Source organism: Natrix helvetica, assembly GCF_964273705.1.
Source record: "Natrix helvetica genome assembly, chromosome: 3".
NCBI lineage: Eukaryota > Metazoa > Chordata > Lepidosauria > Squamata > Natricidae > Natrix > Natrix helvetica.
The window spans coordinates 122104525-122165472 of record NC_138549.1 but is presented as its reverse complement, the minus strand read 5'-3'; the positions used below and the strand labels follow the sequence as shown (position 1 = coordinate 122165472).

Genomic DNA, 60948 nt, shown 5'->3' with positions numbered 1-60948 from the left:
GTCCAGGGCATCCCTGAAGATTGCATTGGGGGAGGGGGTAGAGGCGCTATTGCCAGTTGAGCTAAGTAGCGGAGTTCATCTGGGGTGTGGGGGAAGAGACGCAAGGCTTGGGATTTCACTCTGCCTGGCTCAATCGATCAACCCTTAAAAAAAATATTTTCGCAGAAGCAAGGGAGGGCACGGTGACGGGGGGGCGGCGGACTGGGAACTCGAGACTTCGGACTCCCCTCGGGCGGCTAATTGTCGATTGGAAAAGAAGGCGTTATTTACATACGGGAAGGGAGAGGCGGCCAATGAGAGAGCGCTCTAGGTGCCGAGGCTCCTGACGGGCAAGCGCCAGGGCCAGTAAGGTACGGGAAGGCGGGCTTTTCGCGAAGGGGGACTCGCGGCCAGCGCCGGTAGCTCGTGTCATTCCCGGTTGGGTAAGGCGGCGGTGGCGGCGGCGGAGTCGGAGCGGACGGCGGCAAGGGCAGGTACCCGGCATTGGCTCTCGGGTTGGGGGCGTCTTGGCTTTGTGAAGAGAAAAAAAAGGCGCCCTGCCTGTGTGCCTCGTCTCCTCAGAAAAGCGGAGAGGTTTCTTGGCCGGGGTGACTCTACAACCTCATCAGTCGGCGTGCGGGGCATGGGGGGGTGGGAGGCTTTGCAGCCACCCTCCCTCCGGCCCCCTATCTTTCCCCCTCAGCCCCACTGGAGAGGCCTCTTTCATTCTCTTTCCTGCAGGGAAACCTCAGCAGTTCAGGCTCTGGGTCGCTGCTGTGTGGTGGCGACTTGCTCTCTCTCTCATCCTTGCAACAGCCGCCACTCATTCCCCCCAACCTCCCTCCCTCCGCCCCGCCGCCTCTGCTTTTCCAGGTCCGCTTCCCGGGGCCAACAGGCTTTCGGTTCCTTTGCAAGATGCTGAATGGAACGGGTCTGGTTTTAAAAGGAACGTTTGTGGTTAAACACGAAAAGAAAACGAGAAATAACACGCCCCTCACCATCACTTTGACATGGAAGCCGGCCTAAGGACGATTGCAAATGCTGCGTCTGATCTATGGGACGGGCGGGGAGAGAGAGAGAATGAAAGAGAGAGGGAGAAAGAGAGAGGGAGAAAAGCGCGAAGGAAGAGCCGGTTTACTCTCAGCACCACCCCGGAGCAATTACAGCTTCTGGGGATGTTGACACACCTTGCATTTGCAGCCTAGATTTCGTGTATGGTCCATTTTATAAACAATACAATCGTAGCAGTAAATGTTACTAGCACACAACAAGAGGAAGGAAGGAAGTTTTTTTGTTGCCACTCTCCCTTTTCTCTAATTGTGCAAGGATAATTTGGAATTTGGTTAGGGTGGGGAAGAGAGCCTCCTCTTGTTTCCTTCAATCACAGCCTTGGGAGATGGCTGGTTTGGAACTAGACTGCCAACCGAAGTTAAACATAAAGACCAGAGAAAAGACCTCATAGAGACAGTGAGCTATTTTTCTTTTGAGCCACTGTCTGCTAAAGAGATGTGTCCCCAAGTTCTCGTAACTTTCAATTTACCTGGCGGACTCTTACCTTTGTACCTTTTGGAGTTGGTTGGTTTGTGTGCTTGCTTCTACAGATTGAGAATGAAGTCTGGACAACAGTTTGGGCAGATTTATCATTTTCATTCTATACAGCCAAGCATATAATTATAGTCAGTAAGCTAAAGGTATTTTAAATGGGCAAGGCGTGTGTACCTATAAATTTTGGTCTCAATTGACAAAAACCAATGGAAATCTTCGTTCAGATATAAAGAGAGAGGAGGGAGAGAAAGAGAGAGTATTGTCCCAAGCTTAGATGCTTTAAAAAAGTGTCAGAATCTGCCTACAAATGTCTTGATATGTAAAAGAACAAAATAATGGACCCCGGGATCAAAAACTTTTCTATGCAAGATCCACTGAATTTATTAGCAAGGAAAAGCCCTACAAAATTAGGGTGAAAACATAGTTGTCCTTTTAGTGGTTCCTATTTATTTTAAATAGGGCTATGCATGGGAAACTGCTGTCAAATTTATGACTGAACCATGAAAACAAATGTATACTTGGTTGGTTTGTTTTGATTCATATGACCATCCGTCTCGACACAGACACTCTGGGCCATGAACAGTTATGTTACAACTAATTACATTGGTTAAAAATAACATTTCTGTAATAAACTTTAGCAACCAGATACTTTTATTTCTCTCCCCTCTAATTCATTGGTGAATACACTGTCATAAAATATTCATTGGTCAAAAAGTAGCATTAAAAGTAAAATTATTTATTAGATTTATATGTTGCTCTTATATTCTACAATTCTAGTAATGTTCCTTCCCCCACCTATTTTCCCCAACACAACAAACAACATGTGAGACGAGTTGGGGTGAGAAAAAAATGACTTATCCACAGCCAGCTTTCATGCTTAAGGGAAAACTAGAATCCATAATGTCCCAATTTCTAGTCCAGTGTCTTAATCACTGTACCAAAATGGATTCTTTGATAAAATATATATTTCAGGTTTATTTAAAATACCAGTAGTTTTTTCCGCACCCTTCACAGGGGTTATAATTGCACTTAAAGAGCACTTTTGTTTTGCAAAATTAAATGTTCATTACTAGAACCAGCTGAAAGATAGAAATTGGTGATGAGGAATTTTGAGTGAAAAATCTATTTGGGAGGACTGAAATCCCTTTAAGCACAGCTTCCTTATAGTTTTCATGTTGCATAGTAACACTTTTCAAGAATGCCTACATAGCAAAGACAGCTGTAAAAACCCAGAGTATGAAGGGAAACTTAAAGTTGTAAGAATAAGTGCTTTCAGTTATCTTCCATTAAACTTTATATTAAACTTCCTCTTTTGGTTAGTACTGTATTAATAAGGACTGCAGTTTAGAGCAATAGGAATTTTACAAATTAGTCAAAGTGTTTAAAATTTGAAAAATATTTTCATGCAGTTTATTTTGAAATTTGGTTTGTGGACATTTCATTGGGTTTGCTTTCTGCTTAAGGCATTATATACAGGAAAAGTTGTATAAATTATTTATGTTCATTCTGTTTAGCAAGCTACAGGTGAATTTACTTATTTAAATCATATTTAATGACTGAACCATCAGGATCTTTGTGTAGACATGAGAACTCGTAATATTAATTGTATCAAAGATTTAAGTTTTATGCAAACCTACAAATATCACTCTTATCTCACTCTGCATGCTATAATAGCCATTATTCTTCTACCTAAGCGATGCAAAAAATATATTGAAAAGAATCCCACCTATCTTCTCAGATGGAATAAAAGAGAAACTGCATAACCCAATGTAGTTCTTCCCATGTAGTAAAAGTTCAGAAGTGAATAGCAGAATATAGTTGAAAGTCTAGATAAAAAGGCCATAGCTGCAGATATATACATACATACATACATACATACATACATGTGTGTGTGTGTGTGTGTGCGCGCGTGCGCGCGTACGTACGTCTTTGGTTGTTCGGGTTTTTTCCCGCGCAGAATTGGAAGTATCTTCATGATATATAAATATATATTCATATATTTATTTAGCTGCCCATCTTGCATGAATCTGACATCTAATTGTACTTATATGTAATTATAGTGTCTTGGTTCTCCTCTTTGCCCTCTCTTAGCTTCAAGAGGGACAAGGTGTACTGTATCTGATTTATGGTCTCCTAAATTCCTGTCTAGATAGTTGCTGATAGTTTGGCTGGTGAGACTTAATACTGTGTTTATTTAGGTGCTGTCTCATTACCAAGCTTAACACATCTTTTTAAGTGTTCTCCCCAAGTAGCCATACAGCATTTCTTTCAGTTATGGGCAGCTTCCAGAATCGCTTCCAGTGCCGATTTTCTTTGCTTCTTTCCCCAATTCCTATACATTTAATTATTTGTATTCTGGAATATTTTTCCTTAAAAATATTTCAATTAATATGGGACAAGGAACAATGCCTCTTGTACCAGGTGTATCATCTTGAAGAATAACAGGGACCAAAGTTTGTTTCATGAAATAAAATCTCACATCATAAGTGCTTTTACTTGAATATATTTGGACTCTTCAAAGTGCCTTTAGATTCCATTGTAAAAAAATAGAAAAGGTTTATTATTTTGGATTTGGTGCTTTTTATGTTTTAATAACAGCAACAAAACCACTGAAGCCGAAACATGATTTGGCTCTGTTTTGATCTTTAAGTCTCAATTTAGTAGATGAGAATAAATGTATATTTCTGTCAAACAAGTTTAATAAATTATTTTTGGTATTGGTGGTGTATTCATATGACAAAGACTAGAATGAGAAAAATTGAAAACTTCTCCCAATATAACGAATTTAATGAAAAAGTATTAAGAAAAGGATGTTTGGTACTAATAAACTTCACAATTGTTCTTTAGAAAAGTTTAAGAAACCTTAATTTGGATGGCTAGTGTCATTCAAAAAGCACTGATCTGGGTTGGACAACATCCTAAACCATGTTTTGTTTAACCATTGTTTATTTAATAAACTATTACAGTAGATTAATTAACCATTGTGAATTATGGCATAGGGTGATGTGTGGAACAGTTCATTAGGTTTGATGAATATAACTTTTTCATTTTTAAAAAATAGTAATGACTCAAGCAGGCTTATTGTAGAAGGAAAATTACTCTTTTAACCCTATGGTCCAGGCAGACATTTGCTCTAGTATGAACCGTCCTCTGGCATAAGTGAAGATGAAATTTATTCTTAACTGTTTTATTTCATGGAATCTACAAGTTTAACCTTAGTCTGGAACTTTTGTTTGTGAATAAGACATCTAAAAAACTTTCCAATGGTGTTGCACATTGTCATGAACACATGTTCAGTACAAGTCAAGAATAAATTTTTATAGAACAGGATTTTCTACAAAAATGAACCTTATCAGTTGTTCCAGAGGTATCATGTCCTACAATACAGTATTTCAAATGGAGAGTCTCCTGGATCATATAATGGAACTGTATCAGATTCCAGAGCAGAATTTTACCTAGAGTAGAATCTCAGGTTTATAGTTTCTTTATAATCTCAGACAGACTGCAACTGATACAAATATTTGACCAGTTTCATAAAAGCATACATCTGACTGAGTTATGGTGTCCTTTTTAAGGTAGTAGCTGTGAAAATTTAAGTATTCTAGTATTGCTTTTAAATAATAATGGTGTTTATAAAATAGCATTTCTATAATTGGTTTTGATTACCCAATTATTTAATCTCAAGGGGAGTTAACCCCCTACCTTTTATTTACCTAATGACTTTTAAGTTAATTTTTGGCTCTGTAAAATGTAGAAAATCTGACTTTTAGAATTTGCTAATAGCAGGCCAATTGATTTTTATAAATGGATGGTTTTCAAAGCCTCTTTGGTTATTGACATAAAAGAAGTCATATAATTGAGTGCCTAAACAAGAACCCTTCAAGGTTCGGATTTGGTGGCTCACTAATAAATCTCTGAAAATGATGTAAACAGGACCATCATAAAGCAAATGGCAATGAATATCAGTATTCTGTGTAATAAAATTAAATGTTGTATGAGTTAATCAGCAGCAAATGTTTAAAGGCCAATTTGTACATTTGTTAACTAGTTTTGATAGAAATTTGTTAATATTTACAGTAGAGAATATTATAGGAATTTAAAAATAGTATATAGTTCAATTTTGCATGTTAATTTTGTGTTGTTCAGACAAATGAATAAAAATAGTTTTACTAAACTGTTTATTCTCCATAGTGAGGGGAGGAGTATTCAGGATGGGTTGACCTTGTACTCTCATTGATTGGGCTGAGTCAGATAAGCTCTTTGGGCCACGCCCTGGTCACCAGGTACCACCCAGTTATCGACTCAGCCTCTCAACGGGTGGCTGTGATCATCCCAAGCTCCTGGAAAATTTTAAAGAAAGAATTGAACTCACTGTTTACTTGATTGCATTCGCTGCCTCCCTGCCTGAGTGAGTAACTGGCTCTTGACTGATTCCCTGGCCAGGAAGAGAGAGAGAGAGAACATGCGCAGCAAGAGAGACCTAGAGCACTAATCAAAACTGTGGGCGAGGGGATGCTCCCCTGAAAGCCCCGGGAAGGCAGTCACGTCAGAGAGGCTCAGCCGGCGCTGTGGAGCGTTCCGCCGCTCCCCCCAGGGGGTCGAGCAGTGAACCGTGGCATTTTTAAATGCAGTGGAGCGCCCGCACCTGCCTGCGAGTGCTGGAAAGAGATAGCAGCCCACAGGAGCTCGCAAAGCTCGGAAGAGTGCGGAGGAAGTAAGAGAGAGAGCTCTCCAGTGGCAGTGGAAGCTGCACGGCAGCCCCAAAGGCACAAGCGGCTTCCACGTGTTCCTAGGGAGAGGAACGTTTTGAATTTGGAGCCGGTGGCCATTTTGGAACCACATGATCCAAGATGGCAGCGCCCAGCAGCACAGAGGATGCCGGCAGGACTCAAGCCTCCAGCCAGCAGCCCCACCGGATGAGCGGAGGAGCAGCTAACCAGGTCAGAGACTGCTACAGAGGCTGCTAAGGGAAGAGGAGGAGGCAAGACAAAGGTAAAGAGAAAGCATGTCTCCTCCAAGGGGGGCAAAGAGGCAGGTTGCAGCTCCAAGCCCCCAAAGTCTGGCTCCAAATACGAAAGGCTGAGGCACTGAGCCTTGGAGCACATTTGCCACAAGGCCAGCAGCAAGAGGGCCAGGAACCTGGGGAAGGATTTCCAGGGATTCTTTTTCTTGGCAGGACTGCAGATGGGGAACACGGGTGAGGATTCCCTTTGATACCTCGGGCACCTGGGGGGCTGCACAAGGATGGCAATCACCCCCACGCCCCACAGCAGTGGGACCCTCGCCACACCCCTTCCCATCCACACCTGCTGGCACAGAGGCAGGAATACCACCAACATCAGGGATACCCAACTTCCAGGATATGATGATGCGGGCCTTCCAGCAGTGCATGGCAGCAACCTTTCAGCAGCCACAGATGCAAACCCAGGCAGCCCCTCGTGCCTAGGGTCTCGGAAGGGATAGAGACTCAGGAGGAAGAATTTCCAGAATCACCTGCCTCCTCCCAGGGGGACAGCGATTCGGATTCCAAAGAGGGCGAAATCAGAGAGGATAGACTCTCTGAGGACGAAGGCATGCCTCCTCCCAAACCTACCTTCTCCGGATTGTTCCAGCCCTCTTTGTACAAATCCCTTCTGTTCAAGGCCAAGACATCTGCCAAGCTTGGTAACAGGCCAACAGAAGCCCCGGTATAACCCTAGGGGTTTTCAGCGGAAAACATTTTCGAGGAGCAGGTCATCGAGGCCCACACCCAAGTCTTTCCTAGACATGATCAAGTGGCAATGGGCCTCTCCCACGGCAGGCCCCATGCCCATTTCCACGGACAAGACCTTCTTCAACGTGGACAGGGACATAGAATAGAATAGAAATTTAATTTGTTAGCCGCACCCTCTCCGCAAGGGACTCGGGGCGGCGTACAATAAAATATACATACATACATATAAACATAAAAATACACACATATACATACATATACATACATGCATGGAGGAGGTAATAATTAAAAATACATTACATTAATAATAATAAAATTAAATTAGTCATTAAAATACCCCGAAATAATAATACAATTTAAAAAAGGACTGTCAGGAGGAAAAGGATAAACTACGGTTGAGCCCGGCCAGACAGTTGAAAGAGGTGGGTCTTTCGCAACCCACCATCGACACACCTGTCACGGCCCTGCATACGCCTACTAACATGCCAGGGGAACCAGAAGATGTCCTGAAGGCGGAAGACAAAAAAGCTGACCTCATCTTACAGAGGACACATCAAGCAGTGGCCTGGGCAGTGAGCAGTCACCACCGCCTCCTTCTTCAACCTTCTGCTCTGCTGTGGCTACAAGACCCGCAGCAGCGAATCCCCACTTCGGATGGCAGGGCCCACCAAGACATCAACAAGCTAGTGGCTGCCACCCAATTCTCCTCAGATGCTACCTTAGCTGCAGCCAGTTATGCCTCCAGGGCGATTGCCTCATCTGTGGCATCTCGCAGGCTGCTTTGGCTGAAGCAGTGGCAAGTGAAAATACACCACAAATGGCACCTGGCATCGGCCCCCTTCACAGGAGAATCCCTCTTTGGAGCAGCCCTCGACCCATTCCTGGTAGAGAACAAGGACAAGCGGAAGGTGCTCCCCACCATTCACAAGAAGTCCAACTTCAGGGCGGCGCCATACCCTAGATGCCCCAACTCCCGGGGGCAGGATTTCGGGTCCTCCTTCCGGGGTCAGGATTCCTTCAGGGGGTTGGAGTTTGGGTACTCGGGCCCCAGGCAGTACCAGGGAGGTTTTTCATCCAGGCAGAGATACCCAGATAGACAGCAGAGGGGCAGGCAGCAGAATAAGCCCTTTCGAGGGGGTGGAGGCGGACTCATTGTTACTTTTGTGCGGTAGGTCTCAGACCTTGACTCACCATCCTATGGTCAGGCGATTCCTCAAGGGGGCATCCAATCTTAAGCCACCTACGGTACACAGATACCCATCCTGGGACTTGCATAAGGTGTTGGATGCTCTGACAGGCCCTCCTTTCGAACCCTTGTGAACTGTCTCTTAAGTTTTTGACTCTTAAAGTGGCCTTCTGGTGGCCATCACCTCAGCCAGGTGGATATCCGAACTACAGGCTCGGTTGGCCAGAGAGGATCTCTGCGTGTTCCACCAGGACAGGGTGGTACTAAGGTTGAACCTCTCCTTCATCCCTAAGGTGTGCTCCTGCTTCCATCGCTCGCAGGAATTGATATTGCCCAATTTCTGCCCAGACCCCTCTCACCCGTTTAGAGAGGAAGTGGCACACCCTAGATGTAAGGAGGGCTCTGAGGATTTACCTCAGAAGAACCCGGTCGAACAGGAAGTCTGAAGCCCTGTTTGTCTCTTTCCAGCCGGGATCCCTGGGGAACAAGGTGACATCCACCATCATAGGCAGGTGGTTATGAGCCTGTATTGTTACTGCCAACCAAGCACAGGGTCTGCAAACACCGAGCTCTATTATAGCGCATTCCACACGAAGTGCGGCCACCTCAACGGCCTGGGCTACCCAAGCCTCATTGACTGAGATCTGTAAGGCAGCTACGTGGTCTTTCCCCTCACCATTCGTGAGGAACTACAAACTGGGATCCTTTGCTACTGCAGAGGCTTCATTCGGGCGTAGGGTGTTGCAGGCTGTGCGCAGGGCGGAGGTGACGCCTCACCAGGCATAAGGTTTGTGCGAGCTCTTAACATGGGTAACCCTCCCTAGGGACATGTAGGCTTTGGTGCGTCCCATCCTGGATACTCCTCCCCTCACTATGGAGAAAGGGCGTTGGTACTTACCTGATACGCCTCTTCTCATACTGGGGGAGGAGTATCCAGCCCCTCCCTGATATGGTTATGTATCATGAGCATTATTTTTGATGGTTGAGCTATTCTGTTGAAGAAATAAATAAAGGTTGAAACTAAGATAAAGTCTGGAGTGGATGAACCAGAGAGTCGGATAAGGTTCTTCGCCGATAACTGGGTGGTACTTGGTGACCAGGGCGTGGCCCAAAGAGCTTATCTGACTCAGCCCAATCAATGAGAGGATAAGGTCAACCCGTCCTGGATACTCCTCCCCCACTATGAGAAGAGGCGTATCAGGTAAGTACTAATGCCCTATCTATAGACTCATAGATCAAAGCGAAAGTTATATATAAAGGTGGCAATTTTTTTAAAAAGTAACAATGTTTACTTCCATCCTTGTGTCAATTACTTAATGCAAGAAAATATTGATAAGTATGGCAGGCTAAGAACAGGAATATTACATGGTAATAAAGATAAGATCCCAAATTTGTGTTATATTCAAGTATAAAACTTTACATTTTCTCATTCATTCCCAGCTGAGTTAGTCAATTTGTTACATTGTTGATCAATTACTCAATACTAATGAGTATAGAATTATAATAAAAATAAGAGGTTTCAACCCTTCAGATACTGCTTGCGTTTTACATTTGTCAAAGAAATGTGCATATTAATTGCTTAATATACTTACCCACACGTACAACAGAGATTTAGAATTTACTATCCAAGAAAATTTATTTTCTCTACATGGCAGTATTTTGCATTTTGTAAATGTGAATTAAGAATGAAAGTTAAAAGTAAGATATATTTAAGAGAAATGGGACCCATGAAGTCTTCATATAGTGTTTTTCAGCATGAAGTATAAAGAAAGAGAAACTATTCTCCACACAAATTGTGTTATATAAATTGAAAAATGGATTAGCTATTATGTATTGTCTTCCAATGCAGCTTCTTGAATATCTTGAGAGCCAATGATTGGAACAGAGGGGGGAGAGGGCTGAAAAACTTTATTCTGTTAATAAAATTAAACTAAGAGGTATTTTTAGACCCGTTGTCCTATTTCTTGTTGATTAATTTGCTTTGGGTAATTTGCTTTGTTCTCCAGTTATGAATATCTATAACTTAGCAGTAAATTGTAATATTTTTACTATTGTAGTATTTTTTATTTTATTTTTAGTATTTTTAATCTTTGATACACAATTTTCTCCCTGTAACTGCTACTCTTGTTACAATATGCTGGACTTTTATTTAGTAAATTACTGATCTTACACAGTACTAGAAAAATATCGAAGTGTTGTATATTAAATTGCTTCATCAACAGATGAAGATATTGAAATATTTTAGTTCCACAAGTCTCCTCACCCCTGATCCTTTAAATATTTACAGTAGATTATTGCAGAAATTTTTATTTCAGTGGTTCAAAATAGAAACAAGTAATGCTTTGATTGAAGTTTATTTTGTAACTATTTCCATCTCTGTCTCCAGCCACCCTGCCTCTAGCTTCTAGGGACAGTTGACATGTAATGTTGATCAATAGTAAAAATGATTTGTTTAAAACATTATTTCAAATATTTTTGAAAAATTAGTATTGCCACTTGGGGGACCTAGGACAATTTATATTCCAAATTGTTGTGAATCTTGCTGAATTTGATAAGGTAATTGGAAAAACAAGTGGGAAGAAAGCCATGAATTATGTAACATTTATGATGGATGATAATGCCAAAAATAACGCTTGGAAATTGTAAAAAATCTGGAAATTCAATTTTTGGTTAATAAACCTTTAAGACCAATATGCCTAGTTTCAATAAGAAATTCGGTCAGAGACTACATTTAATTGCCTTACTGCAGTTAACAGTAATGTCAGAATAAAAGTCTATTTGACACACTGATTTCAGCCACTTTATTTAAATGCTATACAGTTGATTTCTTCATACTATGTATAAAATTGTTACTGGTAGTTAATTGCTAACAGTTTTCTCAACATATGACAAAAGACAATTGTCCTGTTCAGAAATTTGATATTTAAAGGTATCCCTGTATCTATACTGTACATTGTTGATTCTTATGAGGTTACTGAAGAATGACACTTAGGAATTCTTAAAAGGAAAAATCATTGTTTGTTTATGAATGATAACCAAAACCATAGACCATCATAGACTCCAATTATTTAAATTATTTAAAACTTTTAAATCAGAGCTCTCAAACTCAAATCATTTTTCCAATTTGCTTGCTTCCTTTGACAGTGTGCCAGCAGCTGACAGTTACACAAATAGTGAAGAATGGTGGCAGTGTTTGTCATAAGGTGATTAAATGCAATGCCAGAAATGCAAATCTGGCCAAACTTGTCTGCTGGTCTCATCCTGGTTAGACATTGGATTGGACACTGTCAAAGAATATGATGGCTGCAAGTTAATTTATCAGAATCAGAAACCATCTCTGGAGAATATATTTCCATGCTATTGCCAAGAAAACTGCATGTTGTGTCCATCAGGAATGAAGATCAACTTGAGGGTATTTTTATCTTTTATTTTAAAGACCATAATTATATTTATGGTGAAAATATGAGCTGGGGTCTGAAGTTTTACTGTTTCACTTTCTACATTTTTAGAATGTATTGCATTCTGCATTAGGGATTTTAAAGTATCGTAAGCCATTTTAAGAATTATCAATAAAATTGGAGAATTGGTGAAAAACTAAATATTAACTAAAATTTAATTTTACATTAAATACATTTTACATTTAAACATTAAAGTGCAGTGGTACAATTGGTAATTTCTGTATAGTGGTGGAGATCAGATTGCATTTGTAGCCATTGCATATATATTTCACTAAAGGTTTTTGCATGAAAAGATATTGAGAATGCTTGCAAGGGCTTGGCCTGGATAGCAATACCATAAATTGTTTACCAAAGATAAAACAGATTGAATTCAGTGGAACTTACTTATATATTAAAATAAGTACTGGATTGCAGAGAAGCCCAATCCAGTTCTTCCATTAAATTAGATGCCAACATTCTAATTAAAGTCTTAAAATGCTAGTTGAATATTGGCTTTCCATAGAATGAAAAAAACATATGTATATGATAGGGAGACATCTGCAAATGACTAAACAATTAGCAGTTTCCATGATGTTAAGGTGCCGTTTTTCCTCTTCTGAAGAGATGCTAACATGTTCTGGAAAAGAAGTGGTAGAAAGGGAAATGTTATTATTAGACAATAGCCTTTTGATCTGACCCAGATTCCTTCAATTACTCAAAATGGTATTTACAAAACATATTTTTTAAAAAGTTAATTTACTTTGGTGTTTAGAAAATATTGCCATGGAAATAGATAAGACTAAATTAAATGAACAATATCTGTAATTATTATTAGAGTTGGGAGTTATTAATATCCTGAAACTTCAGTTAAAACTTGATAGAACGTGATTAATTTGCAATTTAAACATCCTTCCCTTTGTTTCAATCCATGTATTCCTCATATAATTTGTTTGCATGACCAAAGTACCAGTACTTATTTTTTTATATTGGTCATTCCTTTTTCAACATTCCTTTATAATCCTCTCCTGTTACCACATATACTTTTAAATCAATCCGTTCCCAATATTCTCCGAATATACCCAACTTTTACAAGAGAGTGCATAGAATAACATGTTTATACATAGCCATTTTGCTTTTTTCATCAAACATTTGTTTCTCATAACATATCATATATTACATACTATGATTCTATTTGCATTTGATCTACTTCATTAATTTTCTCTTGAATACTATGAAAATATTCAAACTTCTGTACTTGGTCTAATTTTGTATCATTATGTATGATTTTCAATTATTCACTTGCCATATTAAACAGAATTACATTGATTTTTAATGCATTAATTTTCACATCAATATTCATTGCTTTATTGAATTTAATATACATTGCAAATCATTTGGATTTTCAACCAACATCATGGCATTGTTTACATATAGAAATTCATAGACATTCCCCTATCAACACCTACCAACCATAAGCATACCTTATTTTCAAATATATGTTAATACATTTGTATGCATTTATCCATAAACATATTAAACAGTTGAGAGGGCATCATGTATCCCTTATGTTTGTCTCTTCTTGATGGTGAATCAGTAATTAATGAATAGTTATTTTTATTCATGCTTTGCTTTCATTATATACTGATGTTATGACATTAAATAATCAACATTCATCTTTATTTTTACCTAGTTCAACCCCATTCATTAGTATGCCCCTTTTCCACACTTTTAGGAAACCTCCTTTTAAATAAATTATTTGCTGAAGAATAAAAATCTGGTTGCATGTACTTTTACTACAGATTGTTTCTACTACTACAATTTTGTTCATTGCCATCTTCTAGCATCTATACTCCCTCAACAAGAATTCTTCCAAACACTTTGTCAGGCAAATTGTTGTTACCTTTCCCTTTGTATAAGAGAACAGAAATACCATTCTTCCAATGATCAGACACAGATGGAGTCGTCACAAACTCCAGTTATGACCATCAGTTGGCCCAAAATATCAGTCATTGAGCGAAGTGGCAGTTAAGAAATATGCTATGTGCCTGCTTCTCTTAAAGACTGCAATCCCAGTTCTCTCATTGCAGTTGTTAAATGCAGTGCTGGGAAAGGGCCTGGGCCTTCCAGGTGGTGGGGCATCAAACCCAGGAGGCCTGGACCCTCTATCTACCCACCAGGAAGAATAGTCATGAGCACGATAGCATTTGCTAGTATTTTCACCAAATTTGAAGTCTCAGGACACTAACAAATGCCATCTTTCTGAAATGTTTAGAATCCATTTGTGAGGGGAAAACACTAGTAAACGCAATGCTTTGAGTCTTGAACAAAATTGAACTATATACTATTTAAATATTGGCGTTTGTTAGCGGTTTTGCCAGATTTGAGGTCTGTTTGTCCAGATTTTCAGACAAGCAAAATCAATGGTTTTCTCCAGAAGGGAAAACGATAACGAATCTGAGCATTCTGAAAGGCTCAGGATGCTGTCATTCACTAGTGTTTTCACCAGGTTTAAGGTCCCTTCCTCCATCATGTGACAGGATTTCCCTCCCTGCATAAAGGGGAGAGAAAATCCCTCAGCGCACTGAGGGAATGGACCCCAAATCCAATGTCCCTTCCACTTGGAACCTTTCCTGCCAGCTTCCCTGTCACGATGTTAAAAAGTTTGCTAGGCCTGAACTGCCTAAACTGACACTCAAGAGTTAAACTAAGAAAGCTTTATTGCGCAGGTCATAAAACAAAAAGTTCTTATCTGAAAGTGATTTATTGCGCATGCGTTTACACATTCCAAAATTCCTTTCTTCTTTGTTTGGCTGCCAGCTTGGCAGACGTAGCTTTCATTATCAAAATGTAACCATTAGTTATTTCTGTTTCATTTACTTTTTATTTTATTATTAAAGTTTGTTTATTAATTAGAATACTTTTAAAGACTTTTATTTTTTTCTCAATATCTCAAAAGATATGCGGAAGGGAATCAGCCACGGTCCATTGATCTCAGATTTCCCCAGGGCATTTTTCCCCTGACATTCCCTGTGGACTTTCTGGGGAAGCCAGCAGAGAAGACTGCAAAGATGATCACATGATCAAAGGACACTTGGCAACCTGTAATAAATGCAAATAGGATGCCAAGCACTCAAAATGTGGTCATGTGACTAAAGGCAACCAGCAAGTTGTTTTACAGCAGCCAGAAGTTATTTACGTCCATAAAGTATTCGTTCCCAGGAGTTGCTGAGTATGAATGGTCCTAAAACAATTGTAAGTCGAGGACAAGTTGAACAACCATTGGATAAACAAATCACATTCATAAACCTCAGCTGCCTCCAGTCCACTAACCCACCAGCTAGAAGATACATATAGTATATAAACCCATTCTACATATGGTACTTTAGTAAAATTGCTTACAATTAAAGTGACGCCTCTAAGTTAAAAGTTTAAAACTGCATTGGATTCATTTCTCATACTTGATACACAATCCAGCAGTATTCCTTTCCATTTTTTTCCTGTTTCATTTAAGAACTGACACAAGCCATTCAGATGGAATTTAAATAAAAAATGACTCCATTCAATTGCAGATCTAGCTGGTGTTCCAGACAGTTTGAAAATGCCTTGATTTATCATTTATGACTTCCAAGTAACGTATAACACGGAGAAATTTGGCTTCAGTTGAATTCTGGCACAAAAGTAGCAGACAACATATTTAAAACATGTATTAACAATATATACATGCTTCTGGATAGCTGGATTTTCTTACACTGTACCCAGTAATGGCAGGGCTAGTTATTCCAGTTGCCGCTCCTATAATGCCCATAATACCCTGGAATATGTCTCTGTGCTTTATTCATAATTCAGGCTGAGTCATATGTGCATGCATATATGAGGGAATGACAGCACTTTCTTAACTTGTTTGTTTATGTCTTGGCTTTTTGTATTTAAGATAAAAATTTGATACAGGTAGTCCTCGACTTGCAACAATTCATTTAGTAACTCTTAAAAGTTACAACGGTATTGAAAAAGTGACTTATGGCTGTTTTTCACACTTATAACAGTTGCAGTATCCCCATGATCATGTGACCAAAATTTGGATGCTTGGCAACTGACTCATATTTATGATGGTTGAAATCTTCCATAGTCATGTGACCGTCTGATGAGCAAAGTCAATGGGGAAGCCAAATTCACCTAAGAACTGTGACAATAAAGGTCATAAAATTTGGCAAAACCTACTTAACAAATTTCTTGCTTAACAACAAACATTTTCAACTCAATTGTGGTTGTAAGGCAAGGACTTCCTGTATTTGTCTGAAGGTAAGGAGTTTGCAGCATACAAAACAAATAAAGCTTTGCCAAACATTTCTTGGACAGCATGTATATTGCTAGGCCTTCAATCCACTCTGACATAATTAGCATCATAAATCATGTGAGCAGAGTAGAACTACAGTAGGTAGATAAGACATACTTGCAGCTTTAATTTCTTTACTGTTTGCCTTCTCTTTCTTCAAATCCATTATATATATATATATATATATATATATATATATATATATATATATATATATATATATATGTGGTATTATAAATAAAAATTCCTACATGCTGAATGTATTGTTTATAATAGGGAAAGTTATTAAATTGAGCCTATGTGTTTCATCACAATGCTTTAATATTTCCTTATTCCAGGCGTAAGCAACTTCTTTTGCTTTTTTAGCAAAAATAAAATTGACATCGATTATTAAGACCCATAGTTACCATAAACCTAAATTCTCTCTTCCAGATAAATAATTCCACCTATGATATCATTGCATCTTTGGATACATCTCTTATGTTTGACATTGTTTTGCTGGTCATTTGTTAAAAAAAAAAGACCTCTGTATGAGGAGAAGGCTTCTTGACCATTAAGCTCACATAATGCATACAGCTTTCATTGAAAGCTGCGATGGAAAACTGTAATTTACAGTCAGTTTTTTACCTCAACAGCAACTACAGCATAATAATAGTATATTGCATTTATGGAGCGTCAGTCTATTTACAGTGTATGTACTTATATGTTGTTCCATTCTTTTATTTCTTTATAAATGTATGAAAAGATGATTAAAGGAAATGAAAAGCATGGAAAAAGGAACAGCAAAAGAATGTTATATTGCATGCCATTCAGCCAATTTTTAAAGTAATCATTACAACTTAATCATATGAAATAATATTCATTAGTACTTATTATAGTTGCACTAAAAAGGATTATCATCTACATTTTGCATGCCATATAAACTGAAAAAACCTGGACAAGTGAAATTCATAATTAGCATTTAATGATTTAGCTGGAATTTTTAATAAGAATATTAAATATTTTAATTCAGTAACATGTAATTGAGTAACTTACATTGTTTAGGTTTTAGGACAAAAAAATCCAGCTGGAAATGTAATGTATTAAGTTTAACATTCCTCAAAAATAATTGCGGCTGTGCTTGATCGCCACCTGAGGATGTGTTCATGAACAGCGTGAAATATTTAGCGGATTTTTTGGTTGGTACCCAATTTGGTCGTGATCAGAAGCGTTGGTGACACGAGGTTCCACTGTATAGTGGATCCAGAATAATAGATAATATTAAAGAAAAGTTATGAACTACAAAGGAAAAGTTATGCAAAATGAAATGATTGTAAAATATGCAATCCAGCCCATACTTAAGTAACTGGTTTATTGGAATGCCATGAGGGTATTTTTGCAAATATTTTATTGAAATCAAATTATGTTATAGTTATAGCATTCCCATTATCCAATAAGGAAATTTTAGAATCAAAAAAATGAAATGTTAACCTTTCAAGAATTGTTCTTGATTTAGGATTCCATATCTGGATTGCAAATGCCTGGACAACTACTACATAAACATTTTTTTTCTATCCATTTACTATACATTGTGGTTTTCCAGATGTTTGTAGCATATATGTGGTAGCCCTATTCTTGGCAAATCCATGCTGATTTCTGATCATTATCACATAGTTTTCAAGAGGCTTGGTATATTTATTAAACTCTCCATGAGCTAGTCTAGAGTCTTCCTGAATTTTGAGATTCTACTGTTTTCTAAATCCCTGAAATTTGCTTGCTCCTCTTTTTGAAGATAGAGTAGTATCTGCCCTCTCCAGTAATTTGGTACTTCATGATAATTTTAATGATATGTAAAGTTTTAACCTGATCATCACCAGAGTTGCATTTTAATCTCTTGAATGGAGATTTGAATTCATTTAAAATAAATAGATATCCTCTGACTATGCTTCTGCCAATTTTGAACTTCAGTCCTATCCCTTCATCTTGCTTTTCAAGTTCCGTGGTAAAATATCTTCCTATTATTGTGGAAGATTGAAACAAAGTAAGCATCAAACAGTTCTGCTTTCTCTTTGTTATCTGTCATCTGTTAGCATCCTGTCATCTTCATAAGCAGCTGGTACTGTACTTTTATTCTTTTATTTTCTCTTTATTTTAAACATACCTGAAGAATCCTTTCTTTATTCTTAACATTATTGGCCAGTCTTGGCTCATTTTGAACTTTTATGACATTGTCTTTACTGTTCCTTTTCAGTGTATTTCTTCTTTGATGATCTGTCCTCTTTTGTACTACGTACTTAACATTTAAACAAAAAAGATGTCCTTGCTTACAGAACTTCACTAAGATTTTTTGAGAAAGCTGTCCTTTATTTTTTCTTCATTGGAAGTATTTGTAATTGGGTTTTTAATTTATCTTGCTTTTAGTAATTATCAGTATTCTTAAGCACGTTTACTCTTTAGCTTCTTCTTGTCATGGATCCTACTAGCATTGTTCTGCATTTATTAAATCAAGCAATCCTTCCTTTCTTCCCTCTTCATTCTCCCTCTGTATTTCTTATTCTTGCTTGCTTTCTTTCTTTCTCTCATAGTTCAAGATTCATGTTCAGTGATGTTCAGCTTCAATGTAAGTCATGTCCTTTTTACGTGCAATTTTTTTATTGGACTGAATGTGGAAACTATAAATATCATATTCAGTGAAAAATATGATAGTGTTAGAAAGGCGTCAATTCTATTTTTAAACCAGATTTGATACACATTATCCACCGGATCAGCGTTTTCTTTTCTAAATAGATAAACATAGTGTTCATGAGTGCGCAAAAAATCGAGTGGAAGGAACTTTTGACTTTCTGCAGGCTTCCCCATTTACTTTACCTCTAGGAAGCTGGCAGGGAGCATCGGAAACCACATGACTGAATACTAAAATATAACCTATCATGTTGTTGTTTGTTGTTTTAACCATTTAGTCATGTCTGATTCTTGGTGACTTTATAGGCAAGTGCTATACAGACAAGAAAAAAAGATTCTTCATCTGTGACTTCTGTTATAGAATAAGGTTCAGAAAAAAAGTGGCCTAATGTTTTAGTATTTGAAATGCTGAGTTATGATCATAGTAGCACAGAAGGATACTTCATTTTGCTATCATGTGTTGTTTTCCAGCCATCTCAATCTGGAAAGAAATAAAATATTAAATGACTGTCAATATTTTCGGTGTCTTCTACTAATGTGCTGGGTTGTGTTTTTCAAATAACAGATTTGGAACAATTAAAATGCTAGAATTGTGTTCTTCAGCTTTTCTGAACATATTTTTCTTTAGCTGTTGAAATGATAACTACAGATGGTCATTAATATGTGCCTGAGCAATTATCTGTCTTTTTGATTAAAGATCAGACATGATTCTCCACTTAAACACTTGTCTAATGCTTTCTATAACAAAATTGTATTTGATTTTTCCAAACTCCCTTTTTATGCAGCTCAGTTATTTTATTATTTTTTCTTTATTGGTTAACATTTATGAATTGTCTAGCTCTAGAGATCCTGGGCAGAGAAAATAAAACTCATAAATATAGTATTGTATAAAGACAAAAAAGTCTGGATAGTGGATGTGCAATAATGGAGATAGTAGAGAATTGGAGGAAACCATAAAATTCAAATATCTGCAAATAGAAGTTGAAGGACTATGGTAAAAAGAAGCAAAAATATTACCAATAATAATAGCATCTTGGATGCAATCCCAAAACTATCTGGGGGCAGCACTTGAACACAACTGGCATTGACAAAATCACTATCAGTCAATTGCAAAAGGCAGCTTTACTGTACTTGGAACAGCTTACATCCTGCAATGATACCTCTAATGCCATCAAACAACATCTACCTGAGAAGTTTTTTTCTCCTCTTCCTCCATCACCTCACAAAGTATTCCTGCTTCCCTCTCTGCCGCTCCCCTTTCTATCTTGTTTGGCTGCCTTTCCTCCCTGTCATAAATCCCACCCTCCCAGCCCCATCTTATTTTCTAACCACTCATCCCATTCTACCCATTTTGCTGCCTGTTGTAGATGCTTTTTCTATGATCAGTCATACTTCCTGATCTAGGATATATCCCTCCTCCTTCTACCTGCTCCTTAAATCCATTCTTTTTTCCATCCCAGAATCTGATTTTCTCCTGCTGGTCTTCCCAATGTAGGATACTACTTTGTCCAATCCAGGATTTAGCTCAATTCTTCCAGATGTACTTCATTGATTATTTTTGTTGTTCTTGTTCCCGTGTTGTTTTCATTACTTCAGAATCATGGGTAGAAAAGAGATACACTTCAGGTCGTATAATGTACTTTCTGTGTGTGAAGGTAAACATGATTCATTTGACCACAGAGTTCACTGGTGATGGGCCAGTTACTGTTTCTCAGCCCAGCCTGTGCAATGTTGGTTTTTGAGGGGGGAGGGGGAATAAACCTTAGAGGTGACTGTCACGTAACCATCTTGAGCTCTCAGAAGAAATTTTGGATATAAATGCATAAATTAATAAATATATTTTCTGTGTCCCATTAAGGAAAACAAGTATCTCTCCGAAGTGTCCTTTTAAAAGAAAGGTCTACTATGACATATGAAACTTTTTGCCTTTTCTTGTTCTCTCCCCCATTTTTCCTTCTCTTTTTTTCGGGAGGCAGGAATGAAAAAACAGAGATAGATTTTGTTGTTCTGAAGGATATCAATTAGAGGTAGCTGGGTAACTTTGGAAGTTATACAAATTTTCTTCTTATTTATTTATTCATTATTAGGTAAATAATGAAATATCTAAGATTTTTCCACATCCAACAGTAGCAAAAATAGGTCCAAATTCAAATAATATTGTAGAAGTCTCCTTAACCTTCTGAATGCTCATATTGATACTTTAATAAAACTAATAATAATTGTATTTATTTATAAAATGTACATATCACAATAATTTTCTAGGACTCGGGTGCTAATAAATTTATTTAAAATATTTATATCGTATTTCAAGATGTCCACAGTTCTTCCTGAACTGTGATCTATTTCTTTCTTCTTTTTAATTCATTTCTGTCAAGAACCAAGTAGCCTTTTGGGGTTACAACTGGTAACCTGCGATACATGTGTTCTGTGGCATTTCAACCTACTTCTTATACTAGTAAAAATACTACAGAAATTTAATGTGCCTCCCAGATTTCATTGGAATGGGAATAAAACCAAGATGGTAAAAGGAAGAAATAGAAGTAGCAAAATGACTTTGTCCACTATCATTATCAGCTGCTTGCATTATCTCTGTGGGAAAAAGGCTCTCCAACCATGTATTAATTTTTTAATGATTTCTATTATTTATATTCATTTATTATTAACATATGGAGAAATTGTCATGTAATAGATGGCAGCATTTGGAGTAACATTCAATAGGACAGTTTATCATAATTCATTCAAGTTTGTATTTGTTTGCAAAGGCTCTGCCTATGAAATGAGACCATGACAACTGATGAGGCTACAAAGAAGGAAGGCGAGGTCCAAGCAGCAACTCTTTCTGAACAAGGTGAAGATATAACACCAAATAAAGATCGAGGAGTTCTGAAGGTAAGATTGTAGGAGAAATGAATGTTCAAATGGCAGCACACTTTCCCTGTCCCATCTCCATTACAGTAATGCAGTGCTTGTCTATAGTAAGTTTTAACAGAAGCAAAAAAAGTGGGATAAGTACAAGATACTGTATAACACATTTGTAAAATTTGGGTGTTTCCAGAGGAATTAAAAACTAGCTCCTGAAAAATAATGTATTTTACTGTGTTTCCCCGAAAATACGACATATCCTGATAATAAGCTATGCCACATTTTTCTGGTGGACAAAAATATAAGCCCTCCCCCGCAGATAAGCCCCCTGGACAACCCCCACCTCCGACCAGGCAGAGCGCCGCCCACCAACCTAGCAGTATCCTGAAGGTGCCAAGCCACGGGAACCGGGGGGGGGGGAAATGTGATCACATTGCTTGGTGCCTTTGGGATACTGCTAGGTTGGTGAGTGGTGCTGTGCCCAGCTGAAGAGGGGGGTTGCCGTGCGGCTGCTCTCTTGCTAGCAGGCTCCCAAAGAGTCGGGCACAGCAGCCACCCGGCAAATCCCCTTTCCAGCCGTGCAAAGCGCCATTCACTGACCTAGGGGTATCGCCAAGCCATGTGAGCACCTGTTCTCCGCTGCCTGGCTCCTGTGGCTTGGCGACTTCGAAATGCTAGTGAATGGTGCTCTGTACAGCTGGAGAAGGTAGTTGCGCGAGCAGCTGTTCCACTTGATGCCCTGGCCCAGCTCTCCTTGCAGAGCCAGGGCACCTCCGCTGCTGCCGCCATCCCAGCATGGCTTTTTCGGCAGCTTCCAAACTGAGTCTTCCGGCAGTGGCCGCTCTGGGCGTATGCTCTATGGTTGTGGGCTGGCTGTCGGCAGAGTGTACAACCATAGAGCATATGCCCAGAGCGGCCCCTGCCAGAAGACTTGGTTTGGAAGCCACCGAAAAAGCCATGCTGGGATGGCGGTGCCGGAGGTGCCCTGGCTCTGCAGGGAGAGCTGGGCCAGGGCATTGTGAGGCTGGGAGGTGCGTGAGCGAGAGCAGAACAGCCGCTCGTGCAGCCCCCCTCTCCATGCAGAGCGCCATTCACTGGCAGTTTGAAAGTGCCAAGCCGCGGCAGCAGCGCAACACAACCATTCCCCCATGAGGCTGTGCCTGGCTCTTTGGGAGCCCGCTCGTAAGAGAGCAGCCGCCCGGCAACCCCAAAACAATAAACCCTCCCCTCATAATAAGGCCCAAGCCATATTTTGTGTGTAAAAAGAAAATAAGACCGGTAGTAACTTTACAGTTCAAATTTAATCTTGTGATTAAATTTAATCTTGTGATTAAATGTGAAAAGGGGGATTTAGCTAGATGAAGAAGCCATAATGACATAGAGAACTGCATTTGACTTTTCAGTATGTTGTGGTCAAACTACCTGGGCTTTTTAGATCATTAACTGATACTGTAGTTGAATACAGTGTAAAATAAAAGAACCAGTTTGGCTACTACAGCAAAATTTGCAGTTTCTTAATAAATAGCATTTTGTTGCATTCTCTACAATGAATGAAACAAATATATTTAAGAGATTCAAGTTTATAAATTCCTTACATTTTTATAGTTACTTGTAATGTGTACTGATGTATTGCCCGCCAAGTTTTTGTTTATCATTAAGTTCTTATTATGGATCATGATGAGCCAGGAATTGGACACTCCTTAATTTTTGTGTTGTGTTTATCAATCCTGAACTTTAGAATTACACAATTAAGAACCAATTGAGTCATTATAAATGAGCAAATTGGAAGTCTGGGATGTGGTCCATATGCACTTATATTCTGATTATAGTTTTTCATATATTATTGTTTTTATCTTTTTGTGATGAATCAGTGCAAATTATGAAATTATAAATCCATACATTTGAATAATATGGAAGAAAGTTTAGAACTGATCAGTTGCTAAACACCTCTTAAGTTACTGTTTTCATATCTTAATTCTAGATTGTGAAGAGACCAGGAAATAAGGATGAATCTCCTATGATTGGAGACAAAGTTTATGTCCATTACAAAGGAAAGCTGGCCAATGGAAAAAAGTTTGATTCCAGCCGTGACAGGAATGAGCCATTTATCTTCAGCCTGGGCAAAGGTAAAGAGTGGAAAAGGTGGAGAAAGGTAAAGAGAGCTTTAGGCATATGAATGGGTTTTTTCCCCCAACAAAATTACAATATATTTGTATATAATCCTGTTTTCAGAAAGACTATAAGAGCAAACAGAGAAAACGCTTAAGAATTAGCAAGTATATGGATCTGTCAGTACCGGGCAAATCAGGCACTCTATATATTTTTTTTCTTCATAATATTGCTATGAAATGCTGACCTTAACTTGCAATGGTATTTTTGGCTGCATTGAAGATGCAAACATTACAAAATGGTTTAACTGTTACAGTTTTCCAACACAATCTGGAAGACTTGAAAATTATATTTCTGTCATAAGATTAGGGGCCTTTTAGATGAAAACAATTTGTACATGCATTTATAATGTTCAACTTCTTAATTTCTTGAATGAAGCTACTATACTAATTTGTTCTTGCTCTAATAGTTCAGATTTGTAGGGTAGATTTGCCTTTAGTAGTTACTTTGAAAATGGGATATATTGCTGCACCATCACTCCTATAATTCGGAAAGTATGTTGCCATATTTAATTGAAAAAGAAGTTTGCTAATGCTTTTGGGCAAGCATGACTAGCTGTGTATCATTCTTGAAAAACATACGTATATGTTCACTCCCTTCTTTTTCTAGGCAGGGACTAAATTTCCAGTTTATCATCAAGGCTAACACAGCACTTGCTTTGTTTGTAAACATTAAGGATTATCAGATGGTGAAATCTTCATCCACCCATTGTGCAGTGGCCAGCTTCTTGTAGGTTTATAAATACTTTTAGAGCAAGCCTGGAGTTTTCAGATGTGAATAAAATTTACATGATTAGTGGCCTCATGTGATGTATCTGTTACTGATTATGGGTGAGGAATCAAATGCCTGACGTTTCTTTCTGACATGCTAGTTTTCTATATGCTTTTCTGTTTTGTTTTTGCCTTTCCCATCAGTTACATAGTTTAACTGAAATAGTTTAATAAACAAACATATATTACATGAAACTGCATGTCACTGTTTATTTTGACTGTGGAAAAATATTTTAGCTAGTGGCAATACTATATCTTTTTGATTTGTTTTTTTAAAAAAGGCGGATCTTACAATTCTGACAGAGTAAGGTTCTCTCTTATCTGAGAAACTTTTGGCATAGCTGCCAAGAAGCATGATTGCAGAACTATGAAGGAAGAGAAGTTCACTGTACAACCTATGTATAAAGCTGTTTTACAATGATTTTTGTCAAAAAGCCCTCTAAGTATTGGAGCACATTTAGCTGTCATCTGAATAAAATCAGCTGCCTAAACTCTTCCTCAGGATTTGTTTTCACTCATAGTAGTTCTAGAGGTTTTCATCAGACCTTCTACCGTTAATGTACATAACTGGAAATGTGTTCAACAATGGAAAGAAACGAACATTTTAAAGAAATATGTTGAAATATTTGTTAAATTTTAAGAGTAAAACAGCAGGTTTTAAAAATAGAATGGATTGGATGTTTATCAGCTACAATGGTTTCCACTATCAGAATAGAAAGAGATAATTTATCTCAGCCTGTCATTCATTCAACAAAACCTGCTCTGGAGCAGATTTTGAGCATGGAAGGAGAACCTGGGCAAGAAAAGAGGAGGACATCCTGTTATTTCTATTCATATGAAAATGATTCGGCCCTATTCCTGAACATGGAATGCTTTCAGATTATCGGTTCCATTGAAATCTTCCTCTTTCTTTTTCTGATGTGTCAAAGTGTAATAAAACAACATAGTTGTTAATTGTGGTTTTTTTTAAAAAAAATCTGCTTGAGCACTATAAGGAAACTTTAACTCTGGTAGCTTTTCATTATTATTATTTTAAAAAAAAATATTCAGGTAAATAGTAAGATACATCATAACAATAAACACAAACTAACAAATTTATTGTGGCAGCATAACTTTTTGTCATTTATAATTGGCAATGTATATAACCTTTCAACTGTTTTTTTTTCACCTATTAAGTTTAAGCAAAAGCAGTGATACTAAGTTCTACATTCTTTAATTTCAAAGCCATTTTTATGTGTGATTATGTCCTACTGTGAAGAAGTCACCATCAGTAGATAAATCGAAAGTATTGAAGTTGAATTTCTTTTAACTGCAATGAGATTTTTGATTTTGGCAAACATGTAAAGGCTTTATAAAAATTGTATATTTATTATGTACTTATACATTTTGTAATACACATTTCTGCCTTAGAAAGTGGATGGATCACCATTCTCCAGTGGTGGAATTCCATTGAGACACGAAACTACTTAAATTTTACGCTATAAGATTGCCAGTTTTTACACAAGTTTAGTTTCGTATTTTAAATCATTTAATCATTGCTGGTACAATGCAAATCATATTTTCCTATATTTGGATGAAGTAGGGAACTGATTTCATAAGCAAAGGTCATATATATGGGATAAGGGAATGATCTAGAGCAGGGGTGTCCAAACTTGGGAACTTTAAGACTTGTGGACTTCAACTCCCAGAATTCCCCAGCCAGCTGGCTGGGGAATTCTGGGAGTTGAAGTCCACAAGTCTTAAAGTTCCCAAGTTTGGACACCCCTGATCTAGAGGGATAGTAGGAAGAGCCATTACCAAATCAGTGGTCAGATAAAATAAGCTTGACTCCAGAGTGGATTTGTAGCCTGAGAAAATGACTCAGACAAGACTCCCTAGTTCTGACAAATAGTGTGTGGGGAGGGGGGGGGGCTCATTCAGATTGGCAAGATTCTGTTACTATATCCTTATAATGAAAGTTTTATTGGCCTGCATACCTTTGGTTTTGTGATCTGGCCTACCTTGAAGTGCTGACACCATGTGCCTGCATGGTGTCATATTCTTAAAGGAAAGATCACCATGTGAGATTAAGGGCTGATCTGCACTTCTTGTTTGGCCCACTTAGAATAGAGATTACCCACTTCATGGTAAGGGCAAAAACAGATCACATTGTTTTTAGCCATTTTAGGCTCCTAGAAAGGTGACCTTACCTGTCTTCCTCTGCTTCCTCTACAAAAGTAATTGTTTTTCTCCCCTGCAATAAGCCTAACAGCCTATTCTTTTTGCTGTGCTTCACTTTGACTTACACAAACACCTTTTTTTGCAATTGGCTGTTCTTTATTGTGATGGGCATCATGCCCTCCTCCATCCCCTCCCTCTGCCTTTGCCTGCCATTTTGTACTGGGCTGCCTGCCAAGAAATGCCTTTTCTTCAGGTTCAGTAGTAGAACATTGAAATGTTGGCTGTGCCTTTTTTAAAAAAATACTATTATTTGAACAGGTTTAGCAGAGAACAAGTGAAATGCCAAGTTTGTTTTTGTTTTTTTTCCTTTTAACTAGGCAGAATTGACAAGAATTCTAGCATAAGTAATAGCAAGAAGTGTAAAACTAGGACAGGTGAAGCCCCTGCCTATCCCAGTTTTACAGGCGGGGGCTTCACCTGTCCTCAAAAGCCATGCCCAAAGAAGGAAAAGTAATGGCCACTTGCTTTCCTGGCATGGGTGAGAATAGAACGTATAATCTTTATTGTCATTGTACTTAAATACAACAAAATTGGTACAAGAAGGAGGGAATATCTAATCAGAGATCACATTGACCATAGTCTGGATAGAATATGTGTAGTGAGAATACTTGGATGTCACTATGACCAAAGAGCAGGAAGGAGTTGAAACCCTGAAAAACATTTCCTAAATTGTCTTCCTTTCCAACCACTTCATACATGGAAGACAAGCAGCTGCAGGCTTCAGTGCAGAAAAGCTTCTGCAGATCACGCTAAGCTCCAGTATAGTGTAAAGTCTGAATTGGATAATTATGCAAAACTTCCTTGCTGAAATGAATGCCACTTCAGTAAAGCACTTTAAAGTTTATTTAAGCTGTCAGATAAAAAAAAAGTCACTGAGACATACATTTTAGAGCTTAGTACAGTGTCTTATTTTGTCATTTGACCATGACATTGTGTATTTCTAGATGATTCAAGAAAAGCTTAATAAACAAAATTATTAAATTGAAATTCTCTTTATGTTAGGTCAGGTTATCAAAGCATGGGATATTGGGGTCTCCACCATGAAAAGAGGAGAGATCTGCCACTTGCTATGTCGGCCAGAATATGCATATGGTTCTGCTGGCAGTGTCCCAAAGATCCCCTCAAATGCAACACTCTTTTTTGAGGTAAGTTTGTGAAATATTTTTTTTTTACTTATTTATTACAGGTATTCAAATTCCATGGTTCTAAAGGAACTACAATAAAATATAAATGTATGTAAATTATACTTTTATACCATTAATACATCTTTTTGCTAAAATAGTTAATATGGGAGCCGTGAACGATAAAACCACTAATATTCACATTTGTATTTCTTATTCTGTGAAAATGTACTTGCAGAAGGTAATCATAAATATTTTTTTAAAAAGTAAAAGTCTGTAGGCCTGTTTTACACATAAGATGAGTCGTAAAAAGGAGGAAGCAATGTTTAATCAATTTTGCAAACGAGAGAAGATTGGGTGGGGAAGCTAATACCCTGGAAGAAATAAATAACAATAATCTTGAAAAGTGGGATAAGTTGATTGAAAATAACAGTATTAAATATGAGAGACATACAAAATGCTTAAGGAAACAAAAATTGAGTGCAAAGATATAGAATGCGAAATGCTTGCCTTGATAACAGTACTTGACAAAAATGAACTTGGCACAGTAACTGATTGCAGATTGAATATGAGCCAGTAGTGTGATGTGGCTGCAAGGAAGGCAAATGCATTTTTAGTTGCATAAACAGAAGTATAATTTCTGAAATGAAATGGGTACTTTAAAAAATGGAGAAACAGAAAAGTGATTTTTTCATTCAGTGGATAAAAAAGTAATTTGAACTAGTTATTCATGCTAGTTAGCCTTAAATCTACAGAACTTTGGGTAAAATTTTCATACAATTACTACTTTCTGTAAAGCATAATCCTATAACTAAAGATATAAAAATTACCTTTCCATCCATATAAATCTTGTAAATATTTCTAACAAGTGAATAAAAACCTGATCTGTTGTTATCTTTCAAACTTTTGTAGCATAAAAAAAAACACTAGCCACAAAATTAACATTTCAAAAATTGTTGAAAGGGTTGCCAATAAAAATATGTTTCCTTCATAAGAACAAACATAATGAGTTTCTTATCTTGCATTAGTCTTGTGATATTTTTTTATTTAACTATAAAAATTTCTGTTAATGTCCTATAAAAACTATGAGACAAATTTACGGTAGTGGGAAGTTTAATTGAGTGACCTAAATTATATCCCCAAATACTCTGTTAGAATTGAACTGCTTCTGGCAATGGCAATGCTTCAAGCATCATGTTGCAGGAGTAATATTGTATCAAGCTTGAAGAGGATCATGCTTTTGACATACTAAATAACATATATGCTGCAAATGTTATCATTTAAATGCTGTTTAGGCAACCAGGTACTCCAAACCATAATCAGACTGAGAAAGGATATGGAGGCCTATGCCTGAAGCTGCATTGCACAGAGCCTGAGGAATGCACTGATTTTGCTCAGAACCCTTGGAAAGGTTTAGTGAATAAAGAATCAGTGGAATATGTAAACATTTTAAAAAAAAGTTTAACAACTTTAAATCAACAGTTTAATTTTCCCAGCAACAATATGGAAGTGATTTTCAATTGTTTTTAATGTGGGTTTTTTAAATACTTAAATTCTACACTATAGCCTTGAATTTTTGGGGGGTGGCTCCTCTAATATTTTAAGATCAGTCAGGTTTCACTAAGTGCTGATATTTAGCTGGGGTTAATACTAAAAAGAAGAAGAAAGAAAAATCATCCTAAATTTGGGATAAAAATGTATCTAGATGATAGTGACTTAACTTTGACCCATCATTTGGCTCTAATAAAGTCTGTTGTAATGCTGATTCCCATGATTACTCAGGTTATAGTGCCTGATAAATCTGTCAGAATATTACTACTGAAAGCTGAATATATCTTTATATATCCCTTTTCTTATAAACATAGAGGAAAATAGGCTCACTGGAAGAGTCATCATGTAGCTTTGTCTTTAGATATTAGATATCTGTGTTTTGTCAATATGCTTTTATATGCGAGGTTACATTATTTAAAGTTTGAGCTATTTGTTTGTTCATTTAGATTGAACTGCTTGATTTCAAAGGGGAGGATTTATTTGATAATGGAGGCATCATTCGTAGGATCAAGCAAAAAGGTGAAGGATATTCTAACCCCAATGAAGGAGCAGCTGTTCAGAGTGAGTATCCTCTTCAGGCTACATAAAATACTGAAGTCATTGCAAAGAACAGTTGACCTGTCTTATTAAAGTACATTATAATAGTAAAAGTAGAATCCATGGCAATATTGTTCTTTCTCTCTGTGTGTCCTTCCCCCCCTAATATATTACTAGTATTTCTGATTTGTGATTCTTTTTTCCTCTCTGTATATGTGTTTTAATATTAAAGATAGAGATTATCTGTTGAGGCAAAAGTTTGCTGATATGTCATGCTAGTTATGGTAATAATAATATTGTGCTGCAAGTTCTCTTTTCCTGTGGTTTTGGATACAAGTCTACACTAGGTGTGGTCGAAAGAGGAAGGAACGGAGCGGGAGAGGAAAGGGAGGATAACATTCCATTACAGGGCTCTTTGATACCAACGGTCGTGGGGAGGGGCAGGCGCGAGGACACATTAAGAACGCGTAGTCGGTTGGGAGACCGGGGTTTTTGGTCATTCCCGGTCGTTTGTACCAACCCCTGCATACTAGGTGGTCAGGTTCCACAGGCCCAAGGCCTGAGACTGCTGTTATGCAACGCGAGGTCCGTTGTCAATAAGGCCCCCCTCATTCATGATCTTATTTTGGAGGGGGAGCCGGACCTCGCAGGAATAACCGAGACCTGGTTGGGCTGCGAGGGAGGTTTACCCCTCGTGGAATTATGCCCACCAGGTTATCGAGCATTTCATCAGCCTCGGGCCCAGGGGAGGGGCGGCGGGGTAGCAGTGATTATTCGGGAAGACCTTGAGCCGAGAGAGTTCACCGTGCCACAGACATCCGGGTGTGAGTCCCTTGTCGTGAGATGGGGCCCAGGGAGGCAGTTGGGCCTGCTGATAGTATACCTGGCTCCTCGCTATACGTCAGCGGCCCTGCCTGAACTCCTTGAGCTGATCTCATCGGTGGCGGTTGAGACCCCCAACCTTATAGTGATGGGGGATTTCAATCTGCCGTCGATGGGAGAAGCGTCTGAGGGGGTTCGGGAGTTCATGGCTTCCATGACAGCCATGGACCTGACCCAGTTAATTCAGGGCCCTACTCACGAGGGAGGTCACACGCTGGTCCTTGTTTTTGTCTCAGGCCGGTGGATGAGTGATCAGGGAATAGGGGACTTAGCCATTACTCCCCTGTCATGGTCGGATCACTATCTTCTCCGGCTGGACTTCCCTGGTGCTACCCCACACCGCGAGGAGGCGGAACTGGAAGGTATTAGATGGTTCCGCCCCAAGCGCCTGTTGGAACCAGATAGGTTCCAGACGGAGCTTGGGCCACCTCCTGTGGATTTGACCCGCCCCCGAGTGGAGGACCTGGTAGACGCATGGAATAGTGCGACTACCGGGGCCCTGGACCGGGTGGCGCCTTTGCAGCCTCTCCTGCGGCGACGAACCACCCTGGCTCCCTGGTTTACCGAGGAGCTAAGGGTGATGAAACGCCAAAGGAGACGCCTAGAGAGTCGTTGGAGATCCTCTCGTTCCGAATCTGACCGAGCACAGGCACGAGCCTACTTGAGGACGTACCTTGTGGCATTAAGAGCGGCCAAACGTCAACATTGCGCCGCCCTTATTGCGTCTGCAGATAACCGCCCTGCCGCCTTGTTTCGGGTGACTCGCTCCCTCTTGTTTGAGAGGCCGCGGGAAGCCCCTTTACAGGGTAGAGCAGAGGAGTTTGGGAAATATCTACATGACAAAGTCGCTCAAATCCGGATGGGATGGGCCCCCTTCAGTGGTTCAGTAGAGACGCCCGTGGCGAGTCTTGAGGGTCCGCTTTGGGAGGAGTTTGATTCGGTTGCCATCGAGGATTTGGACAGGTTGCGTGGACGTCTGCGACCCACCACATGTTTATTGGACCCGTGTCCCTCCTGGCTTGTACTGGCATCCTGGGAGGTTACACGTGACTGGCTCCTGGTCCTAGTGAACACTTCGTTGGGTGAGGGGTCTCTACCAGCCGCCTTGAAAGAGGCGGTGGTGAGACCCCTGCTCAAGAAGCCTTCCCTGGACCCGACGGACCTAGTCAATTACCGTCCAGTCTCCAACCTTCCTTTTCTAGCGAAGGTTGTAGAGAGTGTGGTGGTACAGCAGTTCCCACGCCACCTGGAGGAAAATGATTATCTAGACCCGCGCCAGTCCGGCTTCCGACCCGGGCACAGCACGGAGACGGCCTTGGTCGCATTGGTGGATGATCTCTGGCGGGCCAGAGATAGGGGTTGTTCCTCTATCCTGGTCCTATTAGACCTCTCGGCGGCTTTCGATACCATCGACCATGGTATCCTGTTGCACCGGCTGGAGGGGTTGGGAGTCAGGGGCACCGTTTTACGGTGGTTTGGCTCCTACCTCACTGACCGGACGCAACGTGTGTTGGCAGGGGAGCAGAGATCGACCCGGAGGCCTCTCACATGCGGAGTGCCACAGGGTTCGGTACTCTCGCCTCTCCTGTTCAACACATACATGAAACCGCTGGGCGAGATCATCCGTGGCTTTGGGGTGGGATATCATCTGTATGCTGATGACACTCAGCTATACATCTCCACCCCGAACCACCCCAATGAGGCCATCGAAGTGATGTCCCGGTGTTTGGAGGCCGTACGGATCTGGATGGATGGCAACCGACTGAAACTCAACCCTTCCAAGACGGAGTGGCTGTGGCTTCCGGCGCCCCGGTTCAACCAGGTGCCTCCATCTCTGGCCATTGGGGGCGTGCAATTAGCCCCTATGGAACAGGTGCGCAATTTGGGCGTCCTCCTGGATGCCCGGCTGTCCATGGATGACCATGTAACAGCCGTGGCAAGGGGGGCGTTCCATCAGGTTCGCCTGATGCGCCAATTGCGCCCCTTATTGGACCGGGATGCCCTACGCACAGTCACCCATGCGCTGGTGACGTCTCGCCTGGACTACTGCAATGCTCTCTACATGGGGCTTCCTTTGAGATGCACTCGGAGACTACAGTTGGTCCAGAATGCGGCCGCGCGGGTGATCATGGGGAGGACTAGATTCTCCCCTGTAACACCTCTCCTGCGCGAGCTGCACTGGCTTCCTGTGGTCTACCGAGTGCGTTTCAAGGTCTTGATTATGATCTTTAAAGCGCTTCATGGCACAGGGCCTAGTTACATGCAGGATCGCATCCTGCCCCACACATCCCTACGACCAATCCGCTCTCACAGAGAGGGACTTCTCCGGGTGCCGTCCGCCAAACAGTGTCGGGGGGCGACACCCAGGAGCAGAGCCTTCTCTGTGATGGGCCCAGCCCTGTGGAATGACCTCCCTCGTGACATCAGGATTACTTCCGATCTCCGCTCCTTCCGTGTACAACTGAAGACCCACCTCTTTCAACTATCTGGCCTGGCTCAACCGTAATTTTCTCGTACCCCTCCTGACTGTCTGTTTTTTACTTTTTGAATTTGGATTGTACATGGGGTTTTATAATTAGGGTATTTTAATGGTTTTTAATTGTCTATGTATTGTATCTGTTAACCTCCTCCGTACATGTGTGTTTTTGTATTTATGTATGTCATGGGTTTATGTAAATGTTATATGTTTTTTACTCCATTGTACGCCGCCCCGAGTCCTATTTGGAAAGGGAGCGGCTAATAAATTTAAATTGATTGATTGATTGACTATACCAACCCTAAATTCTACAATGGCCTGTAAAGGAGACTAAGCGTATACTGGCAAGTTTAGGCTGAATATGAATTCCTCAGAAAATAAAATTCTAATATTGCAAATGCTATTCTCACGCTCTCTTTCATCATTGCCACCTTTATGGCTTTTTAGTTTCTTTATGATTATGACTGCAAGGTTACTTTAATTTAATTAATATGTTTTGTTCCTGATTATATAATCCAGGCCACAAATCATTGTAGACATATTTGTAGGTATCTTAAATTGTTTGTTTGCCTATTCTTCAGAAATGTCAAATAACCACATTTCTTTGAGCAGCATGCAATTCCAATGACACATAAGAAAATGTTTTTTTTTAATTATATAAGCCAATAAAAAGCACAGGGCAGTCGTCTGTTACTATTTTCCGTTAATTAAGAGAACAACTTACCTCATCTCCCTCTTCTTGCTTTATTAAGGCTTATGGGAAATAGATGCTAAAGTTAATTGAATCATTTCAGATATATGTCTAAAAGATAAGATCCAGGCACAGTAGTGGAGGTTAGTCTAATTTTCTAACACGCTTTTCTTTTTATGAAGCTGGGGTTTCCCAGGGCTTCTCTCCTCTCCCTTGTTGGAGAAAAAAAGTTTGGAAAATATAGTCCACCTTTTTATAAACCTGCTCTCTAAATTATAAAGAATATTATTCACATGAGGAAGAAGAATATTCTACTGATACTGTAGGGTAGGGTTGTTCATTCCTTATGTTAGAATATCTAGATGGCATGTGATAATCAACAGGCGTCATGCCTATAGGAGCAGCGTGTACAGAGTGTTTTTCCATCACCACACTATGCTTCTAATACTGAATATGGCAAGACATATTCTTGACAGATGAAGGTTTCTGTAGTTTGTCCATCTCCCATGGGATTTTCCTATTTTCAAGGCTAATTTTGTGTTCTCTTAGAGCGATATCCTTTCTCTATAACAGCAGTAGAACTCTCAGATTGAAGGTGGGATTCTTCCATCACATCTTTACCATTTTTCACTTCATTTCTGTCTCTCAGCTTTGCCTGATCAATCCCCTGAAGCTTATTACATGTGCACAGATCTACAACTGGCAAGGCATTGTACTTCCACATCCTTGCTAGCTTTCTCCTTTTTTGGGGTAGCTTTTTTAAAAAAGTATTATCTTGGAAACAAATAGGGAAAAGAGGTGATGTTGATTGCCTGTCCTCCATGCACTGTTACTAATGTTTTTCCTCCCCCCCCCTCTTGCTTCTAGCCTGATCATGTAGGCTGTTGTCCCTGTAAGACGGGAGTTTTATTCGTGCCTATCTGATTCCCTGTTTTTTCTGTCATTCATTTTCTCGGGATTGTCAATTCAGGGAAACATATTAAGTAGTGTTATTTCCACATCTTCTGACCTTAGATATTGTATCTGTATTGTCCAAAATTATGATAACAACCCTAAAATAAATTGTGAGTGTCATGGAAATAAGATGCTCAAAGGAAGTAAATATATTGTGCCTATGAGCCTGGAGAATCCAGAGTGGGATGGAGCCCATCACATGGCTTATTTGGCTGTGTGTTATTGCCCAGGATAAGGGATTTTTATTTGTTTTTATTTCTTTTCTATACTATGTTATTATTCTTTGTAAGCCACCTAGATATCTCAGTTATTATCCTCTATTCTAGGAGACAAAAATCTTTAGATTGAGAACCCATTTCAGATTCCTTGTCAACTATAGTGAAATGGAAATGTTTTGGTTGATTTCATATGAATATATAGTGGGTTGGCGGAAAACCAGAAAAGTAGTTCTGACTGTACTTTGAAAACAAGCGGGCGATTAAGTTTGCACAACAATCATTAACTGACAGTGTTTTTGCTGAGTTGTAGTAAAACCCAGCATTAGCTAGGAAGCTAATTCAAAGACTACTGGTGTTACTATAATTAGGACATACATGTAGCTGTGTTAAAATCTTAGGGTAGGATTTATGAAGACAGTGTTATTAACTTGAATGATAGGGCATATTTCACTGCTATGCTTCCTAAAACACAGACTATGCTTGTATATTTGCATTTCAAGTTACTATGCAGCCCTCTGCTGTTTTAATCAAGTTGTACAAATTGCTGTCAGTGCACAGAGTTCATGTGCCAGCCACATTAAGAACACAATGTTCTGTGCTCTTCAAAACAAAATTGCTCTAGGCACAGAGAGAACAATAAGTCAACTCAACAGCTGAACTGATGTTCCCTAGTCTGGCTGGAATTTCTTACTGTGCAATCCAAGTGTAATTCAACCCAAGTGATCTCTTTCAGATAGTATTTAAGTAAGCTTTGATAATCATGTTATGGAAGTATTTCCTGTACTATATTTATGCAGAATCATTTTATCAAAGAGTGAATTTAGTTAATCAAGATTGTTGGCACAGAACAGAATGGGACCACCCCAAACTAGTATATATCTAATATTATATTTATATATATGAGTTAATTATTTTGAAATTTGTACATTACACTTTTTTTTCTAGCCACAATCCCCCACACCTTTACCTCCTGATAAAGATACTGAGTAGAAACTATAAAGTTAACAAAACATTGCAAGAACCCATTTTATTATCTGGAAAAGGAGCTTCAAAGTTCACACTAAATGCCAAATAATGGAACGTCTCTTTTGCTACTACTTTTAAATTAAGATGACATTTTATTGCCCAGTTACAGTTATACAAAATATTTTGCTTTCTATCTTATTTTCAATGGAAAGTTCACGTAAATTCTACAAAAACAATAATATATGATGATACTTTACATCAGAAAGATTGTTGTACATAAAATATACTCAAAACTATACCTGGAAAATAGAAATGCCTTTAAAATAATAGATTAGAATCTTTGGAAACTCCTTCACAGCTAATACTAGATGCTGTGTTGACACTAACCCAATAATGCTGCCTAAGAATACAGGGAGATAATTAATTTAGATAAATGTCTACTAGTCAAAAGTATTGTAATACATAAGGTGATTCCATAGTATTTTTGACCCCTTTGTTCCAGTGATACAGCCACTAACAACTTCAGTACTGCAAGTCTTCCGTGTTCCCTTAGGCCACTCAGAACATACTTTAGAGATACATACACAATATAACACCTAAAATATTGCCTCAGATAGGGTACTTAGAAAGGATATTCGCATTGCTCAAGAAAAGGAAAATACTGTTTGGATTTCCTTTTGTTTGTTTTTGCAAAAGACAAGTGTTACAAGCACTTGGCGAGTCATAGAATAGGACTTGGTAAGAGAAAAACATACCTCCAAGTATCTTACATTTTTGTGGCAAAAAGTGTTGTTTCTCAGACATAAAGAGAGAGTTCCTAGAATTCAGACCCACATTGTAGTCTCTTTATCACATTATCAAACAGTATAGACAATAGTGAATTAGATGGACATGCTTTTTGCTCTGTTTTTCCATTAAGAAAATATACTTTTCTATTGATATACAGTAGTATAAGAGATTGCACTCAAGAGATTGTCAAATAGAAAGAAAAATGTAAGATTTAGAATGTGTATTAGTAATAATGGAATGAAGCTCACATTTCAAAAGGACTTGAGCTCTTTGTTTATGTGAACAAAATCTCTGGTGGAAAGTGGTTTAGAATTCCCATCCAATTTCATTTTATAGCATTATATGCTAAGTTTCTGGCATCTTGCTACATTTCAATTTTTTAAAGATATGCATACTTGATGATCCACAGATACCTAAAATTTGTAATGTTGGCTTCTAGTGCAAAAGGCTTTTAAGAAGCAGAGGGTTGTTTGGTTTTATATTTATATTGGCAATTGTTTTTATTAGAACACAAAGTAATTACTTCAGTATGAGAAGGCCAAGAGTTAGAAATTACAAGGAAGAAGCAAAAGTTTACAAGGGTTTAACTAATTTCTACACGGGATGCAAATACAAGACGTTGTAGTGCCTTGAGGACAAATAAAAGTACTGTATTATGAATGTTCCTAGACTAGAAACTTTTTCATGAAATACCTGAAGCATTTCTTCAGCTAGCAAAGTTGTCAGGGGGTTAGTAACGTAATGTAAACAAAGAAATAAAATGACAAAATGCTCAGTGTACGTAAAATTAATCCATTGACCACTCAAATAGCAATGTTAATGATAACGGAACATTCTGGCATTGGTAAGCTAAAGACCAGAGTAAAACTCCATCACTTAAATTCAAACCATGCTGACTGACCCAAATCTTTTACTTATGTGAGATAGCTGTCTTGAGCATTCCTTGGTTGAAGTGTATGGAATATACTGTGACTACAAATATTACATTGAACGTTGGGCAATTAAACAAACTTTTGATAATATGCTAGGCGTTTGGAACAGCATCGTCTGAATACATTTCTGGATTTGTTTTCAGATTCTTGTCTATAGACTAATCTCTAGTTTAGACTTCATATGTGTCCTGGTTTTGGTGATAAATTAGAGCAGAATTTGTGCAGAGATAGGCAACGGGTGCCTTGAGTTCTGGAATGTTCCCAGGCATCTCTTCTGATTTCCAGCACACCTCTGTCTATATTGTTTACTAAATGATTTTTAGAGAGATGGTATTATATTGTATACCACCCAGAGCCCTTCTCTGAGGGAAAGGGATGGTTAAGATATGAAATATAAATAAATAAATGCTGCCAAAACAACTAAATCATTCTATAATATCAATTTGTGCTCACCAAGATCCAGTAGAATGATAGAATGCACCCTATATTCTCAGGTGAGGAAGGAAATACTTCCTCTTTTGGTAAATGGCTTTTTATGATTGACCAAGGGACCCATTTTTTATGGATAGGTAGATGGCCTGACTTTGAGCGGACTCATTACATGATTGTAAGGTTCTTAATGTACTTCCATTGTAGAACACACTGTAAGTTAATAATTACAATGTTTAGTTGATGTAAGCTTTAAGTTGTTTTGACAACGTGTCCTGCAAGTGTGCCATTGGGCTTTTCCTTTTACAGTCATTGAGAGACATCTTGTCCATCTGTATAGCCCAATTACTGGCTTAGAATGAATACAGAATTCATGTTCTTTGAATAATTTAACACTCCCAATTGGGGGATTATACTGAGTGCTTTGGAGATTGCAAAAGAAGGGGGAAAGGGTTGGTGAGAGAGGTCATGCCCAGTCATTCTCACACATATATCAATGCCAGTTCCTACATATGCGTATACATATGCATAACTTCTGTAAACAACAATCTGGCTTAGCCTCCCCTATTTGGAAGCCTTCCAATTATTATTATTATTGTTTTTTTGGCAACATAACAGAAGGGTTTTACAACTGCCTTCTTCCATGAATTGTTTTCTACTTCCAGTCTAGCCTATGGCCTTGATGTTTCCATGATAGTCTTATAATCAGTTTCTAATCAGGTATGCCTCTCCTTTGCTTTAATGATCAGTGAACATCAGAATTCTCAACCATTTAATTTCTTGTTACTAACCTTACAACTTCGTTTTATATCTAGGATTGTATTTATGGGGTGGTAATCTTAGAGCATTCTGCAACTTAATATCATTTTTATCTAACTTTGAAGGGAAAAAATGTCCCATACCTATTCTTCCATGTTACTTAGCAGATGTAATTGTAAAGATGTTTGTGATATTTGCAGTAGTTTGTGCTAATTTTGCATTTGTTTCTTTTTCTTTTTCTTTTTTTTTTCTAAATTCACCCTGTGATTCCCAGAATATCAAAGAAATGTAATGCAGTGCCATTTGGCAGTTTTTTGTGTTCAGGCAGAATGGTAGTAGCTTTTGCAGCACTGGGTTACATCCAATCTGGGTTCAAAATTAGGCAGGATTTTGCACCCTGATACTGAGAGCTGCTATCTTCATACAATTGCCTCAGAGAACTGGCCCACAATGTGAGTAAACCTGTCTTCAGTTCTGTAGGCTAAGAACAGTTGTCTTTAGACGAGATGGTGGCACATACATTTAATACATAAGTAAATAAAATTTAGGGTTTTTTTAAAAAAAAGTTAACATAAATCAGTTTAAGCATGGACTCATTTTAGAAATAGGGAAAAGTCAAAAACAATGTGATTTTGAAGCTTGTTTTGGAACCAAGTTCTTCTCTTATGCCAGCTATGGTGAAGACAAGAATGGCAACAAATAATGTGTTTTGATCATGCGGTTTAATGCATATTGAAATGTTGCTGGTACTGCTTTACATTCCATAACATTTCTCTCTCTCCCATGCAGTCCAATTGAAAGGGTTTTGTGACGGCAGAATGTTTGATTGTAGAGATGTAGCTTTCACTGTTGGAGAAGGGGAAGACCATGACATTCCCATTGGAATTGACAAAGCTCTGGAGAAGATGCAAAGGGGAGAACACTGTATCTTGCATATAGGAACACAGTAAGAAATGTGGGAGGCGGTGTTTGTCATCTGTGTCCGTCCCCCCCGCCCCATTTATTTATTTCTTTATTTGGTGTCTTTGGCTCAAGTCTTGGCTTCCAGTGTCCACTTGGAGAAGCCTATACATTTGGGGTTTTTTGCAAGATTTTTGAAAGTGGCTTGCCACAGGTTCCTTCCCAGACTGAGTAAGTGAGTGGCCCAAAATCATTAGTGGGTTTCACGCCTAGAGTTAGAGTTAGAATTGATTAAAATTCCCAGTTTCCCAGTTTCTAGCCTGATACATTTAACCACTACAAGAACCTGGCTCTCAATCTACTTTTACATAGCTTTTATACAGATCTCATTTATACTTAACACCATAGCTGGTGGTAACTGACAGTAAGATTGTCATGTAATGTAAATTGTTTTAGAATAAACCATTTCTTTTAAAATATATTTAAAATGATATTTAAATAATGTATAGATAGGATTAAGCCATTATTTCAAATATTCTTACCATTTGCATATCCACTGCTTAGTGTAATTTCAAGATTTTGAAAAACATGAAAGTATAAATAAGTGCATGAAAAATTGAAGAGAATGCACAATATATAACTGCATCCAATCTAAATGCAAAGTAATAACATTGAGTCCAGTATAGTATATAAGTGTTTTGCCCCATGAGCTACTCAGACATTGGTTTCCTAGGCAACCCATGTTTTGTCTCCAGGACCTGATATGTAGCTAACCCATTATCTCCCTGTGAATGTAAATATCCAGAATGCTGAATAATGTGCCTTATCCTGAGTCATTTCTGCTATATTTTTTCCCATGCTTTATTTTAGATATGGGTTTGGTGAAGCTGGAAAGCCTGTATTTGGCATAGAACCAAACGCTGAACTTGTGTATGAAGTTACATTGAAAAGCTTTGAAAAGGTGAGAATGGAATTTCTTCAAATAGCAAACCATCCTGTACACATTGGATGTTTACCCACAGGAACTTTTCTACAGTGAATACATTTAGGAAGATCCATTTCCGGCTCCATCCGGCACGTTTGTCACAAAAGTTGGTAAAGATATGTCAGCAAGGATCACAGTGTTCTTGTGTGTGTTTTATTGTTTTGGGTGGGGTCCAAGACTTGTCCTAGGCTTGTTCCTTTTGTACTTCTTTTTCTGGTTGAAGAAAAAAAAAACTTGTCCTGCCAAAGAGCATTGAAAGGAGGGCAGGGCAAAATTGCTGAACAGGCTGTGCCCTTTTTAGGGTGATGGAGAATGTACCATCTCTGTAAAGTACAGGGAAGGAACAAGATGTACATAAGGTGGAGCATTGATGCCAATCTATAATGGGAAATGTTAACAGGAAGGAAACTTAAATGAAAGAAATCTGTCTACCCTCAGGAGGATTGTATAGACTTCTTTCATGATTCTGGGTTATCCTTTCATACTTTTTAACTCCTCTGTCTTCAAGACAGATTTAAGTGGAGCTGAATATATTTTGGACTGGAAAGAAAATATCAATGATATCAATATGGGGCTACTTCAAATTTCACTCTGCCTTAATTTCTAAAGCCAAATATAAATTTGTGAATATTTTTATATACAATTATTTTATTGATTGCTATTAACTTTTGCAGTGGTTTTTAAAAAAACTCTGTATTAGGATTAAGTAATACTAAATTTGAAATTAGCAAGAGTTGAAAAATCTTACTATATTATGAAGTATAGTTTAGACTTTCAGCATTACATCACTTTCTGTTATTTAATTATTGCTATAAATACTTGGTTATAGGCCAAAGAATCCTGGGAGATGGACACCAAAGAGAAACTAGAACAGGCCGTCGTTGTCAAAGAAAAAGGAACTGTGTATTTTAAGGTATGTGTCAGCATTCTAGCATGAAAAAACTTGTCTCCTATTGAAAAGCCTTCTGCAGTTTATTTATTTGCTCAGAGAATCTCTCCTTCTTAACATTCACCTTTGTCTTTACCTTTCAATGACAGATAGCTTTCTTAAAACAGTCTCTAAGCTTTGGTTTGGAGAGCTGAGCAGTTGATATCCAGTATATGTGGATCTGTCATAATGTACTGTATTTATCGGAGTATAAGACGCACCTTTTTACTCCCAAAAAGAGGGTGGAAATCTGGGTGCGTCTTATTTTACAAATGTAGCCCCGCCCACCTGGTCTGTGCGTTGGATTTTCGGGTGGTTCCAGGCAGCAGGGATCCTCACTTCCACATAGAGACTGATCCCTGAAGCAGCCCAGGGAATTGCATTGAAAGCCTTTTGAAGGCCCCCTCAGGAGCCGCCAAGCGCTTGCCCCTCTGACACCTGCTGAGCCTCCTCCCACTGCAGACGCACTTTCTCTTTTCCCCTGGCCAGATTCGCCACCTGAAACGTGAGGATCATAGAGGAAAAAGCTTTCAGGTGGCAGCGCCTTCCGTACACACCATTTTTGGAATTGGGGAGGGGATCCACCGCCTGAAAATGCTTTCCTCCACGATCCTCACGGGTGTCAGAAGGGTGGCAAGGGCTTGGCGACTCCTGAGGGGGTTGAACCTTCTCTGCTCGCAACATCATCGCCCTGAGGGCATTGCTGGCAGCTGTTTCCCCCAGCTCAGGAGGTGTGTGCTCTCCCCGCCGCTGCTGCTTGGCCTGAAAATGCTTTCCTCCACAATCCTCATGTTTCAGGCTGAGCTGCATCAGCGGGAAGAGCGCGAGAGTGGAGCTGCTCTTTTTTCCATGGGGCAGAAGGTTTTGAATCAAGCTTGATTGTATCCCATTCCAGGTTTTCAACTTCCCGATCTAGCGTCCAGAGAAATCTAGCATCTCTGAGGCACCTCTCATTTCCAGGAAGAGGAGGAGGGTGGCTTATACAAAAGCCTCTGAGTAACTGGGAAAGAAAGCCATGCTTGGAACTTGCCGAAAACTGCCGCCCGAAAAGCATGGCAGCTGGAGCGTCGCTGGCGGTAAATACGCATGCACATGCTGCATGTGTGCTGTGCGCATTCACATGGTGGACGCCGGGCCCCGTTGCAGCGTACCGGTCCGGAACCCACCACTGCTGCGCTGCCACCCAAAAATGCTGTTACAGCGATCTCTGTAGAGCCCACTTCACCTGCCCCTTGGGTAGTTCCAGGCGGCAGAGATCGCAGTAACAGCATTTTGGGGTGGCAGCAAAGCGATCTCAGGAGCTTGATTGTATCCCATTCCAGGTTTTGTGGAGAGGAGACTGTTCCTTTTCTTTTTTCTTCCTCCACCCCCACCTCCAATCTGCCTGGATCTGTCATGCAGAAAAAAGATATGGTAGCTGGGAGCCTAGCACCTGCTTTTGCACCTCGTATTCTGCCCCATACATCCCTACGACCCATCCGCTCGCACAGAGAGGGACTTCTCCAGGTGCCGTCCACCAGACAGTGCCATGGGGCGGCGCCTAGGAGCAGAGCCTTCTCTGTGGCGGGCCCAGCCCTGTGGAATGACCTCCCCCCGGATATTAGGACCACTACTGATCTCCGCTCCTTCCGTGTTAAGCTCAAGACCCACCTTTTCCAAATAGCTGGCCTGGCTCAACCATAACTTCGTAACGCTCCTGATGGGTTTTTTAATTTAGTAATTTTATTTAAGGGGATTTTAAATTGTGTTTTTAATTGTGTTTTTTAATTGTGTTTTTAATTGTCCTTCACTTATAAGTCAACTCTCCTCCATGCACATATGTATATGTCTCTGTTCTTTTTGTATATATGTTTGTCTTATGTGCATTTTTATCCGTTTTGATTGTACGCCGCCCCGAGTCCTTCGGGAGAGGGTTGCGGCTAATCAAATAAAATTATTGATTAATTATTGATTGATTGCAAAGAGGGCTGTGAACAAGCCCGGTTTTTCAAGGAGGCAGCCTTGCTGGCTCATATTCTTTGGGTTTCCCTTTTGCCGCTCAGGCACCACCACGAGGAACTATTAATCCAAGTAGAAGGGATCCCCACCCCTCCTCGCCCAATGGGCCATTCCCGGTCGAGTGCACAGCAGCCGTTCAGCAGCCCCCACGTGTCTTTCTCTCTGAAGAGAAGAAGAGAGCTGACTGCCGCTCTTTGGGACAAGCAGCTCTGCATGGTCGCCAGTCAGAGGGAAGTGGGGGAATAAAGCGTAGAGAGATATGTTTAGTTCTGCCCTGCCGTGGGGAGGGGTAGAGAAAAGCGGATTTGAGATCAATAGGATGATTGAGCCCCCACACATCGTGTTTTTGCCCTCCCTGGCCCCCAGAAGCACTTTGCAGGCCTCCCAAACTCTACATGTCTCAGTTTTCAGAGGGCTTGGAAGGCCTGCAGAGTGCTATGGGGGGCCAGGGAGGGCAAAACCTTTTAAAAAAAATGTACCTCTTCAAAGTCTTGGTGCGTCTTATACTCCAGTGCGTCTTATACTCCGAAAAATATGGTAGCCAAAATAGGGGCATTTGACATTACAGCTTTCTGTTATTAAAATTCTTAACTGCAACTTGCCTACTCCTTTACTATTGAAATGTTCCCCTTTTCCCCTCATTCTTCTATTACTGATTGTTTAAATTATAACTGACATTTAAGAAATAAATATGTTCTACTTTTCAATGTAATACTCCTCTTTAAGCTTATTTAACCTTATTCTTAGGAAGGCAAGTACTTGCAAGCAGTAATTCAGTATGGAAAGATTGTATCCTGGTTAGAAATGGAATATGGCTTATCAGAAAGGGAATCTAAAGCTTCAGAATCGTTATTGTTGGCAGCCTTCCTCAACCTTGCTATGTGCTACTTAAAGCTACGGGAGTACACTACAGCAATTGAATACTGCAATAAGGTAAAAACACATCTAGCCTTGTGGATCTGGGGAAGCACTAGTGATGTTTGATTTCAGTATTTTCTCAATCTCCTTAATTTTCATTCTGGGTGCTTTTTTTTTGCTCCAGTTAATTAAATATACTAGAAATAAATATCAAAATGATGCAAAAAAAGCTTTACAAAGCAAATAGATACATATAGATCTATATCTAATAAATGTAGAAAAGTTGACAACTTAAGTTCTTAAAATTATTTGATAATTATTTGCATTATGCAATTAAAATACACAATAAAATAATTTTGTAGCATTTTGGGAGCTAAGGGCAACTTTATAGTTTATTTTATTTTTATACATTTGCATTATATAATTTTATATAAAATTTAATATAGATTTGTGTCAGCCTTGGGAGTTGGTTCAGACAAGACACCCAGAAATATTAATTCTGACTTTATTGTAAAGGTACATTGGCAGAATACATCTGTCACCCCTCATCTTCACAGTCCAAGAAACTAGGGAGGTCCCTTCTGAGATATTTATCATGTCCCCATTTCTTCTGCAGACTCAGCTGCTATTCGTCTGGCAGTTGTCTAGTCTGTGGTTTTTTCTCCTCTCCCCCAAGGTCATTTCCACATACCATTACAGATTGTCATTGCATCGCCCATCAGTTGTTTTTCTGTAGGCTAAGCTACTCAGATCCTTGAATTGTTCCTTAGAGGACTTAATTTTCAGAGCTTATGTCATCTTGGTAGACCTCTGCTGAACTTACTTCAATTCCTCACTGTCCTTTTTGCTAATCGGAATGGGAGACAGTACTTCAAATGGGTCTGACCTAAGCTGATTTGAATGGAACAGTCACTTCCTATGATGTAGCCTGTGTTCCCATTAACACATTTCAAGATAGCATTTGCCATTTTGCAGATGCATTACCCAGTTGGGTTCATATTTAACTTGTGACTGACAAGGACACTCATATACTACTGCTAAGTCAAATCTCCCACATGTTGTAGAAGTGCTTTATATTTTTCCTAGACACAAAACTTTAAATTTCTCTTTGTTAAATTCTATCCTATTCACACCAGTCTTGTGCTGAAGGCTTACAGTAGATACTTTTTAAACTTCTCTTTAATCTAAATCAGGGCTGTCAAATTCGCGGTCCACAGGCCAGATGCGTTCATGCGCTTGCCATGCCCACGCCCAGTTTAGCAAAGGGGGAAAAAGTTGTAATACATCATGTGACGATGCCATGATGACACCCCTGATCTAAATTAGCCACCTCACCCAGTCCTTTCTCATCTGCATAGTTTGTGAATGTCCCTATTCCTTCATCCAAATCATTGATTAAAATGTTGTTGATAAAACTCATGGCTGACTTTTGTATCATTTCTCTGAACAGTGTATTAAATACTTTGATTCTTGTTCAATATTGTTTTTCACCATTACAAGATTAAAGCTTTTTCTCCCAAGACAAAAAGTATGCAGATTTCTGAATATAGTACAGCTGGAACAATGTGTTAAAAGTGAGACAGAACATTTATGTTAGTGAGATAATTATATAAAAGAAAGGCATGTGTTTTTGGACAACACTATAAATATCTGGGCTTTATGAGTCATCATATAAACTTTGCTTATAAGTTTTCTGTTGAGCCTCCATTTGGAAGTTTTAAGCATAGATCCATATACATTTAGTCATAGTATCATATTACTATTTCTAGAATGTTCCACTTGTAGCTGTAAAAACCTGTGCTCCACAATATCTAAATATCCAGTTGCCTTTGTGGCAAAAAGAAATCCATTTTGAAGATTAGTGTAAGAGATTTTCATAATTCTAATGACACTATATTTGAGAGACAGATTGCTATGATACATTTTTAAATACTTTGCGTTTACAGTAATATTGTTCTTATTTTTATAGAAGTATATGTAGCATTGTAAAACAGCCTGGTAAAAACATTCTGCTTCTGGATTTTGGTTTCGTTTTTGATAATTACACTGTAAAATTTAGCATCTGCAGTAAGAAGCTTTAGTTTTACTTTCCTATTTTAAAAATAGCTGATTTTCATAGTTTTGTTACTGGCATTAGTAACCATGTCGTTTATTATGAGGGAATTTTCCCACCTTTAATTTATGTTAATTATAAGAATGTTTGTTTGCAGGCATTAGCACTGGATCAAGCCAATGAAAAGGGCTTGTATCGAAGAGGAGAGGCAAGACTGCTCATGAATGAATTTGAGTTGGCAAAATGTGACTTTCAGAGAGTGCTAGAAGTGAATCCACAGAATAAGGCAGCCAAGTCACAAATTACCATGTGTCAGAAGAAAACAAAGGAGCACAATGAACGGGACCGAAAGATATATGCCAACATGTTCAAGAAATTTGCAGAGAGAGATGCAAAGGTTTGCACCTTGCCAGTATGGCCCCCTTCCAACGATTGTTAAATAACAGGATTTCTTATGGAATTGTACAGAAGTATTGTAATAATACAATTTCCTTTGTTTGATGCATATAAAATGTCAAGCTTCAGTCACGTTCATTTATTATAAATTATTTCCAATAATCCGGTAGCACTGCTAAAGTTCTTGTAACCATTATACAAAAGTAGGAATGAAATAATTGCAGTTGTGTTATTATGACAGTAGAAATGATTCCTTTAAAGGATTTCTGTTCATTTTTATGTGACGGTAATCCAAATAGTTAAAAAAGAACAGTGAAGTATCTTTCCTTCGATCACTTTATACTTTTTCATGTGCTCAAAGTGCAGCTTTATAATATAGATCATGCATTATGTTTCATATACTTCCAATTTATACCAGATATATATTTAGAAAGTTCAGAGGTTTTGTGAATTACTGTGTGATTCAGAAGTTGTGCAAGCAACTTTCATTTCCGTTCTGAGTCTCATAGCCATCTTTGTTTTAGCAAATTTTAAAGTGTTCCTAGCAAGTAATTTCTTTTTTATTGATCAGTTTAGACTGAAAGACCTATTGTTTTTTAAACTTATGCTTGTACCTCTCCCCTAACGCCCACGTGGGGCATTTGTTATTGGCTGTAGGAGGAGGCCAGTAAAACTACAGAAGAGAAGGAGGAAAAGCCATCTTCAGAAATTGAGCTTAAGAAGACAGTGACTGATGGCAGTGAATCAGAGGGCCATGTATGACTGTGCAGCAGAAGGGCAATCCTGAATTTAGCCTGCACCCAGACAGGTTTCTGAAGAACTCAGAAATTCTACAGTGTGTAATGTAAAGTTTGTTTCTATAGGCATTATTGTGGAAGCAAAAGCCTATCCAGAAGCTTCACAAGAAACGATACAATTACTGCCACTGCTGTGACCATGCTCAACAGTGCACCACAAACCAAGGACAGCATGGGACCACTTCTAGTGGAGCAAATGGTTCAGTAACAAATACCCACAATGGTTCTGGATTATAGATGGCTCAGAGTTCATTTCAGTTCGCATCAGGCAGTGACCAGGATAGGGCCCTAGGGTGATAAGAGTACAGGAGCTGTCAGTTGTATAGATTTGGCATTGGCATTTGCTTGTGTTTGTGGTAGCATCAAAGGGGTATATTCTGCATGTCAGAAAGATAGGCCCAAGTGCTACCAATTCAAGGTACCACTCTCGTGTTAGTAGAATCAAGTGGAAAATAGTTTTAAAAGTCAGACTCCTGGGATTTTGTTCTCTCTGTCTAGTAGTTCCAATGGGTTTCTGTAGCACAATAGTTTCTCAGGGAACTGAGTAGTCCAAATCGTGCTATTATTGTTGTTCTTGTTATTAAATGATTGCTTGCTGGCAAGGTCCCCAATCTATTGATGACCAAGTGCAGCAGAAATGCCAGCTTCTGGGCCTGAGCATTTCCCACCTCTCAATCCCCACTGGGCTATAATATGATCAGCAACACACAGTGCTGATTAGCTGCTGCAGAAGAAGGGAAAGGAATCTGGACTGAACAAGGCCATTCCCCCCCTCCCCCCCTCCCCCCCTCTCCAGGATCAGTTGGGTGTGGACATAGGGATGCTCGAGGAAAGTAGCCTTTTTCCTTTTTCTTTTTAATGCTTTTTTCATGCAAATGTATGCAGTAATCGACTTGAATTATGTGTTGAGACCTATTGAATGCATTGCTCAAGTTTGTAACATGATAGCAATCAGGATATTTTTTTTAAAAAAGAAAGAAAAACATTTTCTTTCAAAAAAAATCTTTATGATTAGTTTTATCAGTAATACGGTGACATATTTCGCAACATTAAAAACACTTTTAGAAACGAAATTCATAATTTGGTTTTGCTCATTCTGGGAATCCTTCTTTAAACTCTTGATTGGATCCCCTTGAAAGATGTCAGCTTGTTTTTGAATGCTTTTAAAACAAAGTGGGTCCACTGTCAATGCAATAAATGGTAGGGCTGGGCAGCGTTTTAGACATGAAGGTGAAAAAGCTGATTCAGAGTTCACACAAGCGCAAACAACGCCTGTCTGCAACTCCTTAAACCAAGCCCATCTTTTTCCAGAATCACACACCAAACCTTCAGGAGATCCCGGGAAGAGGTGAGGCTGCTTCAGGAAAATGGCTTTGAATCTGAAGTGCCAAACCATTTTGCCTTCAAACCCAAAACATCACTCAGCCCTAATAAATACTTTTCAATATTTTTTTCAGGATAAAGCAGTGAGTTTTTGCTGCAGATGGCTCATATCAGTCTGCATTCTATCTCAATCATTCATTAATAGCACTGCAATTCATTTGAGGGTTCATTCCTAGGGAAATATACTTTTACTTAAGTCCCATTGAAATGGCAGCATGATTGCCTCATTGCTTTCAATGGTGCTTATGAAACTATTGTTTTTCCCCCTCTGGGCCTGGGTCAACATGTTTACTGATCTGTGATGGAACATTACATTTCATCGTGCGTAGAGCTGTACCTCCATTACAGAATGTGTAGGGCATTTTGCTTTCCTGTATGTCAGATGGACAGCACTGCTATATTTTAAATTCGTTTAGTATTTTCAATGTTAATTTCTCTCAGAGTTTAAGACATGCTTAACTTCTTCTCTGACAAAATGCAGTTTTATATTCTTTTCTTCCTTTCTTGTCTCATTGAAATCATTGTTCCCTCTTTCTCTCTTTTCTGCTATTATTCCACTGTTTAATCATATACAGGTAATCCTTGACTTACAACAGTTCATTCAGTGACTGTTTGAAGTTACAACAGCGCTGAAAAAAGAGGCTTATGGCCATTTTTCAACACTTACAACTGTTGCAGCATCCTTACAGTCACATGATCAAGTGGCTCATGTTTGTGATGGTTGCAGTGTCCTGGGTCACCTTTTGTGACTTCCTTGACAAGCAAAGCCAATGGGGAAGTCATATTTACTTAATAACCGTGTTATTAACTTAAAGATTGTAGTGATTCACTTAACAATGCTGGCAAGAAAGCTTGTAAAATGGGACAAAGCTTTGAGCTCTGTTGTGGTCATAAGTCAAGGACTACCTGTATTAAGAGAAACAGAGAAGAAATAAAATGTCATTGGCATTATTTTTACACTTAAGTGAAACTTTAAATTCCTTTGTTTTAATAACATGGAGATGTACCCAGTCTCTAATTAGAAAAGCAGTATCTATTGGTAGAAGGGAGATCTTCTGATGGTGCTATCTGAAAAAGTTTTGAATGATAGATTCCTTTTGGTTATTCTGTTCCTTTTAACGGAAACTAAATTTTATTTACCATGTTTAATCCTAGCTTTTGAATTATTATATACCTCTCCACATGTACCGACATTTCTGTACAGGATGCTAAGAGATGGAAGGAATAATACGGCTGTCTAGAGTATGCTGACCAGCAATTTTGGACACGTGCCCCAATGTTCATTTTGTTACATTGCCGATTATATTATATTTCTGTACCAAATTATAGCCTTGAACATTACTTTCATGAGCCATATTGACATAGTAGGGAGCAACTCTTTCAGATTTAGAGTGCAAGTCATACTTCTTATTTTTGCTTTCTGTGTTCATAAACTGTATGAATTATTGAAAGTCTTAATATAATAAGCATCCACAATAAACAAAAAAGATAAAAATTCATTCTGGATGAAAATTATCCAACAATAGCAAAAGATTGATTCTTTTTTTATGTTGCAATATTTCACTGACACAGAATTTAGTACAAGCAGTAATGTGTCCTGTTGTCTGCTATTTGTTTTTTCAAAGAGGAACATGAGCAAATGGAATGTCAGTCTTAGACTATAGATGGATATGTTATTTTGTCTTGTTTGAACAGCGAATTTTGAGAAGACTCAGCTTGATCTTCCAGATGATGTTGATTTACGATGCTAGCTACGGTTTCATTCACCATGAATGCTTTAGTTACAAGAAAGATTTTCTGTTTGAAATAGATAAAAAAAATTCCCAGCTAGGGAGGATTAGTATATGCTAATGCCCTCCAAATATTATGTGGTATCCATGTGTTCCAATTCTTTTAGAAACATTACCTTCAGTGTGCCTAAAAGCTGTGACTGAAACAAAGTCACAGTTATTTTAGACTTTCCACCTGTACCAATTTCTATATTTTTATGCTATCTGTCATAATTTTAACATGGAATCCTGGGCTTCAACTAATCTTCCCTTTCTCTCATATCTGTATCATTACTCTTGTTTCTCACCAAATTAACACTAAACTCACAACTTTGCCGAGGGCATCTGTTTAGTGTGATGTGGTTTGGAAATATATACCTCTAAGGTGGGTGTTCAACATTTCCTGTTTTGCATCCTGTATATTCTTAGCTTATTTTTAGTTACATGACTGTTGGAACATCAAGATAACTACATCTACCTCAGTAATGTGGCTTTTCTTTTGTTATTCAACTCAGCCATTTGATGCTTGACTACTTGCTCTAAATTAAGTTAGTTCTTTCAGAACTATTCTATGCTGAAGGGAACTTCAGGAAACTAGCCCTAGTCAATAAACGAGTCCCAGCCACAAAAACCGACACAGGACCCAGAACAACACATCACCAATCACCCTCACCAAACATCAATTCCATCAACCAATCAAGATGTGACAACACAGCCAACCAATCAATTTAAAGCAACAAAGCCAACATTCGGCAGGATCTCACCTGCCATCTTCAAGCAATGTGGGCTTAAAACATTTTTTAAAAAAATTGACCTCGCCGAAACGTTGCAAAGACAATCTCAATCTTACATGGGAAAAGACCCGAATACAACAAGACCAGCATACCTACACCCGTGAAAATCTACGAAAACATATATATATATGCTGGTCTTGTTGTATTCGGGTCTTTTCCCATGTAAGATTGAGATTGTCTTGGCAACGTTTCGGCGAGGTCAATCTCAATCTTACACGGGAAAAGACCCAAATACAACAAGACCAGCTATATCTACACCCGTGATATATATATATATATATATATCACCATTGAACAGGTTTGCCAGTATCAATGTTCCACTAATAGATCTTACATAACGTGAAATAGATGAAGTCTTCACTAATTCGTAGAATCTTGTTATGTTTTGATTTCTATTCACTCACGTGGGCTTTGTATTCTGCTAAGAGTGGAATGACCATAATCCACATTGTATCAGTTTCAAGATTTTACATTACCACTAATTATCTGGCTTATACAGTTTGATACTCATTTTTGATATACGCAGAGAATACCAAATACTTAAATTCCCGTGTTTCTCCCTAATCTTCATTTTTCTATTTCATTTTGCTAAGGGAGGCAAACTTTGACATCTATATGATACCTAACATATTTTCATCTATTTCCATAAGGCCTTAATTCCACAGTCAATAAGTATATTAATCTGGCCCAATTATTCCTGACTGCTTTTTTCTTTTTCCCCTTGTGATGCCCGTATCTAAAAGATCAATAAATTATATTTGATCTTGGTAGCTAGCAAAACATGCAGCTGTGTCAATTTGCCTATTTCTTAGATCACAGGAAAAGACCAGGACTTGTGCCTATAGCTCTGATGGGCTCTCAAAGATATTCACGAAGAATAAGAATATTTCACTATTTCAAAGTGCCTCTAAATCCTAACTTTGCAGATTACCACCTATCAGTCTCTCACTTTGTGCCTGTTAGCCATGCTAAGTTCAATGACACACTCAAGACTATATACTACTTCACAGAATTATGTCCAAACCAACCTGATTTTGCTTCCCAGGTGGAGTATTTTCTGGGTAGCCTGGCCTAGCAATGCCTGTTAATGTCTTAAGAACATAATGCCTGAAAAAAATAGGCTAACAGTCCTTCCAAAGGAATATTGCTGCTGAGTGTTTTCTCTATTACAGATGTGTAGAAATATAAATATTACAGATGTGTAGAAATTGTCAATTATCCTGTCTATTGTCTATTGCTGTGTCTATTTTCCTGCTTTCTAAGTCCTCACCTATCCTGAATTACTTGTAAAGTGGAGTGCCAAGTTAATAGTTTGAAGAGTTTTCAAATGGGACAGATGGATTTGTGAAGGGTAGATCTGTAAATAAAACTACTGACTAAGATGCAACTTCTATCTTAGCGGAGAACGTATCTTAGGTAACAGACAGTGGGAGGGAAATGAAGAGAAGCTGCTGTCTTCTTTTGCTTTGTGAGTCATCCTTCTGAAAGCATTCACCTGGTCAGTGTGGCAAACAGAACGTTGCAATAATGGGCTTTAGCTTTAATTTCTCCAGGCAATGTTTTACTTGTTTCATTCTCCAAAGTTTAGCTTGTATATAAATATGTACTAAGCGCACCAGAATTATGCAGGCATTGTATTGTGCATCGTGTTTTTCTTGAATCCTGGTAGATTCTGCCCCACTAATTGTAAAAGCTATCTTGGAGAAGCTGTATATTGGAGCTCAGCAAGATGTAAGATTGCACTTACTCTATTTTCCGGAGTATAAGACGGACTTTTTTCCCTTCAAAAAGAGGCTAAAAATCTGGGTGCGTCTTATACACTGAATACAGCATTTTTTTGCCTCCCAAAACCCCGCCTCCTTCACCAAAATTGTAGCTTGTAGGAGGCTTTCAGAGAGCTGCTGGGGGCTGGGAAGGGCAGAAATGAGCAAAAAGCGGGCCATTTTTTGCTCAATTTTGCCCTCCTAGCCCCCAGGAGCACTCTATAAGCCTCCTAAGGGCTATTCATGCCCTTAAAAGAAAGCAGGCCTGTTTTCACGAAAAACGGGCCATTTTTGGGAGGTTTGCAGAATGCAAAAACATTTTTTTTTAAATTTGCCTCTTCAAAACTTTGGTGCGTCTTATACTCCAGTGCGTCGTATGCTCTGAAAAATACGCTAGTTTAAAATGCTCAAGCTCATGTGAGAAACCTCAACTCAGTTTAATAGTATAAACACATCAGAAAAAATATCAAAGTTCTCTAACTGTTTAAACTTATACTCTTTCAAGTTTAAACTGCTAAAGTGGAACTCATACTTTGCTAACCACACAACTGACTACTTCAGTGACAGAAAGCACAGGGCAACAATGGAAATTGAATCCCAGTTGAAGACACATAATGCAATGCTATTACTTTGATTTTCTGCAATATATAAAGAGTTACGACATTGATGCTGTAAGGTTTGTGCACTTTTTCTTAAAGGATTAACTATTATGTTTGGAGTGAGCTATACAATAGCCTCCACAGTACGCTTCTAAGACTTTGCTGAGACACGAAATGGATGTCATTACGCAACAACTGTCCAAGGACAGTTGTTTCGCATCCAGACTGAAATTGTAAAATTGTTTGAGGGAGAGGAAACTGCTTTCATGGCTATATCAATGCTCTGTATTGCTTGCTTCGTTTGAGAAGCCAGGTTGTTTATATTTGTGTTATTACTCATTTACCTTACTTTACATTTGCTACTGTAAGAAGAGAAGCAGTTTGATATAATGGTTAAGGCATCAGTCTAGGATCAGAAACTGAGTTGTAGACTCTGCCTTAGGCACAAAATCAATTGGGCCAATCATATCCTCTTAGCCCTAGGTAGCAGGCAATGGTAAATTACTTCTGAAATCTTGTCAAGGAAATGATAGGGACTTGTCTAGACAATCACGAGGAGGCAGCACTAACTCAAAGGTACAATAAGTAAAGCATCTGCTAAGACTGCCTAGTGAACCTATCACATCACCATATTCCTTATTCATCCTCTCTTCACTGAGAGACAGTGAGATTTTCAACACATGTGAATGCAGATGTGGCCTTTCACACATTATCTTGATGTAGGCTACATAATGAACTTTGTCTCCAGGACAAAGATGAAAGCAAAGGCCACTCAAGGGAGAGAAGACTGAAAACTCTCAGCATGTGAAACTAAACGGTGTTTAACAAAGTATGCTAGCTAATGCAAAATTTAATCAAGCTACAGGATGTATTACTGCATGGTATATAATCACAACATCATGGCATCATGTTAAATTGTGTGTGTGTTGGCTTAATTTGTTACCGTAACACAACCATTATTGTTACTCATGGCTTATGGATTAACACATGCACAAAATAACAGGTGATTCGATTACTACTTAGAGAAAAATGCTGAATATGCTGCTGACTTGAGAGCAGAGACTCTGCACCTCCTTTCTTCAGAGGGAATTGACTGTCTCTGGTGAGGCAATGGGTTCTACCCAATTTTTTCTTCAAAACCTTGAAGAGCTCTTGAAGAAACAGAGGTGGGAAATAATATTATTCTGAAATGCCCTCAAGCCATGATGTAAATGCAACAAAAACAGACACCACCACCATAAAGTTGGTGGTTTTCTATTTGGATGAGTGTGTGTCCCCTCAATTTTCCCTATAAAGGCAGAGGCTTACAGAGTCTATTTAGTTATCACCTAGTTGGCCTTAAGGTATTGCTACTCAAGGGGACATCTGACTCTTCTCTCTTCCATGCTGCTGGAGGAAATAGAAGCCTATAAGGATAAATTATACAATTGCTCTCCTATAGGTAGTTGAAAAAAAGAGACACAGCCACAGTACAGCCTTAAATCAGTAGAAGATTTTCCCCCTTTTGTGGATTCCTTTTAGAATAAGAAGCCCATATCTATTTTTTCTTGCAAGGAAATCTTTCACAAAGCATTTCTGCAAACTTTACTATTTCTTCTGTCAAACGGCACCTCCAAAGCTGCCATAAGTGTGCATGAATGCACATACGTTGCCCCATTGCATTTATGTTTGCTACATTAAAGCAAATGGACAGTTCACCCCAAGTATGAGGAAAGGCAAGGGGGATGGTTGAACCAGTGCTTGACCTAAAGCTTGCAAAGTTGGACTTAGATTAATGGTAAAGTATTTGTTATGCCAGATCTTTAAATACAGCATAGGTCTTCATTCTGTGAGGCTATTTATACATACTTAATTCTTGGAGTTTGGTCATTCTTTTTCATACCCATCTCTAATTCATCATAGACTAGCTGAAAAATGGAAGTTAACGCCGTAAAAGAAACCACTATCTTAAAAAAGGAAGTTATCCCATTTCATATTGAAATCAACCCAAAATAATTGTGATAGATGCATATTGTTGATTACCTACTTTATTTTTTGTCCAGCGAGAGAGTCTCTAAAGGAATGTTTCCAATAGAATGTTAACTTGCAAAAGAGCAGCAGAGTAGCATCACCCTATACGACTTATTGAAATATAGCACAATAAATTAATATATCTCTAGTGGAACATGGCTGTGCTGAGTAAAAAATAATAAGCCTGAATTCTTTTTAAAAATTGTGTGTTTTTTTTAAATTAAATCCCATAACTGAATAGTAAGTTAAGTTCTGTGGTGCTTAAATTAACAAATTGCTTATATATTGCACACAGATGGGTTGTTCCAAACATGATCTAAACATCTGTGTATCTTTGGAAGGTAAGACCTTCCCAAAACACCTGTTACAGTGATTTAAAGCACTTAAGTGTTGGAGAAACTATTTTAATCCCTATTTGTATTAAATAACAAAACAAAAATAAAATCTGTCCTTTTTTCTCAGTATGTCGTGCTTCGTGTTTTTCTATATATCTCCCACCAATTCTTAACAACAAGGAACTACCATAATCTGGTAATGTATGCTTTCTTCAAAACAGCACACATCAGTTGAAACAAGGTGTACCACCTAATAGAAGTAGAAGTGTGAAGAGAATTTATTGGAGAAGAGAGGTCAAGGCAAACCAGCTTTCGGAAATAAAGATGTCAGTTTAACTTGACATTGAAAGAATGTGATGATTTCTGATGTATAGCATATTGGTACTTTTGAAACATGTAATTTAATTAATTAAAGTTATTTGTAGCCATTAGCAATAACAAAAGCATTGTGGATTATAAGCACCCGAACTGCAAGTAAGACTGAAATGAGAAGTGAAATTTCCTTCTGTCTGAGTGAGGAGAGATCATGTTATGTCCTTACCAAGGTCAAGTTGCCATGACATGTATTGTCTGCCTAATAAACTAGGTGAACTGAGCTGTTATTCCTATAGAAACAGAACAGCATGTTCATTTAAATCCAGGAAGAGGATTAAGCTGTGTCTAACTTATCTTGCTTGCCTTTGGACCAAGATAGGAGGCTAAAATAGCTGTAAAATGGAATGGCTCTGACTGTAGCATCCCTAGATACACATGGAGTAAAATAAGAGCAAAAAAAGGAGAGGCGGCTCTGATTTCCAGAGTTGTATTTCTTAATAGAAAGCAGTGGGATAATTACGGAAATGCCAAGTTAATTGGCTTCCCACCATAGCAAAAGACACTACCACTTTTGGAACAACTAATCCAAATGCTCAATACTTGATGAAACCTCAACTGGAACATGAGTGATTTGTAAGCACTGATCAACAAATGCCACATAGTTGTTGGCAGTCAATGCACTATGTAGTTAAATTTGCATCTGTCTAGAAGTGTCTTTGTGAAATTGTATTGCTAGGAGAGAAAGATCTGAGAAAGGGGATGAAGAGATGCTGCCTGGGGAATTATCAGATAAGGGACCGCATAGCTGGATAATGGATTGGGGAAAAGGCTGACAAGGAACTCTCCCTGGTTTTTAGGCTGTAAAGGAGACAATGAGAGAATTGTACTTTCAGATGTGCAAGTTTCAGTTAACTTAGCTTTACAATAAAAGAGAATTAGCTTATCTGGTCATGTTTTCTGTCTGGTCTGCCTGGTAAAAGTGACAGATATACACTTCTGGTGGTGTACAGATATTTCATTATTATGAAAGAATAGTTTGGAGAGAGTCTGTTGTATTATTCAGCGAGAGCACCAACTTGCGAGTAGTGACACATTCAAGAGGCAAGTGACACCATGAGAAAAAGGGGGACAAAAGTACCATAATAGTAGGCATGCCTGATTATGAAGAAAGGTAGTATATGATGGAAAGAATTGCCCTCGGAATGGGACAATTTGCCACAGCCTACTTGCTGTGGTCACCTCACCGCGGCTAACTCTCAGCCAACTCACCATGGGACAACTTGCCATGGCCAACTCGCTACCGGACAAGTCACCACAGGACAATTTATCAATTCAATTTAATTCTTTAAAATAAATAAAATTTGTTTAAATTTTTGTCATTCAGATTTCATTTTGTCCCTCCTTTTGCATCCTTTCTTTAATGATTTCTGCTCCACCATTTCTTTGTTATAAGTGTAACTTACATTGTCTTGCAGGGAGTTGTCCCGCAGTAAATTGGCTGTGGCGAGTTGGCCGCACTGAATTGTCATAGACTCAACTGTCCCTGCTCAAATAATAGGCAATGGAGCCAGACCTCCTAGTAAACTATATAAAATGCACCTAGGATACATTGGAAAGATGCTTGGGACCATGCATTTTGGGAGGGGTTTTTCTCTCCAAATACACACACCCCATATCTATTTTGCCTTCCCATTAAAATATCCTCCAAAAGTGCTAATTTCCCACACACTGACGTTTTCTGCCACCTTGTGGCTCCAGAGTGTTAAATTCAGTGACACCACAGCACAGAGGAAGAGTTAGTTAGCCCCCATTTTTTGCACATCGAAGCACTAATTCAAGACATCATGTGGATCTACCTAGTTTGAGTAAGCAAGCTTTTTGATTCTTATATATGGTATTAAATATGAAAGATGTGTTCTAAAAATCCATAAATCTCCAGTTTACACTCTTCCCAGAAACATCAATGTTGTCTATCCTAGATACTTTCTATCGTTTAGGAGAAGGTTGAGTGTGTGGCTCTTACATTAAGAAAGTTATCTTGGTTAGGTTTGCAAAGATGTGATTGTATGCTTGAAGGATGCCACAAATTTTATACCAGTCAAAAAGGTTTGGGGATTATTATTCTGTCTTTAATGATGAATTTTGCTCTTTTGCTTTCTCCATCACCTCTCCTAACATCTCTTTCTTGCCTGCAGCTAATTCTTTGAAAGCCATCTGGATAATACCATAGTAGTAAAATGCCACCTAGTGGAAAAATATTCCTCTAGTCCTGAAATGAAACTAATTAACTGAACAAGATAAGTTCCATCAAAACTAAGATAAGATAATCAGAGACAAGGGTCTGTGCTTTTAATTATGGGCTTGTTTTTGAGCCCAGTGCAGAATTGTTCCATTAGAAGAGTAAATGAGGTAAAGTTAATAATCAAGCTTATAGAGAGATTCATGTAGGTTTCTAGGTAACAATCCAGATTTGCTGTTTCTTCCTTACAGGATTCCCCCCTCCCCCCATCCCAATCTGAACTTTCTTAGCTTTTCAAGAAAAGCCAAAGTTAATGAGGCTCAGTCATATTATTTTTAGAGATTCTCTCAATGAATACCTCCTAATATTGGCAAAAATCGACCTGAATAGAAAAGTTTTCTGTAGATTTTAAATGAATATAAAGCACCAGTAGTAAGAAAGTAACGGGATTTACAAGGAGCCTACTCTTAGCCATTCCTATTCCATTTCTTAATTTTAAATTAGCAGCTAAAGAAACCATCCCAAAAGAGAGCCTTTTGGCTGCCTCTCCCATAACTTCATTATTGAAAGTGTTCTAATATCTTATAAAGGGACTCTATTTTCTTTTCTGAACAATATTTGCATATGAGAAATTAGCATAGCAATAAGGGGAAAGAGTAAGAATCTCACTTTGTTTCTGGAAAACAATTAGCAACTATCACAGAAGTTTCAGGTATTTTAGCAGTCTAGCGTCTATATTTGCTTCTCGATTCCACATACTATTTTTCAGGATATTGCATGCCCAAGTCACATCATGACCATAATGGAAATGTCAGTAGACCCAACTGTGCAGTCATCGCCATTGCTGTCATTTAGAGATCCAGAGAGAGAGCGGGAAGCTAAGGAACACCTCTGGACTATGGATTTGACCATTCAGAGAACGAATAACCCAGTGATTCCCAAAGTGTGCGCCGCGGCTCCCTGGGGAGCCGCGCTATCGTCATAAGGGCGCCGCAAAATATTCAATTAATACCTGCGCCGGGCGCCCGCTTCCCTCCCTCCTCTCGGGCTTTGGAGGGAAGCTTCTGCAAAAGCCCGGGCATGACAAGTCTCCCAGGCTGAAATTTGCCGAGCTGTACGCGCGCGCCTGTTTTCCACGGTGTGGAGCAGCGGCGAGATTCTGGGCGGTGAGCGATGATTCCGGGGGGCATCAGTGGGGGGGGGCAGGGTCCCCCTCGCGTTCCTCATCTTCCCGGATGGCCCCTGGAATCATCGCTCGCCGCGCAGAATCTCGCCGCTGCTCCACGCCATGGAAAACAGGCGCGTGCGCACAGCTCGGCAAATTAAAGCCTGGGAGACTTGTTGCCACTCGCCTTTGCAGAAGCTTCCCTCCGAAGCGTTCCGAGAGAGGGCTGTAAACTTCCCTCCGAAGTCTTGGGAAGTTCTGAGGAGCCCCCCAAGGCAAAACGCCGCTGCCAGGTAGCTAAAAGTACATCTCTGATTCGTCTCTGTCAGTCTCTCTCTGATTCCCTCTCTCACTCCCTCTCTCTGTTCCTCTCTCTGTCTGTCTGTCTCACACACACACACGGGTGTGTGTGTGAGTGAGACAGACAGACAGAGAAAGGAACAGAGAGAGGGAGGGAGGGAGGGAATCAGAGAGAGACTGA

General features: G+C 39.0%; 1 protein-coding gene across 1 annotated transcript; it reads left to right on the top strand.

The window, feature by feature from the left end:
• Window positions 1–377: 377 nt before the first annotated feature.
• FKBP5 (FKBP prolyl isomerase 5) lies at window positions 378–50977 on the top strand. Its single transcript, XM_081946341.1, has 11 exons — window positions 378–473; window positions 21617–21743; window positions 23698–23842; window positions 27878–28020; window positions 29994–30108; window positions 39970–40126; window positions 40951–41041; window positions 41895–41978; window positions 44739–44924; window positions 47060–47299; window positions 47956–50977. Exons 2-11 carry the CDS (start codon window positions 21639–21641, stop codon window positions 48058–48060), a joined length of 1371 nt encoding a protein of 456 aa, XP_081802467.1. The 5' UTR covers window positions 378–473; window positions 21617–21638; the 3' UTR covers window positions 48061–50977.
• Window positions 50978–60948: the final 9971 nt, after the last annotated feature.

Excerpts from the sequence above, each read along its gene's own strand:
- FKBP5 (XM_081946341.1), top strand. The coding sequence starts at position 21,639 with ATGACAACTGATGAGGCTACAAAGAAGGAAGGCGAGGTCCAAGCAGCA. Across the intron at positions 28,021-29,993 it reads ATGCAACACTCTTTTTTGAG|ATTGAACTGCTTGATTTCAA; the intron begins GTAAGTTTGTGA and ends TTGTTCATTTAG. Across the intron at positions 44,925-47,059 it reads CAATTGAATACTGCAATAAG|GCATTAGCACTGGATCAAGC; the intron begins GTAAAAACACAT and ends GTTTGTTTGCAG.